This window comes from Anarhichas minor, unplaced genomic scaffold (genome assembly GCF_050575085.1).
Source record: "Anarhichas minor isolate MPS153535 unplaced genomic scaffold, ASM5057508v1 ptg000071l, whole genome shotgun sequence".
Lineage (NCBI taxonomy): Eukaryota > Metazoa > Chordata > Actinopteri > Perciformes > Anarhichadidae > Anarhichas > Anarhichas minor.
The window spans coordinates 1550412-1621900 of record NW_027466517.1 but is presented as its reverse complement, the minus strand read 5'-3'; the positions used below and the strand labels follow the sequence as shown (position 1 = coordinate 1621900).

The window sequence follows — 71489 nt, the reverse complement described above, 5'->3', positions numbered from 1 at the left end:
GCATAAGAAATAAGTGGACGTAGTCAGCGATTGGTTTGTGGACTGCCGTTTTGAAGCCTCGAGTTTGGCATTTTGGCCATGGCCATCTTGGTTTTTTGTGACCAGATATGACACAAGTGGGTGGAGCTAAGTATAACTGAACGTTCATTAAGACATTTTTAGGCGACCAGAATGTCTACTTTCATGAAGTGAAAACACACTGAAAGGTTTAAAGTTGTAAGACGAAAAAAAAAGGACTGCTCCAAGGCCAGACAACGCCGGGGCAGCGACCTGTCAATCACAAGGTATCCCCGCCCTAAAACACACCCTGCTTTATGGTCTGTTTGACTCTAAATGGACCATAAGTTACTAAATGAACATCATGCTGTATTGACGAAGACTTGAAACGAGAGATTGAGACCATAAACTCATGTTTGCAATGTTTACTGAGGTAATAAATCAAGAGAGAAGTAGAGTCATTTTCTCATAGACTTCTATACAACCAGAGGAGTCGCCCCCTGCTGGTCAGGAGAGATAATGCAGGTTTTAGACACTAGTGGGTTCCCTCTTCAGACCTGGAGGTTACCGCCTGGATTTAAATAGCTGTCTATGCAGATTACGCTGGACTAAACACGACTAAAATAACTTTATGTGTTAAAAATAAAAACAGCGTCTCACAAAGTCAGAGTGGATCGATACATTCAATAAAATGAAGAGTAGTGGTTTACATCAAAATCACTTTCAGTGGGGATTACCCATTATTTTCTTACATTACAGAATCGTGCTACTAATATTTGATCTATACCTCAATTGTCCCCCAGGGTAGATTTAGTGAGCGCCATTATTCTTATTTTAAGCAACTTCTTAAGCATGTATGCCTTGTACATGCAGTTCCACATACTCACTCCTGGATTCTTCCTAATGCAAACAACAGCCTTTAACCACCACAGCCAGGTGAACTGCCAAACATCCATCATCATAGAAATCCATGTATCACAACCAGCAACTACCTCTCCAGCTACGAAATGGGAGCGAAAATGAGTCATCAAACCAGAAAAAAACATCTTGATAGACAGTAGCACCAATATCTGACCCATCATTTGAATTTGTTTCCTTGCCCCTGAGAAGAGGGGTACGTGAAACATATCCACTATGTTTGATTTATCTCAGACTTACAGTCTCTGCGCTACAGACCCAAACACAAACAAAAGGGCTCCAGCACATTCTGTGCTACAACATCTGGGGAGTTGTGTAATATGATGATCCGGCCAGCAATGGTGGAAACCACGGGTCAAAAGGGCTCATGGGTTTGTGTTTGCCTCTCAGTTGCAAACTGCAGCCAATCCAATGAGTTAAGAGCAGAATGTATTTACTTTGTAATCGTTGAAGATGCCGGTACTTGCATGGCACCTCTAAGGCAGCGGTAATAGCAGCTGTGCAGAAATCCGGCCCTGCAGCAGAAAACATTTTTCACTCCCGTAGCCAACATCAAAATGTACATGTTTTTACATAAATCTACAGTAGATACTAAAGTAAATACAAGGCTCGTGTTAATCCCAGTAAATATGACACCCAGTGCTGCACCAAACATGGAGCCTTCACACTACAGCGGCTTGGCCTCGTTACTGCAGCTGGTGCTGAGACGATGGCTAATGAACTTACCAAATAAATACAACACAACCGTAGAATAGAATTTACTTTATTCCTTTTAATTCAACGGCTTGAGGCTATTTGACCATCACAGATTTTTGTCTCTTGTGACGATTCTCAGACTTACTCTGGTGTTAAGAGGAGCATCTTTTTTTCTATTATTTCAAAGCAGATTTATGGACATGTATCTATTGAAAGTTATATCCCTGAAATATGCGAGTCATATTGGACCTAAAACTTTGTGTGCTACCTCTGTGTTTTGTTAATTTACAGTTTTTTTTGTGCAGATTATGACAACCAGGCGGTCACTGTCTCCATGGGCCGTGTGTAGCGCACACACACACACTACTAGCTCAAACCGGTGGGACAAAGACCTCGCGGTACGTGCACCGGTCCCGTTCACGTACCGCGAGGTCTTTGTCCCGGATCCCCCCAGCATTCATTGCTGGAGATTCAGCTGAACCAAAGCCACTTGTAACATTAGAGAACTGAGAACTGACCTTACACAAGTGCATCTCATCAACCATGCATTTCCTGCAGACAGGGCATGTATATTTTACATTACATTAAATAGGATATTTATAAACATTCTCCGTCAGTGCTCAGGCGCATTTTTTTATTATTAATTTTTTTCAAATAAAATGAGCCAATTTCACTCAATGTCAAATCCATTACAATAACTTAGGTAAAGCTACTTTCAGCCACACAATGAGTTAAATACTCAAATTATCAGAGCCATTAAACATTCAGATGGAGCAATTTGCTATCAAACAAAAGTGATCATCCGAGTACATTAGACCATTAACACATTTCTAAAGACCCGCAATCTGTCAAAGAAACGCAATTTAGGCCCTGAAAGGGCTCTTCATTTATCAGCTTGTGATGGACAGGCCTCCCCTCTTCTTCTAACCTTCATCCTGGTCCTCCTGCTTCACTCGGCTATTTTCATAGGCTTTATATGATGCATTTGAATACTCTTTTTTTGAATATCATTTTTTTACAAGAGCTGACCCAAACATTATTCTCATACAGGTCTGCCAAAGCCGAGGAGCAGCGGGTCGCACTTCCTCTGTGGACGCATGCTTTCTAAGTGCTCCTACAATGGACAGCTTGATTGGGCCTCGATGTTTACAGCCTGAGCAGGTCGACCAAACCAATGAAGAATACATATCCCTGAAAAACACCTCTGCCTTTTCCCCCCTCGGCCTTACAGTGTATTTATAACCACCCTCGACAGGAAGCAAGCGGCTCCTCTGGTTTACACCTGACCTGCAACCCGTTGGTGAGAGCTCCACCCGGACCAGGAAAAACAGCTTTCTCACTCAGAGTGGAGCGGCAGAGTCTAACTTTCACAGCCACAGTTAGAAGTCTTCACTACTCCTCTTGTGAACGAACACACACACACACACACACACACACACACACACACACACAAAGCTTCATGAAGAATTTTCAGAATAATCACCATCGTGTAATTTCCACTAGAATTCAATAATGCACTAATAATACACCTCACTTTGAGTCGTTGCATTAACCTGCTGCAAACGTGGAGTGGAATCAACTTTAAAGCATTAAAAAGGCATATAGACACAGCTTGTATATTATCTGCCCGACTCCTCTTCAGCCTCCCTCCCTAACCTCAGTGTGGTTTTTAGGATTTCTTTCCTGCAGTGAGTCATTCCTCACCTGGCCACAGGTTGCCTCCACTGAGTTTCACCTGACCCAGTCCTGTGTAACTGTTGTTGCTGCTGTAAGGCGCCGGCCTTTCCCGTGTCACCGGTTTGTTTTGCCTGCAGATTTTCCCGTGTTCGTTCTTTTCTGTGTGTCAGTTGCTCTGTGACCCGGTTCCAAAGTCCACTGTCACAGACCCTCAGACCTTTACATTCACTTCTGATAAGTGTGTGAGGCACGGCGGCTGTCCTACGGTCTTTGAGAGTTCTCTTACAGACACTTCCTATATGTCTGCAGTGCTTCGGGTATCATTCGGGGCTTTTGTACCCTCCGGACGAGTCCATGAGAGTTTGGCGTTTAGGGTGCAACGTCACTCAGTCGATCTGTTACTTTAAAGCATTATTAGGTTCTATCTCAACACCCCCCCCCCCTAGAATCTGCAGAGGCTTCCACTTGCAGGCTGCAGAGGTTATCACCGGTTAATGGTTACTACGACGGTGTCACAAAAAGGAGAAGTTGTGAGCTTTACGATCGCCGTGCTCCGAGCGTGTTTACTACGACAAGCTCTCACCACCAATACAGCAAATGCTGCAGTTAAAGAAAACAGGAATTTACTTTAAAAGATGCTGTGAAATATAATAAATATTAATATTAACAATAGTTTCCAGTTTGTAATCCGGTGTTCTTGTGTTGATAGTTCACGTCATTGCTTGATAACTGCCAAATATATATATACACACATACATATATATATATATATATATATACAGTGGGTACGGAAAGTATTCAGACCCCTTTAAATTTTTCACTCTTTGTTTCATTGCAGCCATTTGCTAAAATCAAAAAAGTTCATTTTATTTCTCATTAATGTACACTCAGCACCCCATCTTGACAGAAAAAAACAGAAATGTAGAAATTTTTGCAAATTTATTAAAAAAGAAAAAATGAAATATCACATGGTCATAAGTATTCAGACCCTTTGCTGTGACACTCATATTTAACTCACATGCTGTCCATTTCTTCTGATCCTCCTTGAGATGGTTCTACTCCTTCATTGGAGTCCAGCTGTGTTTAATTAAACTGATTGGACTTGATTAGGAAAGGCACACACCTGTCTATATAAGACCTTACAGCTCACAGTGCATGTCAGAGCAAATGAGAATCATGAGGTCAAAGAAACTGCCCAAGGAGCTCAGAGACAGAATTGTGGCAAGGCACAGATCTGGCCAAGGTTACAAAAGAATTTCTGCAGCACTCAAGGTTCCTAAGAGCACAGTGGCCTCCATAATCCTTAAATGGAAGCAGTTTGGGACGACCAGAACTCTTCCTAGACCTGGCCGTCCAGCCAAACTGAGCAATCGTGGAAGAAGAGCCTTGGTGAGAGAGGTAAAGAAGAACCCAAAGATCACTGTGGCTGAGCTCCAGAGATGCAGTAGGGAGATGGGAGAAAGTTCCACAAAGTCAACTATCACTGCAGCCCTCCACCAGTCGGGGCTTTATGGCAGAGTGGCCCGACGGAAGCCTCTCCTCAGTGCAAGACATATGAAAGTCCGCATAGAGTTTGCCAAAAAACACATGAAGGACTCCCAGACTATGAGAAATAAGATTCTCTGGTCTGATGAGACAAAGATTGAACTTTTTGGCGTTAATTCTAAGCGGTATGTGTGGAGAAAACCAGGCACTGCTCATCACCTGCCCAATACAATCCCAACAGTGAAACATGGTGGTGGCAGCATCGTGCTATGGGGGTGTTTTTCAGCTGCAGGGACAGGACGACTGGTTGCAATTGAAGGAAAGATGAATGCGGCCAAGTACAGAGATATCCTGGAAGAAAACCTCTTCCAGAGTGCTCTGGGCCTCAGACTGGGCCGAAGGTTCACCTTCCAACAAGACAATGACCCTAAGCACACAGCTAAAATAACAAAGGAGTGGCTTCGGAACAACTCTGTGACCATTCTTGACTGGCCCAGCCAGAGCCCTGACCTAAACCCAATTGAGCATCTCTGGAGAGACCTGAAAATGGCTGTCCACCAACGTTCACCATCCAATCTGACGGAACTGGAGAGGATCTGCAAGGAAGAATGGCAGAGGATCCCCGAATCCAGGTGTGAAAAACTTGTTGCATCATTCCCAAGAAGACTCATGGCTGTACTAGCTCAAAAGGGTGCTTCTACTCAATACTGAGCAAAGGGTCTGAATACTTATGACCATGTGATATTTCAGTTTTTCTTTTTTAATAAATTTGCAAACATTTCTACATTTCTGTTTTTTTCTGTCAAGATGGGGTGCTGATTAATGAGAAATAAAATTAACTTTTTCGATTTTAGCAAATGGCTGCAATGAAACAGAGTGAAAAATTTAAAGGGGTCTGAATACTTTCCGCACCCACTGTACATACACATATATATATACACATATACATACATCTATATTCTAGACCAGAATCCCTCCTTTTTTCCTCTCAGTGTAACAGATCAGATATTTGTGATGACTTTTGATCCTGCACTTACTACATCCTGTATACATGTCATCAATTGAATGTGAATGGAATCGCTCATGAAACCACACGTGACCATCAGCTTGTTGTAGCAGCTAGCAGCAGAGTGTTTGGATTTCTTCTGGCAAGAATGTTGTTTACAACATGAAGTCAAAGTCAAAGTAGCTGTACTTGTGTTCTGTGATTAACGTGTGATTTAACTGAAATGATCTCAGTATATGACATTAGTGAAAACTTAATTTCACTTGTATTCAATTGAAGTCTCATAATGTCTCATAATGACATTAATAGAAACATATCTTTACAGTAACTGTTCCTCATTGGGATCTAGTTCCTAAATTGCTACGTGTAGCAGAAAAACATGCCAGGGGGCCTCTCCATGCGTTCATCACTAGACTGCAGCACGGAGCAGCGCTCTGGGAAACACACGCCACCCCTGAAAGGTGGCAAAAACAAATCTGGGGCTTTGCTTTGGATCTTTCTTCCCAATTTGATGCTGCAACAAATGAAAGTTGGAGGGATTTAAGAGATTAATGCATCTAATGTACTGGATCTGTCTGATATTAACACAAGTGACCTCAAACCTGACACGTAAGGTCCCCTCAGCTTTAAAGCCCACATGTGCAACCTCAAACAAAAGCATGCAGGGAGCTCAAACAACAAGCCGGCCGCCACGCAGAGTGGGTGCACTATGGCACTTGATCCACAGTGCACGCTACAGCATGTACAATTGGATAATCCGTTAATGAAGCAGATTCTGGGCCAAATCACTCAGACCTAGACCGTGACCTTTAACCTCCGATGTATATAGACGTGACACGAGAACAGTGCAAGTAAATGCACATGTGGAGGCACAAAGAAGCTTTTCTCTTGATGCTGTGACAAAGCGACAGTATGTGGAGGACCCCTCCACTTCTTCCTATACACTTATAACAGCATTAGCAGTGCTTTAAAGTCTAATTCTTACTGCATTAGTGCTTTTAACGGCACCAAAAAAATATGAATGGCTTCCATTTAGTTAAGCCTCTGTGTTTTGCTTTTGTTTGTTTGGGGTCCACATCCTGCTTGGAATCCAATTTAGGTTCAATCAGTATGAGCAACTGATTGACACCACAGACGATATAATGCAGGAGAAAGGATCCACGTCGAGGTGGCTCTTCCACAACAAGCATCACCTCCGGTTCTCCGTACATACTATGTATTCTTCTGCGTCGACAAACCGTTAGAACATTGTGAAAAGCACTCCCCTCTGATCTGTGATTCTCAAAGGGGTCGTAGTTAAGCTTCTGTAGCGTGAGCCTCCGCAGACAGCGTGCAAACGGAGGCGTTTATACTATATTATAATATAATATAAACTAGATTTTTCTGCAAATCGCCAGAGTGCGAACAAACAAAATGAACTGTGATGAATGAAAAAGACAACGAGTGTAACTCATAGACTGTAGGTGTAACCTGCAAAAAGCCATAAACTAAACTCCACCACGACGAGGAGGGATTGTAATTATCTGTGAACTCGGATCTCATATTCATGGACTACTACGTCTTCATACAAGCCCTGTAAAGAAACAAGTTAAGTAGTAATAGCATTATAAAGAAAGGAAGGTTGAATTTCCTGTAAACAATTATATTTGGCTGAAAAATATTGAGTGAAATGTAGATTTTGCTGCCCTGGTGTTTCTAAAGCACTTAAAGGGGAATTGGTCAGTAATCTCTAGACATGTGAACAGTGCATCCATCAGTGAACTACAGTGACTGAAGTTCAGAGGTGCACGACCACGCGCTGGCACACATGAGCTGGTAACATGCTCGGCAGATCTTTTTATTATTATTATTTGATATTACTTATAACAGGAACATGAATGTGTCATGGTCGGATTCTTTTCCTCAAGATTCATTTTTACAAATGACATACTTCGTACTTGGTGAAACTTTTTTGCCGGAACTAAATTATTTAAATTAGCTTACAATTTTTGTATGCAAAAATATACTAGTTAAGTGTTTCTCCATGTGGCAGCACGGGAGCAAAGCAATGTGTTGCTGTGGACGTGGCAGCAGCAACACACATCTTAGACGGTGTAAGTGTATTCTGTATTTATAGAACACTTACAGCGGGTTACCTTGCCGTCGCACAACTGAATTGGGTAACTGTTGTGACTTTGGTGGAACCAAACTAATCCTTAAGTCACACATTGCTTTGTTCCAGCGCTGGAACTCTAGTCTGTTTCTGCAAACTACACCTACTGTAGTAGTACACTGACTATATACAAGTACCTCGTACAACCCCACTGGTACTGAAATATCCCTTAAGGATGTGAACAAAACTTTATGTACACATCGTAATACATTATTTTGTTATCGTGTCGTTCAGATATCTGAAGAATTTCTTCGGATCACCAGCGAGACCTCCTGAGGACTTTGAGTGAATCCCTTGACAAATATGTGGCTTGCCTGCTGAGAAAGGGTGCTTTTAAAAAAGACGGAAGACCTGGAAAAGCTTGACGAACAGGTGGGAGAGGTGCCTTTAGCCAAGGGCATGCTAAAGTTAACCCGTAGGCCTGTCTTCCCTTTGACCTCAAAAACTTGAGCTCTTGGTAAGTTGAGCAGCCTAAGGAGCTTTGTCCGCCAACGCCTCTTTCCCAGAGTTAAAAATAGTAGATTTACATTTTTTAAAGTAGAAAGCAGTTCTTCTTTTCTGCAGAGGGGCAACAGCAGACACGGAGCGGCTGAAAATACTTCCTAACAAAACTAGTCAACAGGTTGGTAAGTAGGCACGGGACGATAAGAACAAAGTCACGTCAAGATGAACCTTTAATAAGATTATTCACGACATTAACTCATAAAATGGCAATAAATCATACTGGAATTATTCTATATTAAACATTTTTAAGTGGACATCATTTTTATTGAAAAACTATCTCAAATAAGGTCATAAGCCACCCCTGTATCAACTTTAACAAAAATAGCAACATTGTGAGAGTCCTTCCTCTATTTCTTCACTTCTCATTCCTGATAATAAGCTCGACAGCTGTTTCAAGTCACTCGTGAGGATTTTCTTGATAATTCTGAAGATGTAAAGTCATCACAATCAACTTATTACGAGTGTTTTTTAAATCGCGATACACAATAAATTCTTATATCTACCCATTTGTGGGCGATAGCGACCGTGCTGCTGGGTCACAAAAAACATTTATTTTTTAAACTTCCACAAGCTGAATGGTTGGAGTATTTAGTAAGGTACTAAAGTTAAAGTTAGGAGTACAAATGTATTTTGTCTTTTAGTTTTCCTCAGCACTCATGCGACTGTGGCTAAGTGGATAGCAGGGCCGTCTTTCAATCAGAGGGTCAGCGGTTCAATCCCCGGCTCCGGCTCTGCTAGTCGCATGTCGATGTGTCCTTGAGCAAGACACTTAACCCCAAAATTGCTCCCGTAGCTGTGCCTACGGTGTAGAAATGTGATAGACTCTGAATTGTAAGTCGCTTTGGATAAAAGCGTCTGCTAAATGACTGTAATGTAATGTCCTCAGGACACGGACCATGAAGACAGAGTGCTCACATCTACACCGTCAGAGACGATGGTGACGCTGCCATGTGACCGGCTATGATGTTGAAAGCACGTTCTAAATAAGAAGGAGATCAGATTCATCTGACTGCTTGTATTACCGAGACACCCCCCAGGCAAAGACATCTTCTTCCATGCACTGGTCAATTTAGAGATTTTGGGCTATTTTGCTTCCATGACACGTCTTCTTCCAGACTAGTGGAATTAAAACATCCAAAATACACATTCAGGTGTTTATTTTACTGCTTTGTCTGTTTGCATCGGATTTCTTCTAAATTCATGAAAAGGTCAACATATAATAATGCCTCATTTATATATTTAAACATAACTTTTCTGAAAACTTGTAATAGAAAAACTAATTATTTTATTGTAAGTAATCATCTGGGAAAGATTCATAGTGATATCTGTTAGTGACATTTTTTACCCTATTCATCTGTAATGTCTTCAAAGTGTCATTTTACAAAACATATCTTTAAAAGGCGTTTTCTCTAAACATTTTTTTCTCAGACTCAGAAATCTCCACTGCAGTAGCTCTTACACAAACCAAACTTTACAGTTCACATATCACTCAGAGCCTGATTTATGCAATGTTTTATTCCCCAAAACGTGTGATTTAGATAGTGACAAAAAGAGGTAAATCCTCTCAGTGAACACCTTTGACTCTAATAGGTCAACCAAAAGAAGAATGAACCTGGCTTTAACCAACGTTCACATTTCTGTTCTGGAAACGTATGCAAATGGGCACATTTTCAAGAAGGCGATGCATCATTCACACATAGAAATTCAGAAACTTGAGATACACAAATGATTGTCTGAATGTTAAGTTATCAACTTGGGAAGTTTCATGGCGATATAGATTTTAGTTAAAATGTTTACCCTGTTCACCCGTCGTGTCTTCCCTAATCTGATGAAAAATAAAGAGTAAAGTGTTGGGGAGCACTATTGACAAAGAAGTTCTTCCAGTATCTGATTTATTGACAAATCAGTTCAGTTCTAACATCTTACGTTGGGGACAAAAACATGCATTCTGTATGTTTTCACAGCTCACTTGTGGAAGCACATTACATGTAAAAGCAAAAGACAAAGTGATTTTCGGTTGACGAGGCTTTCCTAACTTTGAATGAAGAGCTTGAGTGAGGAAAGCCTCCTTTCCAACAGATACGGCCTAATATACGAAGTAAATCTACATCTATTCCTAAAAAGAGCATGCTACATGAACACGGATCAAGACTGCCCCGATGTAGGGATCGCATGGAGGGGTGAGTGTGAGGTTAAGTGAAGTCCCAGGTGTAACACTGCCAGAGCAGACAGTGACTTCCAGCTAAGAGGATGATTTGGGTCAGTAGGTAATTGCATTCCTGGACCACAGGGACTGGCTGGCAATTAATCCTGCCAATGAGCCACGTGAAATATGCACATGTATACAGTGTGCCAGTAGACTGATGAATGCAGGCTCCTCCAAAAGAGGGATGGGGTAAAAGTTCTGCAGCTCACACCGGCGACTCACGGCTACGATGACGCAATAAGATGGTGGCAGAACTAAAGGGTGTCGTGTCTGATGTAGCACAGAATCAGAACGCTTCCGACTTAGTTTATTACTTCCTTAACATCTCAAACGCCTGCACGAAGCTCGAAAAATCCCATGTTCCCTAGCTTCTCCAAAACTGTTTTATCAGCCGCTTTGACGGTTTCCATCCGTCCAGGAGCATCCCTTCTCTTTTATTGATCAAGATCAAGAGAAACCGGTGCCAGGTTAAGAGTTAACTTCAAGCTGACAAATTACTCCAGAAGGCAAATAGCAGCAGCTTGTATTTTACTTCTCTGGTAATGGCTGACATTCCATTATAGCTCAATTTACAGTCTCGCTGTTCTCTCCAGAGTGCTTTGAGAATGCTTCCTTGGCATCCACGAGACTTTTAAAAACTAAAGGTTACATTTAAGAGTAATTTAAGTTTAAAAAAAAAAAGGGAAGTATTTCCAGCCCTGGTAGAAGAAATAGAGATATTAGTGGATTTAGTTTAAATTTAATGGAAGAGGTTCCTTCAAAATTCCAGTAATGTACACACATTTACAAACACTTATTGACCTTTACTCTGTGAATAAGAGATGCACAGATCGTTCTGCAGCCGATCCAAACCTCATATGTCCTCTGACGGACACATTTACACACGTGTATGATAGTTTTACGTCCGCGCACAGCGGCACAGACTTTAACATTACAAGACGACAAGTTGTCAGTGTAAAACTTCATTAGCGTGAGTGAAGAAGACACAAGGCTGCTATTTGTCACAATTGCAATTCCACAATAAGCAGTGGAGGAACAACCGTAAGAACATCTGAAACAACCTAATCAGACACTGCTTTTATCGTGAATCTTTCCCATCATGCTGCTCACAGTAATGTGATGACAATGAGTCTCCCTTACACAGGACTGCTGATAAAGGAGCTAACAGCTAATGCTAACCGAGGTTATTACGATGCGTTCAAGCTCTGTTCAGTGAAAATGAGTATTGCGCGAAAGCAAACTATAACTATCATGACAAGTTCAAATGTAGTATTGAAAAATGAAGTTGTTAGCGAGAAACTGGAATAAATTAAGTTGTTTGAAGGAGACGTTTCCACAGCAACATAAAACAGATATTATAGAGGGATTTATTCTTGCTAACACTAGCTCTAAGCAGCTTAGAACACATCATAAAAACTAGTAATGCCAACATGGCTTTTAGTCAAAGCAAATAGTTCAATAAAAAAAATCTAGTTTCTCCTACGAATTTAAAAATGTTTTTAGTGCAAATAACCACCATAGATGATGACAATGGTTAAAATAAAGGATAACATTTACAATATTTGATGCTTAACACTGACTTCAGGATGGCTGAAATTATTTTTCTGGACGCAGGTGATAAAAAGTCGAGAGCCTTGCTGCCAGTTAGTGAAAACCGGATTCGGCAGGTCAGACTTTTAAAAAATAAAAATAAAAATCAGCCAAGAAAATTGCAATCAGTGCATTTCTGGTGAATACACGTTCATTGATTGGTTTCACTACTCGCTGCTGACATTTAAAAGTAAAGCAATGCTAACTGTGTCCACTGACATCATCCTTTTGCCATTGTAATCTGGTTTTCATGTGCGTTTGTTTTGGCACATCAGTAATGGCTCTGTGTTTTTCCAACAACATGCTTCAGTAATGTGACCGCCTTTAGATGCCGGCATCTGTCACTGCATGCCAAGTGAGTGTATCAGTCACGTCGTGTGAAGTGTCCCATTAGCCTCCATCTTCTGCCTAATCTGAGATTAATCAGTTAGTGGCATCTGATCCTAAACGATAGGGGCACAGAGGGGATGTCACTTTTAGCACACAATCATTCCACTGTCGTTATGACAATGTTAAAGACTACAGTTGTTTACTGGGAAGTGTTGATGAGCAGTCGGGAGAAATGTTCAACGATCAGAATGGAAGAAGTGACGGCCGTTGGGATTGGAAACTCTCGACGCCAACAGTCTGGAATTGAAGCATCATTTCTTCAGAATCAGTGTCTTTTCAGACATGACAACATATGGAACAAAAATGTATGTTAAATAAATAAATTAGTGCTGGGCAACGATCAAAATATTTTAAAATCGCGATCAAAATATTTTAAAATCGCGATCACAATATTTTAATCGCAATTTCAATATTTTAATCGCGATTTCAATATTTTAATCGCGATTTCAATATTTTAATCGCGATTTCAATATTTTAATCGCGATTTCAATATTTTAATCGCATGGATTTTTTGCGATTAATCGCATTGTTATGGCAAAGTTCAATAATGAATTCAAAAGTAGTGTATTGCGCACTTTTATTTTAAAAGTACTGCTATATGAACAAAAGGTCAATAACATTTAGTTCACGAGATGCAGGTAGCATGTTTTATACTTAATGTGAATATAATTCATACTTTGTTGGCATCTTATTCTGAAAACCGGATGTTCGTCTGAAGAAACCGGATGTTGTCTCACGTCAATGTTTCCGCTAACTTTCAAACTCCTTCGCTCGCTCCCGATCTGTGCCGTTTAAATGCGTTTACGGTGAATTTCAGCATATAGGTGCACTAACATGTAAGTGTCTGCTGAGTTGACCATGGAGATCTGAGTGTCTGCTGACTTTTGATGTCCAGTAGTCTCCAGGGAGAGCAACAGCTGGTGCAGCTTCTCTCTTTATTTCTGGCCCCCCCCCCCCTCGACCAGAAGCGGAAGTCGCCTTTTCTCTACGGCAACCCTGAAGGGATCATCAACATCATATCTCCAATACAAAACGATAAACATGAGACAGTCTGTTACAATAATAATAAATTAAAAATACTTACCTGTTTTTTTTTGTGTTGTTTTGTTGTTGTTTAATAATTATTATTTTTTCCCATCTCAAAAGGCTCAAGGACACACGCGCGCGCGCACGCACGCACGCACACGCACACACACACAATAGGATGTTTGCTGGCTTTTATCCCACTGTTCTTGTCATCTTCTTGTTGTTATGTCTATGTATTGTCTCTTGTCTTTCAATAAAAAAAATAATAATAATAATACATTTTAAAAATGCGTTAACGCGCGATAAAATAATTGTCGGCGTTAATTAATGAATGCGTTAACGTGAAAATAACGTGTTAACTTGCCCAGGACTAAAATAAATAAATATATACTGTATATATAGCATTTCATTACTTTATATTCATGTAATAAGTGTCAATTAGATGGTGAATTTCCTTGAGAATTTAAGAAAGTAAAATGGTTATAATAATAATAATCATCTGCATTGTGTTCAATGTGACCCAGACAGACGTGATCACTATAAATGGGTTCCACTGTATTACTAATATCAATATTAGGACCGGAGATGGGAGGAGAGGGGGGGGGGGGGGGGGGGGGGGGGGGGGAGAGGGGGAAGGGCAAAGCGATAAAGGCTAAAAAGAAAACAAATGTAACTTGATGAGCTTACCGAGTCTCTATGTTTAGGAGCTTCCTGACTGCATCACTTGTGTCGGAAGTTATGGTTTATGACTTGTTTTTTCCTAATTAGTCACCAGCAATGATGCCGTGAACACAAGTTTAACATGGCTGACAGATTGTTTGTCGGGATCGGCTGAACAAAGTTTATCCCATTTGTTTTATAGGCTTTTCAAATTGAGTAACAGGAACTAAGGAACAGACAGAGTCCACTGTTCATTCCAGAGGCAGGTCTGGGCTCTGCGCTAAAGAGAATTCATTCCTATGAAATGAAGACTGAATTCTTCAGACATGACAGAGTGTCTGGTGGAGGCTGCTGACATGACTGATGGTCATGACAACACGCAGTGGTTGTATTTGGAAAGTCAATAATAAATGCAGAAAAATACGAGAGGTGAACGTCCTCCAAAGTGCAGAAGACCTTCAACAGAGGTGATGAGTTATACAGACCAAAGCTAAAAATGACGGGCCGAGCCAAAGAAATCTGAAATCTATTGAATAATAATGCGTCTCAGATTTTTGTTTATGGCTCAGACATTCCAGCTCGACTGGGAAAGAGAAGAAGAAAAACGTCAATTTATATCGTAAGAAAATCCTAAAAGTAGATACTGACATCTAAAAAGAGTAGTTAGTCATTGTTGCCAAATATGCTACCTGACAGTATTATAATACATTTTATATTCCAATTGAGCAGCAATAATTCCAAAGCTCTGATCATCATTTCAGACAACGCACTGCACATGTTCACAACCCTATACGACCTGTGCTCCTAAAGTCTCACCGGTTCAGAGTTGTTTTGAAGGCATCATTAGTTAAAGAGTAATCAAGAGTTACCAAAACAGAAAGTAATCAAACCCTTAAAGTGATTCTCCTTAATAAGAAAGATAATCTCCTCCCCCTTTAGCTCGTCTCCTCAGCTCAGTCGGATTCTCCGTGTAATTGCTCTGGTTAATCACGCCGTAATTTGTTGACGAGATTCATTTGGGAGACTTATCTTGAAAACATCACAATCTCTCCCAATCTGGGGACGGCAACAATCTGGAGCTGAAGGGCCGCAAAGTAGAGTGAGACCAGATTAAGTGATTTGAAGAGCGTTGGAGATGTCGCCAGGGACCGATGTAACCGACGATCAGCGGAGCCTATTAAACTGCCAGAGCCAATGAGCTGTCTCAAGACACTCTCGTTGATTTGTCAAGAAACTGCTCACTCCAATATTCTTGATACTGTGCTAATAAATAAAACTGGTATTGAGCTTCTTTTATATTAATTATTATTCCTGTATTTAAAAGGTGCTGTGTGCAAGATTGCGAGCGTTTCTATTGCTTCTCAGGGGCTCTCCACATGGCGAAGGCTGAGCTGGTGGCTTGCAGCTAACAGCGCTAACGGGGCAAACAACAGTGCTGACAGAGCTAACAGTGTTAGGGGGAGCCGGAGGGCTTCAACAGAGGTGAGGAGTTATAATGGCCACAAGCAGGCAGCCACATCAACGTCACAATGACGGACCAAGCCAAAGAAATGGGAAATCTATTGAAAAACAATGCGTCTCAGATTGTTGTTAGAATATCGAATAAGTCTCATTGAGATTAGAAGATTCCCTTTTCTAAGGCCAACTATGACAACAATTGTCATGAATGTGCAGTGGTAACAGTTCAATGTTTATGTTGGATAATTATAAATCTTACAAATCTGATCTTTAAATCCACAAAGTCTCAAACAGGGTGTGTAACAAACAGCTACAGCCTGATTAACTTTGATGGCTACTCAAAAGTAGCCATCAAATGTGTCCCCATATGTTGTTATGATAATCAATTCTGACAGAACTCCTCCTTACTTCCTCTCCTAGATCTCTTCCCAACGAAGCGTCTATAATGCTGCACAGCTGTCTGCCACCGAGTCATTGTGGGATAATAGTGTCGGTCTGAGAACTGAACTGAAATGACCTATGCGGATGTGTGTGTGAATGTTGAGAGAAAGAGGAAACTGTATTTAGGATCCAGTAACCTATGATCACTGGACAGTCTGGGCTTGACACCCCTTATTATTAATATTATGTTGTCACCAACACTAATAATTTAACTCTACCTGTGTGTGGCTATCACACCGCTGATCTTTGTGAACTGGACTCATTGTTCACTGAGGCTCATTTGAATAGAAAGGAGCCAATCTCGTGCCAGTCGCCTGCATATTACCTCATTTAAATAGGTGCAGATAGCACAGAAGCGGCGAGGCGCTGCTTGCCCGGCAGCACAGTTAGGGATGCATTTCTTTTACGTGCAGGTTTATACGCCACGCAAGTCTTTTGTGAACTTGCCCCAGAGTGTACTAAACTTAGCCACATTTTATTGTTTGGGAATTTTTACTAACTTGTTTTAGTTTGTTTAATAATCCAACTCTCCACACGGGTCAACCAATCGATTTAATATATGCTCTTCTTTTGTCTGGTGGAATAACCTGATGGAATTTTGTGGACCGAAACGTTGAATATCTCTGACTGCAAGTGAAGGGGACAGTGTGCGGGAGTCTTTTTGTGCGAAATTCAACCGTCAAAACTTTCACATTTCTATCTCCAAATGTTATAAAGTTTTACTTTAAGGCCAATGGAGACCAAAATTTCACCCAGAAAGCACCGAAAGCCCGAGGCATGTCAGATGAAGTCAGCATGCTATCGCGCTCACAGTGACACTGCTACAGACCTATATGATCCAAAAAATATTTGGCCATCTATAATTTAAACATGTTTAGAAGTCATTGCAGAGGAAACATAAATATATTTAAAGACGTGTGGTGGGTGCCGGCTGAGTCTTTGGAGGGAAAAAGGAACAAGCATGGCTGAAAACATGCTGCATGTAACATTTCATGAACAGATAAATGGCTTAGAGATTATTAGATTCATTAATGAATGTGTCAGCTATACAGAATTCAGCCTCCAATAAAACAATATGGAAAAATATAACAATTGACACTTTGTACGCAAACGGGGTCACTAGCTCTGAGGCTGGTACAGTCCCAGCATCATTTCAAGATAAAAGTGAGAGATAATCACTCCATCATTGAGGTGTGCAGGTTAGCCCTTAAAGCTGAGTAGAAATCATTTACCTCGTCCCTCCACCACTACTACTGCCGGCTACACCGAGTGTTTGAAGTGTGTGAGTGAGAGCCAGGAGGAAGGTCAGACCTGTTAAGGTGTAGATATCAGTTAGAGCGGATGTTTGTACAAACCAGAATTCTCGACTTGAGCTGACACACACACACACACACACACACACACACACACACACACACACACACACACACACACACACACACACACACACACACACACACACACACACACACACACACACACACACACACACACACACACACACACACACACACACACACACACACACACACACACACACACACACACACACACACACTAATTTCTATCCTACAATATCTTCTCCGTTTGGACCAGACATCATTCATCTTCATCCTCCTCGTATTACTGACGGGTTGCATGCAAGGTCGTCTCCCAGTCAAACATGTTGTCACAGTGCTGAGTTCGTCCATACTTTTAAAACAATAATAACAGAAGTTTTCCCAAAATCTCCAGTGAGCTGGTGAACAGTCGATATCAAGTCCCTGTCTTTTCCACTCTGCAGGAGATGCGCGGGAACATTGTGTGTCGGTGTTGTGTCTGATGCAAGGAAACAGCAATGGACTCTCCTGAATGCCTCTCAAACTTTCAGTCAAGCAGTGACAAAACTCTTCTGCACAGGCAGCCTATACATACACCATTCTGGACGATGTAAAAAGATATTAGATTATAGTACTATTCTGACAATAAGTAGTCGCATTCTCTCACTGCGCACAGGAAATAAAACATCAAGAGAAAAATGAAGCACAGAGCGATACTCACAGTTTGTCTTTCGATCACTGAAGCAGAGAAAACTAGCTCGACTAAATGGCAGTCACTTGGAAAGGCTGCTCTCACCCCTAGAAAGCCTTGTGCAGCCCAAATGACTCACATCCCCTTCTCCCAACCTCTGTCAACCAGCGTGAGGAGGTAAACATTTCCAAATATGGAGAAAGTGTGGAGACAGTATTGAGGGCAATATCAGTTGGGTTTGCTTTTTAACTTGGAATGCCATACGCTGCAGAGCCAGAGTCCCTCAGCACAGCCAGTTCTGTGGTGCATACCTTTCACTGGGAATAATAACAGGGAACTTTTCCCCATCTCTTTGGGTACGGTCTGACCTAAGATGGGTAACGCTGTGAGCCTACAAGCTCCAGTTTTAAAAAAGGGAAGGGGAGTCAAAATGTAGAGAAGAGGAGTTAGCTTAGAAAGCTGTGAATGTGTATCACGATGAATTTGCAAAAAGAAATGCAGAGAAACAGACGCAATTTACTTCTTTTCTTTTTGTTAATCAGGCGACTGGGCGAGATTAGGAGTTAAAGATAGCCCATTTACTGTGAGAAGCTGTCGTGTCTCACTGATTGTGCTCCAGTGATTAAGAAGGTATAATTAAAGTGTGATTACTCCCCACCGGTGCCTGTGGGTCAGCGGAGATCCCGGAAACATTAACAGCTGCTGGGAGAGAACACTACACCTCCCTGCCTGGAGACCGCGTTGAAGAGCAACCTGGCTGGAGAGCGCTCGTTACAGCCCAACCTACGTCATCCGTTTCCCAACGGGACGGACTGCGTTCGGACGACTGAAATTCTCACATGATCATAAATTACTTTTAAAATATTCTTTAGTTAAAATAGTTGCATTTAAAATACAGTTTGCTGACAATATTCTTTAATACCTTCAGGCCTAAATCTGGTGCACATCTGATTTGTAGCGATGCCAAATCAGTCTGAACAGTCGTATGAGAGTTTGTGCAGCTTTTAAATCACTAACTGAGCCTTTATCTGGCTCTGGACAAAAGAGGAGAAAAGCCTGTTGTTGCTGCTGAGCCGTGGGAGAAGAGTGAGGTGCTTCAATCTTTGAAATGCATTTCAATTCAAACTCTTAAATCACAATCGTGGCATGTTTTGAAACTTATTAGAAGAGGGGGCCAATCAGGGTCACATGACAATGTGGCTGCAATGTCTATGCAGACATAAACGCCTTAAAAAGAGGCTAGAGACTTGAATAAAAGCCATGGCTACATAACGTGTGCTTTTTACAATGAGACAAATCATATTTAATGCAACAAACCTTGCTATCAGTCAGTTGAGTTACATGATCTAACAAAGAAAATAGGCCGTAAAGCATTCAAATAGTTCTCCACCGATTACAGCAGATCTCCAGACACATGGTTGGACTCACTTTTTTTTTTTTTTTAATAAAAAGGTATCAAAATTGAGCACGAATCGCAAAATGGCAAAACCAGCGACATCATCTTTTGTGACCAGTGTAGCGTGAAAGCATTGTTTATTTAGCAAGGTAGCTAGCTAATTAGCAACCGCAAAATGAGTGGAAATGTACAAACTTAATGTGACTATCTCCATTTTCCTCATCGTGTGTGTGCTAAATCAAAAAGTGTGTGTGTGTGTGTGTGTGTGTGTGTATCCCAATAAAGCCGCAACCGCTGAGGAGGTTAGCAGAAGGCTAAGCTAAACTATTAGCATTTTCTCTCCTTTCTTGGATGTATTATCATCTCAAATGTATGCATTATTAAATCTGACACCCAACAACACAGCAGCAGGACTTCTTCCATGCACAACTTTAGCCCCACTACTCTGAGCTGATGCCTATATGCCTCCAGTCCTTCCTTCGTTTTGCCTCCAGCTAACACCGTGACGTAATCGTGACGTCTGGCCTAAAACAAAGGCGACATTACGTCCGCTGTGCAAAAGCTTACAGAGATATTACAGCAAAAACAAGTTGATATGGATCCTCACTGAAAGATACACTGTGCAAAACATGGAGCTGCTTACAATAAAGCGCTCGCACTGAGAATCAACAAAGCAGGTTTTAGCTTTTCTGTGTTCGACACTGAGCTACTTTAAGTTTCCAAACCATCATGTGCAAATCTGTGACAGCTTTACAGAGCGACTTGACCCTGACTTGGTAACTTATGTCCATATTTTTGCGCTTAAACGGCAACACATGACCTTCCAAACATAAGTTCTGCTACCACCCAACACAGAACACAAAAGCAGGGGGGGAAAAGCAGACTACAGCAAAAGCAGTCTTACCTTGTCTCCTCTCTGGATGTACGGGATTCCTGGAAGGCTGTTGAAGCGACGCCCTTCACCGTATGTCGAAATCTGTTGAGATTGAGAAACTCTGTCATTCAAACGGATTACGTAACTATAATTTAGCTATGCAGGAGCACAGCAACATAGTAAGTGGGTCCTGTCAACTTCACAGAAATGTGTTTGCGTGAGTGTGCCGTTCATCAGAGGACAGATGAGCCATAGGCAGCCTCCTATAAATCCTGCATGGACCCGAGTGGAGGTTTTCCATTTAAATTTGAGCCCGTCATTTCTCACCAGGCACCTGTCACGGCCTGTTGGGAGCAATACTTCACAGCAAAGGCACAGTTCAGGGAAAACAATGCTGACAAGTTGCATTGCAGAAAACGTTTCACTACGGTGGAACAGTTATTCAGCGAAGAGAACTAAGACTGAAATAACGTTGGATATGAAGGTTGGCCGTGGACAACGATGACCTCACAAGATCGAGGCGAAGCAAGCTGCTCTCCACCGACGACGACACCCAGGGCATGATGGGAAACGCCAGGCTGTCGCCCCGATCAAAGAGCCGATTGGCTCTTAGTCTCGACAACAAACACCGCGTTTTGAACAAAATGCCAGAGATACACGCACATTTACAAACAAATGCAAACTACAGGTAGCCTACAGATCGGATCCAACAGGATGAAACTATTAACTGTTTCTGTGACTTCCTGTAGATTCTTTGAAGGCTGCTGGAAACTGTCCGACTTGACCGCACTTACTCCGTCTTTAGTTTTAGATGTAGTCATAGTAGTAATTGTGACAATAATTTGTCCTGCAGCACTACATTTTTTTGTAATCCACATGGATTCAAGGCAACAGTATTGTTGTGCAAACCAGCCCAGCACATGTCACACCCTACCTGACAGCACAGCGGGCGCTGACATGTCCATGCTGTGCCCTGCGTGTTGTCTTGTTATCTTAATACACACTTGTTTTCCTCTAACAAGGTTACGTAGCCCTATTCTGTGACCTCTGCATATTTTGATGTGTTCCATAACACTATAAATTAACAAGATTTCATTCAAGAATCTTGGGTCAGTCACTAACCCTTTAGCTGCCTTCCAAACCGCATACTTTTGCTTTTAGTACATACTGCCCTTTCAAAGAAAGTACTTTTGCATGCAGTACAGATACTTCTTCCTCATAACATGGCACTTTGAACTTTGACCCTGTTGCTCATATATCTGACTCGCAAAGGATTGTGGGTCGGAAACTGCAAAATGCGACCAGATTTAGTAGAAATGGTATTTTTGGCGTACTCTATTTTAAATACTATGTATTGGGACTAAATTATTTTCTGGCATACTCGATAGTATGGCATTATGGGTATTGGAACGTACAGTTTGATCCCTAACACATTAAAGGCTGTCGCACTAAGGAGACAGTATGAGAAACACAGGTACTGTACAAGTAGGTGGTCACTAACCCAACATGAGGCTTTGGGGATACCTAGCCCCAGTTTGTGCAAGATGGAATATGTTTCATCTTAAAAATGATTAGAAGAGTCTTTGAGAATTCTGGAGATCGCTCCATAACGTCAGTGAGTGTTGTTAAATGACCCTGTGGCAAAGATTGACACGTATCTGCAGATCAAATGTAATAGTGATACACAAAAGCAATAGCCCACTCTTATTATAAATAATGGAGAGGTGTACACTAGTTTCTGGTAACACTCAAACAGGTGACACTTTCTAAAAAGCCCAACGTCTTGACATCACGCTCCGCTCTAAAACGGTTCACTTTGAGTCGGGGGGAACTGCTGCTGTTCCTTGCAGAAAAAAGGACACCCTCATTAAAATAACACAAACAGTAGAGTAACTTGACTAAACCTACCAGGGGGGCCCGGGCTCAAAGACGGCTGAGGCACTCATCTTTTAACTTTAACATCATCAACGCTGTCAAACGAGTCCTTTTTTAACCGGAGATTTTAAAAGACAGTTCCGTTTAATGCTGCCTGAGTCAAAAATGTGTCAGAGCGACACAGATGTATGCGGTTTGATGACAGCGCTCTCGGGGGACCTTGGTGTTATTGATTTAAAACATCTAAGTCAAAGTTTGAATTCAGTCCTTTTGGAGAAGGAAGTGAGACTTATTTTTCACGTTAGCAACATTTTATGGCAGAACAATATCTATAGTCTGGACCAGGGCTCTTATTTCTTTTCACAAAAGATGAAGGCAACCGACAAGGTTAAAGCAACATTTGGAAGGTATTAAGTCAAGATATCGGTGTGAGACTGTGATAAATGGAATCCTTTAGAGGGAATCTTGAGAGAGACCCACACAAAACCTTACAATACACGTGACGCACGGAGAAACATTTAATGCCAATAAACAAGGTCGGAGTTGTCCTCCATACCTAGAATTGAATGGGATTTGTTAGGTTGTATTTACGTCGTTCTTTAAAGAAATGATGGCTGGGAACACAGAGGATGTGCTCAGCCGGGCGGACAGTACAGTTGGACACAAAGGCGTCCTTTTCAAAGTGGTTAATCTCACTTTTCTCAAGGAGGAAAGTGACCTCATTCAGAACCGTCTTAGTTAACATCTTGTTGGTAAAGTGGTCAAGGTACAGCACCTGGCATGAAGTCTGTCCAGGCTCGTTGAAGTACCTTAAGACTTCAGGTGGTGCAAAGTCTGACCTGTTTGGACATTTATTGTCACAAATCAAGGTAGTCACGCTCCAAACCAGGGTTAACAGTAACATGAACGTTACATTGTAACTGTGGCCAGCACAGTTAGTCCACACCTTCATGAGACGCAACAATGAAACAAAGTAACTGTCATATACGAAGTCCACAGAAAACAGAACTACTGAACACAATTCTTTCCAACTTTATGTTAAACACCGCCGACAAAACTATTTAAACAACGTGGCGAACCTTTTGCCGACGTAAACTAGTCAGTTCATACGTTAAGCGGGGACACTTTCCTGTTTTGTTTTTTAACGACCACGCCAAAAAGCTATTAAACAGTTACTTTAGCTACCAGTTAGCGCTATTAACTGTAACGAGACAGGGGGCTCGTGAGTCCGCTAAGGTGACGTTTAGCGACATATTTCACAGCAGAGAGCGGCTCTCGTGTTTTCTCCGGTGACACGGCTGTCTTCCGCATTGCTCAGCAGCAGAGCAGTTGGCTAAAAACAGACACACCAGAGACGCCCAGAGTCCCTTTTGGCAAAACCTGACGGCTCACAATGTCGTATATATTGAACGCATGACTGAGCCTGGCTCAGCACCAGCTACCGACAAGTTAGCTTCGTTAGTACCCACATGTAACATTAGCACCGGCCGAGGCTACCGTAAGAGTCCACGCCCTCATTGTGAACTCAGTCCGAGCTACAGTAAAATTCATATTATAGCACAAGGCCGAACAAATCGGAGAGGAGCTACTACCAACACCGGGTTAACCAGTCGTACCTTAAACTACACCGGTTTAAAACACAGCAGACCGTCGCAGATAAGTTTAAAGCGCGACAAGAGCGCGCGGTAGTTTCGCTTACCTCGCTTTCTAGGAAATAAAACAAGAGGTTCAAATCCCACCAGAAAAAAAGTGAAACTTCTTGATCCAAATTCTGGGAGAGTTGTAGGCGGTGACGTCACGCTCTGAAATTCCAGCCGTCTGAGTGAGTTGAGAGGTTTGCCCATGTAAGGCAGCAGGCCAGCGGTGTCACCGAGCCAGAAGACCGCGGGCCCGAGTCTGTGTCTGTTTACAGAAGGATGTACATGGAACAGGGAAAAAATGCATGTTTAGTGGATTGCAGTTTCCCCTTTTTTATTTTTCCGAAGCTGAACTCCATGATTCTGTCCCCAAAAGACACATGTTGATAACTCATCCTGTGACTGAAACATAACAAGAATTATATATTAATTCGATCTATACAAGTATGCACACCTGCAAAATGCCATTCAGTTAAACAGCCTCGCACTAAATAGCATAAGTTAGGGTAAACCTTTTGCACAGAAATTTGAACACTCAACATTTTGAACACCTTAAAATTTAATGTATTACAACTTCACCTCAAACTTGTAGCAGAACAGAAATACACAGAATAGCCCTTTTCCAACCTGACAGGAAAAGAAGGTGGGGAAAGAGAGGCTATAAATTAGACACACCTGTGAGCTGGGGGGGGGGAAACCAATCAACTCACCAAAGCTGCATGGAGGAGAACAAAGAGAGGAGTGAGAGTTTTTAATGGAGTTACCGAAAGTATGATTCAGTTTCTGGACCTGTTAAGCTCAAAATAAGAGAATGTTGACGAAGACTAAACTAAATCGGAGCAGCAAAGGATCCATGAACCGGCTGGATACACGGAGCTTTCTGAGAGGACAAGGCCTTATTGGAGGTGTGCTGATCCCGGGAGCAGGTGGTGAACAAAGAATCGTGTTCTGCTACAGCTTGGACCGGTTTGAGGCCTCCTTAACTTCGGGGATTCATCAAGCTAAGTCCCGTTAACTGAAACTCTCCAGGCTTCTACTTCTTCTTCTCCTAGAACACTTAAACACCCTGAAATAAACTCAACGGGACTGAAATAAACTGAACTGAACTGAACGGAACTGAAATGAACTGCCATATTCCCTTAGCTTTGGAACGGAACTACAACACCCCAACACTCACACACTCACACCTTATCACTTGCACATAAACTATTGACATTCACCTGGAGTCGTCATTAATTTTGATTTGAATAGTTGTGAGAAAAACCTACGCTACAAACTATGGAATCACAAACTAATAGAACTTAATCAACACTTCTCTGAGGACTATTATTTTCCGCCAGGGCAGATTACTTTTGTTGTGTGGTATACATTTAGATTGAATTATGAACATAGATATTGCAGGGGTTTTTTATTTCTAGAAATGGGGGATTTTTTCTTCCAAGGTATCCTGCTGAACCGAGGCCCGATAATTGGACAAAGGGCTTTGAAATGACAAGGTGCTGGATGAAAAGGAAGCGGCTCAGCAAGTGTTTCAGTGCCAATGGAGCATTGAGGTGTGAATGGGGCACATGCAGTCATTTGAACAGATTCAAATTCATACACGTGTTGCATTCTGTAGCGTTACCGTACATCGTCTGTCTTCTGGAACCACGAGGAAGCGAGCGCTTGTTGGCGTCTCCACTCCAACTTGGCAATGTGACTACTTCAATGACTAAAACCTGACAATACTGGGTAGTTTTGTTCAAGTATTGGATTTGAGAACAAACGGTACACTTCCGTAAAACAGCTCCTGACACTGCTTCTATACCTATCAAATAGCACCGGGACAAAAAGTCGAATAAGACACAGATGTGGTTAATGTTTTCCTCTGGTTGGTTGTTTGTTTCATTAGTTTCAGTGTTGTTTATTTTCCCATCAACTTATGGTTTAAAAGCTTCCTTTGCATACATGCACTACAAATGTGAACAAGGCCTTAGCGCCTTAGTACTGTTATTGTCACAGTTCATGGTTTCTGTGTTACATGTTGAGGGAAGTGCAAGGTATTATGAATACTGTATGAGCTGAAAGGACAGTTTGGACAGTAATGCAGTGTTTTACTTTCTGCCTTATTTTTTGATTCAGGGAGATTTAAGTGTTGAACAGCAGATGGTTGGCTTTAACTAGGGGATCAATAGTGATTTAACAAATTTATTAATTCAATTTTAGTCACCTACCGATCGACTACCAGTGTTTATTATTATTAACTATTTATTATAGTTACACCAGCCATCATACCCCAGAAACAGCATGTTAAAGGGAAAGTTCACCCCAAAATCAATTCCTCCTACCTGTAGTGCTATTTATCAATCTAGATTGTTTTAGTGCGGGTTGCCTAATTTGGGAGATATCGGTTCGTAGAGATTTATGGTGGAACTGTCACATTTACATAAATAAATGGGCACGTGAAGCTGGGAAAGCATGTCTCAGCCTCCCGGACCATCAGCACCGGTTCCCCCCCAAGGCTGTGTTCTTTCCCCTCTGCTCTTCTCCCACACGAACAGCTGCACCTCCAGTGACCAGTCCGTCAAGCTCCTGAAGTTTGCGGATGACACCACCCTCATTGGACTCATCTCTGGTGGGGGTGAGTCCGCCTACAGGTGGGAGACTGACCACCTGGTGACCTGGTGCGGTCTGAACAACTTGGAGCTCAACGCTCTAAAGACAGTGGAGATGGTTGTAGCCCCATCTGCCCCTATCACCCTGTGTGACTCCCCCGTCGACGCGGTGGCGTCCTTCCGTTTCCTGGGCTCCATCATATCCCAGGACCTCAAGTGGGAGCTGAACATCAGCTCCATCACCAAGAAGGCTCAGCAGAGGATGAACTTCCTGAGGCAGCTGAAGGAATTCAACCTGCCAAAGTCAATGATGGTGCACTTCTACTGCCATCATTGAGTCCATCCTCTGCTCCTCCATCACGGTCTGGTACGCTGCAGCCACCGCCAAGGACAAGGGCAGGCTGCAGCGCATCATTCGCTCTGCCGGGAGGGTGATTGGCTGCAAAAGGACTTGTTCCCTTCAAGGACCCTGAAGCGAGCAAGAAAGATTGTAGCCGACCCCTCTCACCCTGGACACAAACTGTTAGTGCCCCTTCCATCTGGCAGGAGGCTGCGGTCCATCAGGACCAAGACCTCGCGACACATGAACAGTTTCTTCCCATCCGCAGTCGGGCTCATTAACAAAGCCCGGGACCCCCACTGACTCTGTCATCCCCAGGACAATTTCCTACGTCACTCCCCTGCACATTCCTATGTTTCTATATTTAAACACACTCGACACTTTAACATTTCACTTACATTTCACTTGTTTACAGTCCTATTATCTGTTTGTTGTGCGCTTTATTTCATATTCTTTTATATTCTATTGTAAATTTTAATATATTTCTATTTATTGCACTGTGTTGATTGTTGTTTGTTTAATTTTATATTTTATTGTTAAATGTTATGCACCACCCGCCATGACAAATTCCTTGTAGGTGCAAACTTCCTTGGCAATAAACGGTTCTGGTTCTGATAATAACACTTGGAATACATTTTACAGTGGAAACACCAAGTCATATACATCTCTTTATTCATGGTAATTGTATACAGTATAATATTGACTGATCACAGTCGGAAAAACACAGGCATTACTGATAACAATGGCTCCGCTCTGTTCAAATGTCCCAGTAAGCCATGACAGCTAAATGGAATTCAGCCTTCATTCAATGTATAATTTACACCAGTGTTTCCTACTCTCGCATGTTAAAATGTTTTCTGTGAAAAGGGTCTATATTATAGAAGCTGTTGTTATAGTACACAGGAAATGAACTTTATCATTTTTCACAGACAGGAAATGATTCAATGTCTGTACCGCCAGATGTCACGTCAAACTGTGACTTAAAATATGACGGGCAATTAAACTTAGTGAAGAAACAGCAAATTGTACTTAAATTTTAAAGCAACATTAATTAAAACAAATAATAATAGTTGGGGCCATTTTGCGGCAGCGGAAAAAGCTGTAACCACAACACTGTGACATATGTTGTCATGATAAAGTTGATATGGTGAACCTGTTAGCTAACAGTTGCCTGTTTACACATCTAGCAAACATTAGCATTTATTTGGAGTTTGCAGTCTGGTCTCTGTGGGTTCACCACTACATGCAACACCATGTAGTGGTATATTACAAAGAGTCATTTGATCCATTGTTAACATCAATAGTGATTTGTGGAGCTTTAGTGCTTTTTTTAGATATTTCAATTTGATATATATTTTCAGTTGTGAGTAGATCCTCCATTTCTTTTGGCATTGCCTTGTGGAACAATAGTACATCATCAGCAAACTAATCCAAATCATTTGGTAGTCTGCGTACTTCATTATGTTTGACACTAGCAGTGTGAGCACACTTCATTCTCGGAACGTCAGTGTTATTACACCTGTGCCTCTCTTTGCTTTGGCGTGTCTAGATTTCTGCAGTGGGAAAGTGGTGACACGTTCTGCTGATACCTTTTTATTCAAACACCTTCTAGCTCATAATGACTGAGCCACTGTGCCTCAGTTGCATTTAGAGTTCTTCTGCCGCTTCTCGTTTATCAAAGCTGCAAACGCTTGATACATGCAAGCCCACTATCAGATGTCCAACGGTGCTGTTGCTTCATGTGGGCTCTCGCTGGCCTCAGTCATGAGCCATGCAAACCAGACGGTTAGAATGCATGCTCGTGATTGCATTCAAATATACGATGACTACTTTTTTTCACCTCTGATTCTGTGCTCATGGTTTTATCGCCTCAGTGTTGTCATTCATAGCACTGACATTGTGTGTGTCGTGCGTTTGTACATGCAAATACGTCCAGACACTGTTGCTTATATTTCTGAGACAAATGATAAAATGACTGATTAGTTTCTATGATGTAGTTTAATGAAAATATTTACAAGAAATTAAATCTCTGTCATTCTTTTAAGAGGCCAAATAAAAAAAAAGAAGAATTCACTCGGAGCGCTATCTTTTAATCGATAATTCTGACTTTACTGCAAACTGATTACATTGTGCTGCGAGTATACCATTTTGTTTTTTTTCACCGTGCATGAGGAAAGCATAAACGGCGCTTGCAGATCGAGCACGCTGATAAAGAAAATAAAAAAACGATTTGTGCTATTTTAGTGTCTTACTCCGTGCATCTCCAAATTCCAGGGCAAAAAAAAAAAAAAAAAAGGTAATCTCATTTGTAATGTGTGACAGCTTATTTCCAAGTGTGCACACTGGCCCGCCAGTGATTCTTCTTCCACTGATTTTCAAAAAGACACCCTGGAACAGTTTAGGCGACATGTGCCGTCGCCTGTGAACTTCAAGTTATCAATCAAGCACCAATTAACATGCTCGGTTAGAGGATAGCAGGGGCCCTTTGATGTTAGGCAGCGTAGCTACGCATGTCATTGATATGATGGGCCTCGATTCTATCCTCGCTGCCCCCAAACTTATGAAATAGAAATACGCTCACAGGGTCCACCACAACAGATAGCTCACGCTGGAGATATGTTTGGATGTTTGATCTAACTTGTCATGTTTAACTTTGCTCATTTTAATCACTATGGTGGTTGATACGGCACAGAAAGGAAGAGAAAACAACCTCGTTTTTCGTGTTTCAATTGTTCCAGCATCGGATATCCTGTTTTATTTGCTGGTTGTAACACAGCATTCTACCCCACGCCACTTCCTCTGAAGTAGGTAAACCTCAAACACTACACAGGAGCAGCTGCACGAGTCGATGTGTACTTCCTCATAAACGTGCGAGTGCAAGCATGCATATTTATTTTTTTTATTTTTTTTTTTTTTTGCACCTACACGCCGAACGAGAAAACGATTGTCTCCCAAACGCAGTTTCGAACAGGCCCTCGTTTTCAGGAATGGATGGCGGACGAGGACAGCATTGACATCGCATGTGACACCACGACGAGTGGAAGGGTGAATCTGTTGGTAAAGTCATCTCGCTGGAACCACTGCAGCCAAGTCCAGGTGCTTTGCACAAAAACAACACAGATCTTTGCAGGGGGAAAAAAAAAAAACAACAAATGTGGGAACTATGTATGCTCTGTTAATTAGAGCTGAGATAGCACAGATTAGTCTTCAAGCACAACCATATTACAGAGAGTCATGCCAAATAAGGGGAGACAAAAGTAGGAGAGGCAGCGTCAGTACAAAAACAATGTCCCAAAGCTACTAATCAAACAACTCCCGATCTAGATCTAGACCTCAGATTACACTAATGAATTCTAATTCCTATGTTTTAGCATGTAAATATGTATCAAAATGGTAGACGGAGACAATCCCTGCCTGCAGCAAAGGTTTCAGCAGGAATGAGCCGCACTTCATGTTGCACCTTTGAAGCGTTTAAAGCGGCAGGATTTTGTCATTGTGTCCTGAAATCTGTTGTTTTTTTTTGTGTGGGGGGGGGGGGGGGGTGCCATTTAATCATGGAATACATTTATTTTTTTTCAACGAACATGATCAACTTTCTTCCCTCTGAGTAAAATGTATTCAGCAGCCTCTGTTTCTCAGCAACAGAGTATTTAAGCGCTCTGTCGGGTTGATGTTATCGACCAAAAACTTGGACAACAGGACAGCACGGCTTCAGTAATAATATGAAGCAAATCTAAAATTGGATCACAAACTGTTTATCTTTTCTGAACCAAAACCACTAAATGAACCCACTCTAAAGTTGTTAGAATTCAAAAGGTTTGATTTTTCTGTCGAGTATTTGCTGCACAGGCACACTTTACATGGGTTGGATCATGGAGCTATGTAGTGTGAAACCTTTTGGAGATTTAAAGCTGGCCTTCAGCTGAGCAGGTTTCTGCAGAACAGTGGCTGCTGCGTCCTTAAGGGACAATTTTGGGATAATAGGAAGTGCTAAAATGTAGTGTAACGGTAAGCACAGAGCAGTATCTCGTAAATAACTGTAACTGAGTAAGCAAACTGGCTCAGTGATATCAGTTAGAGAACATCTACCGAAAGTTTGCAGACGCTAGCCATCATTAGCAACCATAAACAACTGGTCCTACCAGACCAAACAAGCCTGTAGCAGCAGAACCCCCGGGTGTATTCAATTGAACAAGGGTGCGTTTTTTTGCTTATGAATTCAACTTTTTTTTGAGAGAGAGGAAGAATGGGTTATTGCTTCTTTCGAAAATTGACTGTCATTTTAAGCATTCTCTATACGGAATTTAGAGCATATCTTTTGTCTCACCACGGCTAGCAGCTGACTGTGCTAACAGCACGGACAGTGCGAAGCATGGCAACAGTGCCGAACGGTTTAGCGAGACTGCGTTAACAGCTTTAACCGCCATATCGGTGCAGTACAGAGCGGTGGACGTGAGCTAGCCGGTGGCGGACGCCAACATGCACAGAAAGACACGCGCAGCCGGCTCGGATTACAACACACACACACACACACACACACACACACACACACACACACACACACACACACACAGGGAGAGTGACTTCATTCTGTGCTCGGGTTGACATTACTACACATATATATACTCAGCAAATAGTTGTTTGCTGCTATGTTAATGCTCTGAATATCAAATTTAGCACCTTTTAAGGGTGCGCACATATATTTGACCTCACAGTGATTAGACAAGAACAAAATATGAATTATTGAGAATTATTTTCTTCTATGTAACAAATTAATCACCAGTGAGTGTTGTTTTTTTTCCCCCCAACACCACTCTTGTCCAGCTGTTTTATTACATTATAAAAAAACAAAGTTTTGATCCCCGGACTGGCCTCGTCAGAGACAAAGGTATCTTGTGTACGTAACATAAACCCAAATGCACAGAGAACGAAAAAAGGAAGAGAGGAGGGAGCTGCACAGCCCGGACAAGTCAAACAACAACTACTTGTTCAAGGCATTCAAACAACAACTCCCAATAGGTTCATTTTCTCCAGCACAAACTCAGGCTTTGAATTCGGTGTATAAGTTCCTGAGGGTTTGTTTTTACTGCTCAGAATGCAGACATCTTAACTGTTTTCTTCTCTGTTCCCCGTATGAGGGGAAAAAACGAGTGGACCAGCGTCTTCGGACCATAAACCACGCTGACATTCCTGTGTTGTGAAACTACAAACATCCAGGGGAGACATTCCTAAAAATGAGAGGCGCCGCTAGACTGCTCTCGACCCGCAGAGACGGAGACGGTGAAGTCCCGCGCAACGGCTCGAAACAGAGAATAAAAAGTAAAGTGGAAGTTACTAAAAGGTTGTCGTCGCTATACCTTAAAAGGACAAACTGAAGTTAATCTACCGAAGCGTTCAAACAAGATGTCACCGTTTGTTTATCATGTCGGGTTGGGATGGTTTCCTCAGAGCAGCAAACATCATTAATTATTCATACACTGTTTGTCTACAGTAAAATGGCAGAGCTGGAACAAGTATGCAAAATCAAGTCATTTGCAAATAATTGATAAGAGTATACAAAATCAGAAGCAGTATGTAGACTTTGAGTGTAAATGATCCAACAGTTGGATGAAACACACCATTTTATACACACACGTGTTAAAATATCTTTTTCAAGCAATGCATTACTTTTGGGGCCAAAGTCAGCGTTTTTAAGTTTCTGTGCAAAAGGTAGCACTGATGTGCACATGCTATGAAAGACCTTTCCCAAATGAAGAGAGAGCTTGTGGAGTGTTTATGGAGATTTTCTTCCATATATCTAAAGGTTGTGTACAGCCTCCTCCCAGACCGAATGTTCCAAAAAATGTAAAGTGGAGTGTTGGCGCTAGGTGGGGGTGAACAGTTCTTTGTGGAGGCTTGGCAACGTAGCGTGTGATGGGGGCGGGGGGGGGTCTACATGGGTACAGACATGGCACAGAGACAGATTGACGCATTGGCTCTGTTTGAAACCACATACTAACATACCATTTATATATAATATATAATCATAGTCGGCCTGATGTCAAATTGAGCATGTAGTGCATTCCAACTGCATAGTATGCGGACACTGTGTACGCAAGATGAATACTGCAATAGCAAAAGTTTCTTCGTGTGAGACGTGAGCTGACTGGACATACTCGATAAATGCCATGCGGTTCTTCAGACTGTCTAATGGCGGACTGAGAGGCAGACGGTTAAAATAATTGCACGGTTGGATAAAATAATTAGGAAAGCACCAGGTGTTTAGTTTTTTTTTACTAATTATGGTGTAAGAGTGATGTTGAGGCACAGTTGAGAAGAAATAATTTGATCACATATATATTGTACTTTAGAAAACATATCAAACAGTAAAATGTTAATTCTAATTAGCATTAAAGCTACTACGAGGAACTTTCATTTTACGTTGATGTTGGCGGTCCCTGTGGACGAAAGCGTTCTGTCGTGCCTCTCTTCCCTCCAGCGGGGCCCCGCACATATGGCCTGGGTCTCCAGCAGCATGGTGGCAGTGTTGGCGGCGAAGCTTAGCTTCTGATTGGAGGAGGAGACGCTGCTGCCGGGCGCGGAGCTCTCCTCCTCCCGCCGGATCTTATGATTGCAGGTCGAAGGCGGCAGATGGCGAAAGATGACTTTACATCGCATTACGTGCTGATAACTTGATTAAAAAAAATAGCAAAACAAAAAAACACACACACCCTTTGTAACAAAGACACGGAATTGGATATTTCTGTCTTTGAGTATTTGTTCTCGCAGGTATCAACTTTCTATAGATCATCGTGAACTAGAATACCAACACAATGAAACATCGCACCTGAACGCCTCGAGCCCATTTCATTCCTGATACTGAAGATCCCACTTCCCGAACACCCACAGACTGTACGCTGAAGAAAGACAATCCTGGAACACCCGTGACAAAGCTGTCACTTTGAATCATCCGTCGTACAGTCTGTCTCTCTCAGAAGTGCAGTTTCTCTTCACTCCATAAATGCCAGCTAATGCAAAGCACGAGATTAGGCACTTGTGACCTTTATTGGAGCTGATAGCAGCCGCCGTGGGTACCGGGGAGCTCCATGTTGGCACAACAAAGGGCTCGTAGTGGAGCTAGATTACAGATCTACGCAATAGCAGGTAAGTGATAATGACAAGGAAGCATTATCCTCCTCTGATGTGATAATTACCTGCAGTCGACTGCCTCGCAAAGGTTATCGCGTGCATGGACGACCTGGAGACGCTTCAGGAAACTGCAGCGATGCATCCTTGTTTAAATGTGCTGTAAACCTGTGATGGTTATGTATGTTTTAGTTTTGTTTCTTACTTTTATAACATCATCTCTCTGCCTTGTTTATTTTTGTATTGTCTACATGGTTTCTGTTTTTACCATGTAAAGTGCCTTTGAGTGCCTTTTCAATCGCTATACAAATGAGATTTATTATAATTATTATTATTACTTAGATTAATGGATTAACGATCGATAAATTCAGGCTGCATCACTCACTGAGGGGCCACATTTTAATTCAATGTTTTTCCTCAGAATAAAGAAAAAAAAATTAAGTAGATTTTGAATTATTCTGCAAACAGTGCAGGGTCACTATTTTCAACTTCTAGACATTGTTTTTTTTGTTGATGTGAATTACTGCGAGGCATGCTGTAGAGACGAGGATGCTGTGAATCTTCTATTTCCAAGGGGGAAAAGGCCAAGCCAGAAATATGAAGTCTGTCTGGGCTTTTGAAAATAAATAAAAAGATAAATAAACACTTTCATGAAATCAAGTTTGCATCTAGAAATCCCCTTTTTAAATTGTATTTTTTATATGGTTGATCCCTCTTTTGTTAATTTGATGCGGGCCGAAATTACATCAGATGACAGCATTAATTCGACATCGTTATCAACATTTAAAAAAAATGAAAAAAGCGTTTGGCGCTGTTTGGCCCCCGGGGGCCGACGGCAGCAGAGCCTCTGTAACGGGATGATATGGATTACACCGACCTTGCCCCCCCCCCCTCCCACAATTCTTTACAGTCAAACACATACGATGGCGGCCGCGGCCGAATAAAACCCAAATATCCCTCTGATGATTAAGGTCACTCATACGCTGCTCTGTGGAATCCATCCTCTTATAAGCCCCGCAGAGCAGGAGACAGAGCGGGGGGGGGGGATGTCTCTATATTGTCATTTATCTACAGGTTCTTTCTGCCTCGGTGCCGTGGCTGCCGGTGACAGCAAGAGAGAGACAACACAGCAATCAAAGTTTTCTTTTTGTTGTTTACCCCTCTGAGGCGCTGTGACCTGTTGTTGGCTTTCATTTGTGTGTCAGTCCAGAGGTCTAAGCTTCTTCACGAGGAGTTTATCCCTGGATCACACAGATCCCAGGGCTCACCGGTCCCCCCGCCTCTCCATCCCAAGAGCACAGATTGTTAGGGGGCCGCATTATATATGATGGAGATGTGCTGGGCCTAATTTGGCTTTTTGGGCGGGATTGGCTGACTTTTAGTCCCACTCATCCAAATGGATTATTTCGAGGCTGCGACGAACATACTGTACAGATCTGTCATACACCCGTAAATGCACATATACTGAATAATATCTCATTACTCCCCCCCCCCCCCCCCCCTTTGCATTTGCTTCTTTACGTGTGAGTGCGCACCTATGATCTATGATGTGCACAGAGAGCACGCGTTGTATTCATTTCATCAACATCAGGTGTCGCGAGCGATTACATACTGATGCTCTTACATTACCACTATCGATTCACGGGCAGAAAAGTGCATGATCCCTGGTGACATTTTTTTTTCATTATTATAAACATGCAGCTCCACACTAATTATTTGATATTGTCGCCAAAAAAAACTGATATTAGCAGTTTTCCTCCCAAATGTTGCTTCCCTGTTTTCAGGATTTTCCTCCCTAATTTCCTCTGTGGCTGCCACATTGCTGACCTTCCTATTGGCTGTGCCAGGTTGAAGTGACAGCTGGTGTGATGTAATAAACCCCCCTACCCACCCACCCCCTTCCAGCAGGCAAGTTATAAAGAGCAATATCTAGTTCCATGGATTGAGATAAGCTTAGGTAGATTAATGCTCCAGGACACTGAAATGTTTGTTGTATGAAATCTCTGTTTATAAAACAATGTGTCATTGCCGTATATGAAAAAAGAGTCTAATCTGGCAGATGGCATGAGCTCCAAGAGTTCCTCCACATTAAAGGCACTGCTGGTCTATGGCTTGTGCTGCTGTGGCTTAATGGGATTTTAGACTCTTCGTTCAAATGAATTATATAGGAAAACTGGGATTATTTTACAGGCTGTTTAATCTCTTCTTCCTCTTTTTTTTCTCCCCCCCTCCACCGAGCATGCCCCACGGTTTTTAGCATTCGTGGAAAAGTGGAGCGCCTCAATCAATGAACGCTAGAGCGCAGGCGGCCTATCAGCTCAGAGAGCCGGAGATGCCCTGTGGACCCGGCTCGCTAACGTCGGAGCGTGCTCAGTCGACTTGACTCACTCCAGCCCCGCTGCCGTGCCCGCCTTTCCCACGAGCGCTCCCAATCCTGCTCAACGCTGACAGACATGAGGCTCCACCAGAGCTGCTCCGCCACCGCCAGATACAGACTCCGTGCCCTTTTGCACTGAAGGCACCACCCCCCACCCAGCTCTGGCTGCCAGTCGGGAGGAGGCGGCTCGGGCACCGGTTCAGACTCCGCATCCTGGAACGTCCAGCGACTTGTGTTGTGTCGATGCTCTGGATCTTAACATAGAAAAAGTTGACTGATCTCTGGCGCCGCTCACCGGGGAAGACTTTTGGTTCTGCAGAAGAGGCCCTCATCGCTTCCTGAACTGGGCTCACGGCTTTTTTAAGTTCAAGGCGTAGCGCTTCCTCTCGATTTCCCCACTACAGATCCCATCATGCCTCACTCCTTCCAGCAGAAAAAAGGTGAGACTTCTTTCTTCCATTCCTCAACACCTTCGCATCTCAAGTCCATCAATGCTGGCAAGATAAATGAATGTGGCGCATAATGACAAATCCTTGAATTAGATTGATATCAACATTTCGGAAACTTGACATACTTGACATGACATGTGATTTTGGATTTCGATATTTAAATGCACATATCCTAGAAATGCATCATTTGAGTATGTCAAGCACCACATCATATTGTGTCACTTGTGCACATTCTTTTGTACCACACGAGCAAACTGCATCCACAGGGTGAGTGACAGCTAAACCCATTCCTCCACACACAAAGGCCAGAGACACCGGCTCGCTCACCGCTGCGCTGAAACAAATCATTATAGTTTCACACGGGCTTTATGAGGGTCAGCTAATCTCAGACATCAAATCAATGCACTTGCTCGTTCACAACGTTATCGAGGGCTAGCGTGCATGCAAAGCAGCGCTCACAGGGGGGTCACGATAAAACAACTGACATCTGATAGGCAAATGGGAGTACCGCATGCAATAAACAATGTCCTCACAGGTTCATCAGTATGAAAAAAAAAACGTGTTCACCTCGACCAAGGGAAAGGATGTGAGTGATGTAAGGGACCTTTTTGATTGACATCTTTGCACAAAATGTTATGTTATGTACCACCGAAAGACTCCGTAAAACATTAATGCACAATAGAAAGCTTACCACGGTTAAATTAACACATAATTAGAAATGCCGGCGGTCCCGTGCACGCAGCGCACAAACTATGTCAAAGAGCAGCAGATATGAAGAGTTTCTGCGAGCGAGATGCAGAACAGAACAATTAAGCCAATGTGTCGAGCAGAGGAGGCGTCACTCTGCTGTCTGTGCATCGGCACTTCCACCTGGCATTTCCTGGGTCTTACTTTTATTGAAAGCACTGAGGGGATGCAGTGACTGTTGACTGTGATACATTAGTAGAAGTGAATCGTAACAAAATAAAATATATATATATATATATATATACACATATATTCTCATTTCTTCATTTCAAACGTGCGCAAATGCAGATTAATGAGGCCCGGTGGTTATGGGAGTTGATTTGTTTCTAGCAAACATAAAGAGTGGGAGGTTTTCCAGAATTTAGAGGGAGAGAAAGCACCGTCTGGCTTCATGAAATAAAGGCTGTGGGCGCTGACAAGCGAAAGAAGAAAATTCAATTAGAGATGATACATTTTAAGCAAAACTAACACAAATTATTCCGAAATTGGGGTAAAATAAAGTAGGGAGAAAGGGTATTTCTTTTTTTTATTTTTTTTTTTTTTCTTTTTTTTTTTTTTTTTTTTTAAATGATACTTTCTTTGTTTGCAAATTAACAATTTAAATATACTTGTGTGTTTGATGCATTATGCATATATTTTCTTTAATATTTCATTCAAATGTTTGAATGATCTCTTCCTGAATCCATGTCAGTACCCAGAGGTTTGTTTTTTGGTAAAGCAGTTGACTTGTGGGGCTTGATGGGATTGCTTTCATCCTCTCCAATCCCATGTTTCCATGTTGGATTTAAATCCATTTACTGCTTTGGCTGGATCAAACCCAAAAAAAAAAAGCTGACATGAGAATACACCTATACACTAATGGAGGATGTGAGCGCTTGATGATGATGATGATTATCTCTACAGAAATACACAGAGGGCTAATGCCAGATTCCTCTCGTTAGATGAAATCATGACAATCTCGAGCCCGTTTTTTGAAAACAGTCTCAGCAGCACTGGACTTGACCTCTCAAGTGTTTAAAAAGATGTGTAACAATGCTCTACCCAGAATCCCAATACATATTTTAGGACTATTCCAACGCAGCGGCCGGAGAGATGGAGAGAGCTGCAGGTGGCGGTTGTGCTACCAGACCTGCAGACCAGTATCAGCAGTTGCCACTATAGATGCAGGCTGCCACTTTGACCTGCCGGTGGGTGTCACAGAATTTGATGTAGTTGAAAGTGAAACTGGACCGGAGAGAAAAGGGACAAAATGGAGAGAGAGAGAAGCAGGAAGTAGAGAATCAACTGAGTGGAATGACTTTCTACCAACCCTGATGATGCTCTACTTCTATATTCCAGACTCATATAGTGCTCGTGAGTAATCAGTCCAGTGGATGCGGTCATACGAAACAAAGAAGTGAAACTGGTTTGGTGGCCTTTATAGTTGACGTTGCCGTAAACATGTTGACATTGGCAGATTCCACCTGTGCAGTGGAAATACAGAGGACATGTCCCCTGTATTGCCTAAACAGTGCAAATGAAGAGTTTATATGTGCTCCGCTTTGTTTTGTCACGTATTTGTACACGTCACACCCGCATCAGTGGCAATGTGAGACCCTTAAGATTACTGGGTGCCGTCTCTGTGAAAAAAAAAAAAAGGGTGACTGGTGACGAAGCAGGAAAAACACAGAGCGCTCCGTCCCAATCGTGTTCAATCACAGAGTGAAATGAATCAGTCTTTGAGCATCTGAGCAGACTATTGTACATAGATACAAGTGAGATAGACACGTATACTATTATAAGATTCATTAAATATAATCTCATGGTTTCATTGTTATGGTTAGCAATGACATTTAGCTCATCATTTCAACAGTTTCTCTGTTACTTTTAGATACTTGTATGAATTGTTTGTGTGAACTATTTTAGACTTAATTTTACATCGTTATTTCGACCAATTATTCATTTCTTTTGACGAACTATTTGAAATATTTACACTCATTGAAGGGACAGTTCACCCCCAAAACTAAAAACATATGTTTCCTCTTACCTGTAGTGCTATTCATCAATCTAGATTGTTTTGGTCTGAGTTTCCTAGTTCTGGAGACATCGGCCTTCTCTCCAGTATAATGGATCCATATGGAGCTTGGCTGGTGGTGCTCAAAGCGCCAATACAAAAAGTAATGTCTCTTTCCAGAAATCCTGACCCGGTTACTCAAGACAATCCACACACCTTGTTGTGAGCACTTTCATGGAGGAACTATTTTCTTTCAACCATAGCGCCTCTCACTGCAGCTAAGTATTTTTCGACTTTTGGGGTGAACTGTCCCTTTCAAATAGTTTGCTCAGAGAGTGTAAGTGCTTGAGAATCCCTGTCCCTTTAAAACCCGTATCCATTATTTGGGCTATACTATATCGTACCCCTGTCTGCTAATCACTGCTTACATGTGTAAGCAGGAGAAAGCTTGTTCCTGAAGCCAAAGAAAAAAAGTGCAGAAGGAGCCAACACACCTTCAGATCTACAGCCTGATACGAACTAATAGGTGTTGTGACAGCGCAGCAGGAAAAGGGGGGTTGATTCAGACGGACCATTCTTATTGGATCATTACTGAGGGTGGTGCAGAGAAATAAGACCCACTTGTTTACCGCTTGAGAGCTCCCCATCAGCGAGAGTGGAGACACCGAGCTGAACCCCTGGTACAGACGCATAACGTGGCTTTGAAAACCAATCAGTGCAGACGTTGTCCCAAAGTCCAACAAACCCCTTCCTCGTGTGCTCTCGGATCTCCTGCGTGTAATGAGGAGGACGGGGAAGATGTGTTACTTGTGCAGCTATCACATCTGCCTGTGCTCTTGTGGAAGTAACCCACCCATCATCCAGCAGATGGCACACTGGCGAGCGACCGTTTCTGGAATGCCTGGAAAATTCCACAGACTCCGGCGGGCTGCATTCCTGGCGGCCGCTCTCAGCTGGCCTTGAGAGAGTCCCGAATCTACATGCTTTGATTTCCACCAAATTGGAATTCTGGCCCACGAACGCGCCTCTAACCTCAGCGCGTACAGCCTGCACAAGCGAGCCGCCGAACTCAAGGTTATCCACACAGGCACGCTGCAGAAAGTTACTCCAAAGTTGTTGCTTTTTTTTTTTTACTTCTTTTTGACATAACTGATAAAGCAGAATAGGAAACAGGAAGCCTTTGCATGTCGTCATTGACCGCTGGAGCTGACCGCTCTGTTGCTGCTGCTTTACAACACATGCAGAACTTTCGAGTACACGATTAAAGCATTCAGAGAGAGGGAAACAACCTAAAGAGAGGGCATCGCCAAAATGTTCACACTTTACGCAATTCTATTAACAGCAGCACATGACTCCTGTTGGATGAGTGTCAACCTCTATTGTTCACTACTGCTGGTGATCGTCCTGTGTGTGCTGAAGGAGAGACACTACAGGTTTACACCGTGAAACTTCCCCGGCTGTTTACTTACATTTAGACAATTGCTTTTTGTATTACACGTTTTCTGAAATGGTGTGTTTATACATGCAAATGAGGAAGAATCTCATTAAATATGCATGCTGCTGAATACATTTCCAGAGCAGAAATCTGCACATCGGATGAAACCAGGTTCAAATTTCTTGTTTCATTTTCTCGACATCTTAGAGTCGAAGGTTTTTATAGAGGGGAATTTGGACGTCTCTTTGTGTCACATCAATCAGAAAATAATGTCAACTGCCATTAAAAAACAAAACAATTTTAGCCATATTTTTAGGAATAAAATGTTAAAGTAAAGTTTGATGTATGTAAGATGAAGACATTACAGGCGAATATGGTAAAAATGTCACTAACAGATATCACTTTGAAACTTTCCCAGTTGATTACTTACATTAAGAGAATTTATTTTTGTAATACAAGTTTTCTGAAAAGTTATGTTTAAATGTATAAATGAGGCATTATTATATGTTAACTTTTTGGTGAATTTAGAAGAAATCCGACGCAAACATACAAAGCAGTAAAATAAACACCTGAATGTGTATTTTGGATGTTTTATTTCCACTAGTCTGGAAGAAGACGTGTCATGGAAGCAAAATAGCCCAAAATCTCTAAATTGACCAGTGCATGTAAAAAGATGTCTTTGCCTGTCGTGGCTCGCCTTAACCCCGTCAAGTGGGATGAAAGCCATCTTTCAACCCTGCAGTGTGTCAGTGCACAGACACACAGCCGCTTTGTTGCAAAACACATGATTTCATGTCAGAGTCGAACTTGCCAGTTTGCCTGTTAATTAAAAAAGAGAAGAAAAGCAAGAGGCAAGCTTCCAAGTAAAGTGCACTCATCATTACCTGCTCTGAGAAATCTTTTGATGTGGCATCAGTGAATTCTTCACTGCGTCTATTTATTATTACACATTGTGTTCTTTAACTGACGTTATAAATTATGCATGTCACTTGTCTTCTGCACAAATAGACGATGCATAAATACATACAATAAGACGGAGGAACACATCTTTTCTTAAACAGACGTACAGCCTTTCCATAGATTTCTTTTAGCCGTGTAGACCTGCAGTGGGGAAAGGTGTTTGACAAAGTGAGACTTTGTTGTGGACAAAAGGAGAAGAAAAATGCTTTTGGGATGCACGGAGTTACAAAAAAAAGAAAAAAGAAAAAAGTAAGTGAAACTTAACAATACAAGAAGAAAATTCTTTTAAAGAAAGGGAACTAAAAAAGACCTCTGTAGCTAACAGCATTATCTGTTTGGTGTTACAGCGCGGTTGCATCATGCCTCTCAGAACAAAACTCCACACTCACATCTTTGCTGACAATGAACACTGAAGTTGGCAGAAATTTGCTGTGAAACGAGACAAAAGTGTGCAGTTTATGAAGAAGAAAAAAGAAGAAAAAAGAGTGAGGCAACCTCCGGGCCTCGGGGCTTTTGTCAGTGGGCATTTTCTATTCAATGACCCATCGTGCACCGAGTGTAGGCAATGATACGGCTTTAGAGATGTCTTCACACTCTATCAGGCTCCTTTTTTAAATGTGCAGCTGGTGCTTGGATCACTGTCACAACCTGCTTTGGCTGGGATTGTCCCTGATCGGCGACCCTGTAACATCATGACCCGCTGGTTAATCATGCGGCCTGTTCATAATGGGGAAATGTGCCGATCACTTTAGACGGACCGATATCGATCAGCTGCCCTGCGCTCTTCCCCTGTCCTCTCCGTAAGTGGGTCATTTATTTAGATTTTTTTTTTTTAGCTAGTAATCGGTTGAGTAAAAGTTTGCCAAGGATTTGCGGTAATTATCTCATCCTTCTATAGCCGGGCACAGCATGGGGCCTCGGTTAAATTACACATCTCTCTCTCAACTCTACGGCCGTGCATTATGCATAACCGCGCCAGAGCCGCCTTAAACATCCCCCAAGTGGATTGGAATAAAGTTGACGCTGCTCTTTGTTTGGAGCTCAACGCAGTCTTTATTTGGCAGTGCTGAATCGGAGGGTTGCTGTGAAAGTGCGCGTCTTAATTATTTTGGAGACTTTTTTTTTTTTCTTTCTCTCCTCTCCTCCCAATGGTTTGTAAACACCTGGAGTGTTTTTTTGTTTTTTTTGTGGGATGCCGGATCCAGTTGTGCGGATGCTCGGGCGATCCGCGGGGAGACAATGTGGGTTACATTACAGAGGAGTGTGGCGTCATGTGAAGGGTTAAATAAAAAGTGAAACAAGGGCTGTGTTACACAGTGTGGTGTGTGATGGTGACAGGCTGCTCAAATGTCCCTGATCAAACTTCATATCACTAATATAATGTAATGACAAGTATATATTTTAGATTATTTTTTTAAATCTCTCTCAAAAACAGGAACATCTCCAGATTGATTAGGAGGGAAATAATTGAACACAAATATTTTCAGTTATAACTTCTGCATTCTTGTTCATCAAAACAAAACTATGCGTTCAAGAGAGACATAATCCTCAAAGACCTGATCCAATAAATAACGATCAATATGTGTGGAGGTGTTAAAGGTCCCATTGTGGATGTTTACCAAAAAATAAAGAAAATCGAATACAGATGACAAGGCTGATCTTAACATGACATGAATATCAACCTAATCATTACAATATTTCATTGATATAGTGCCATTGGAGCATTTAATTCCAACCAGAGTTCCTGTGTGTTATTTTTGCAACATTACAACAAAGATAAATGGAGAGTTAGAAGAGTGTGTACTTCCGCTGTTGTGCTGTACACCAATATATCTTCTAATGACTTGTGTAAACTTTGTCTTTGTCGTGTGCCACCAGCTCAGCAAATGCTCCTTCTGTGCCAAGGGGTGAGCGGGATGAGAAAAGACGGGGAGTCCGTGGTCTGGAATCACCACAAGCAAAGTTTCCAAGGTGAGTCACCGACAGTGAACCCTTGCCCACAAACTCCTGAAATGAATGCAGCTATTCAGATGCTGTCAAGCAGTGCACGTCCCCCTAACCAGGCATCACAAACCGTCTATGAAAAAGATACGCATATTCACAGCAGTTCTCATTTACACGCAGGGAAGAAAGAAAACTACACGGTTCCACTTCTCTTCTGTGCCAAAAAAAAAAGCCTGGCTGGTGAGACTGTTCTAACTAAAAGAGCATGAAGTAACACTAGTAAGCTGAAAGAATACTGTTCATTCTCAACCAACTCTGAGAAATGATGTAACAGGGAGTACACATGCCTTAAATGAAATGGTAAGGAGGGAGTCAAAAATTCACAGCAATGCATTCAATTATTTTTCCAGGAAACTTCCCCTTTGTATTTCAATGAGCAATGTATTTTGTTGTTAAGTGTGCACAGCATCTGACATGGACAATTACACAGGCACCCTCATCTTCCACTATCAAAAGCAAAGTCCACATAACAAGAGGCTGACTTCTGTCTAAACTGTGCCAAGTGGGTGACAAAGGCACGTGATAATATAGCACCAAGACCATCCATCATGGCATTTTAAACATTAATAACCTGAAATCAAACCCACATGCCTGATTCTAAATTATAACCAGGGCTAGACTGCAGGCTACACATCCTTGGCTCATGTCGTGTTTTTAGATTGGTGATGTGCTCGCTTTCATGCAACAAGTTTCCCATAATCATGAAGTTATTAACAGACAGCAGATCGCACCTACAATTAGTCCAAATCTTAGTGTCATCTACTGTACGAAAAAACACCGTCGCTTTAACACAACAGCGCTCATAAAGCTAATGTATTAAACCGTTATGTGCGCAGATGAGACGATCAAACTGGACCTGACAAGTACCGATCCCACCACGCACTACATCAACCGAAGCACCACAACCGCTTCACAATCACATCCACACACGCTCAGATGCCTGACAATAATACATCTATAAGGCTTTCCTTTTGCAACAAACCCCCAATGGTGATTCGCAGTATTCTCCATCTATGAAGTCAGCATACCTGCAGGAAATCTGGCTACCAAAAAAAAAAAAAAGGAACAGCTCGAGCTGTCACAGCGACCTGTCCGCGTGTGCCTAATTAAGATGTCGGTCTGTGTGCTGTAGGCTACATGTAGGGTCGGTGTGTTCAATGCGACGAAACGGCAACGAGACGACACATTGCTTAAATCACGGAATATAAATTAGTTCTCAGTATTTCGGGGGCTGGGTTTAAGGAACTCGTGACGTCGCAGGCTCTACGTCCTGTGACTGTGGATTCAACCAAAAGCAGCGGGGGTGTTGGATCACTGTTAAACAATTTCCTGCAATATTTTTACAAAATAATTCACATTTGTGTGCATTTAAACGCTGGATTTAAGCCGTGTTTTCTGTATAAACCGCTGTGCGCAAAACGCGTTAGGATAACACCTTTGGAAAAGAGTCGTTTTCACGGCGAGGGAAAAAAACGTCACACCCCTGCCACGGGAAAGTGGTACGGTCTCGGGCTCAAATTCCGAGAATTGAGCTCGTCTGATTCTTAGAACTGGGGTTCTTAGAAGTGGTGATGCAAGAAGTTTCTAGGAAAGCGCTACCAGGTGATTTTTTAAATTCCTTTTTGCCTCTAATTTGGCGCGAAGTTGTTATCTACTGTGTCTGCTGATGTTTTAGACAGAGCTATTTGTCCGTTTGTGCTGTTTGAGTGTTTGTGTGTGTGAGACTGGTGTCTGCTGGCAGTTTAAACAGTGCAGAGTCGAAACTCTGAAGTGGCTCCCGCAGTGACAGCCAGCGCGCGGCTCTCTTGACAGATCATCTGCCTCGCGCTGCGCTGCCGCGTTTGAACCAGCGGGACGGACAGCAGCCTGCCTCCGCGCGCTGTAGCTTCTCCATGCCGCACTGACCAGAGTCATGTTGTGAAGCTGTAATAACGCTCGCTTTACGAACGTTACACCGAGGGGGGGAATTATGATTTTGAGCGGTGTAAAGGCTGCCCAGAGCCCGCGTACACGGCTCTCGTGCGGACAGAGGTGTCGGTGTGAGGGCAGCACTCTGCTTGTAAACGCGCTCTGATTATAATGCTACTTTGTACGTTCAAGTGTCAACACAGCCGTGTGGAGGCGGCGGCTCGCGCGCGCTGTCAGACAAACTTTGCTGGCAGCATGGCAGCCTCGGGTTCAGGATGTATTTGTTACTTCGCGGTCGCTCCGACGCTAATTTGCTCCAATGGAGCGCAAAAAGGGCTGCGGCGAACAAGCCCCTCTGTTACCATACATTTGTGCCGGAAACATCAGCGTAGATGTGTTAGTGTGTGTGCGTGCGTGTGTGTTTTTTCCACGGTAGAGGCTTCAAGATACCTCGTCGCACCAAGTTGCGTTTCCACCGTGACACCGCGCTGCGTGATAAGCTCGACCTCCTGACTACACCAAGTTGAGCTGTTTGTTCAGAGATGCGCTCAGAGTTGGCTTCATGCAAAGTGGTATTTCTGTCACGGAGAGTTTCGGTTAAACAGTGTTCACGCGCAGGAACAGGTCCAATCAGAGCGTGTTTAGGTCCATGAAATGTAGTAAAATCAGAGATGGAATGAAGACCCGCTATTCGGGCTAACAGAAATACGCGTGCTGTCATTTTGATGAGCAAAACTGTGATGGGGCAGATTGAAGTTAAAGCTAAACTTAATCACTTAACAATTCATCTGAAACCGCAATTGTTTCTGAAACAATAACTGCTTGTTTGACCCCAACTTGGAGGTGATAAATCACCACCTTTTTTTGATCAGAGTATATCGGTATATTTAGGCTGTTCTCTGCTTCTATTTTCGGACGTGTCCAGTTACAGACTTCACATCCACTTGAAAATAGCGTCATAAATCCTCGCGCGCGTGTTATAAAGTCAATTCCGCCCAGAGTTAGTTAAATAATAGTTTTCACCCGCTTCAAAGTAATTGACCTAGAAAGGCACTACAGCACAAACAGAATGAGGGAGCAGTGAGCGCTGCTGGGCTTCACAACAACACGCTGTCACAGGGTCTGATCAACAGGGAAACATTGCTCATAGGCTCCAACCAGCAGTTTATAGGAGACGTTCAATCGAGGACATCCTGCGGTTTAAATTAACATTCATAGTTTGGGTGTTATTTGTGTGGCTAAAAAGTTTTGAGTAATAAGTGAGCTGCTTGTTGAAACTGTTTTCCTGCTTTTATCGGCTGGTTCACAGTGAGCCGAGTTAAACCCGACCCCGCCGCGCTGAAGCCAAAGAGACTCAACTTTTCTCCTGTTAGACTGAATTCAGAGAAATCAGTGGACAGAGCGAGTTGATGCTCCTTCTGATGCGCGATCAATAAAACCGCCAAATAATGGGTTTTAAAAACGAACACAGGTCATCTAATGGCGTTTTTAAAAAAAAATTAATTAAATTCTCTATTTCCGAGAAATTATAAAAAAAATACCGTTATTACAAGATTATATCATGCATCCTTTAGTCTGCTCCAGTCTGTTTAGAATACGATAGAAATGTCGTTCATCTTCATTTGTTGTATTGACTTGACAACCGGTGGTCTAGAAGGAGAGACAGTGAGGGGGAGACAAATGATTCCAAAAGGTTGAAATTTAAATGTCTAGACGGTGTTTATTTAATAAATGGCGCCGCCTTCTGGAGGACCGGCGGTATCTGTTTGTAAGTCTGCCACACTGATGAAGACATTGTGAGGTTCAATCATAAATTGAGCCAAATGGATTCACTTAAAGATCACCTGTACCACCGCAGTGGTACACAGGGGTGGATTGTGGCGTTGACTCGCCAGGGCACTTTTTTTTTTTTTTTTTTGTGAAATAATCTTTTTATTTGTTATTTTGCAGAATTTGACAAAATGGCTTGCGCAGCAGACAGCTGCATACAGTTCACACGCCATGCAAGTGATGTCCTGCTCAACCTGAACCGGCTGCGTAGCAGAGATATTCTCACCGACGTCACCATCTTGGTTAACAGGCAGCAGTTTCGTGCACACAAGACGGTTCTCATGGCTTGCAGGTGCGTGTTATTCCGTTTAACGTGAGACAATTTGTCCTCCTGCAGTTTAGAGATGAAGTGACTGATCTTTGTTTCTTTACTTTTACGTGGCTGCAGTGGGCTGTTTTACAGCATCTTCACCGACTCCCACAAGTGCAACCTAAACGCCATCAGTCTGGACCCAAAGGTGGACCCAGAGGGCTTCGCCATCCTGCTGGAGTTCATGTACACCTCCCGCCTCACGCTAAAGGAGAGTCTGATCATGGCCATCATGAACACGGCCATCTACCTGCAGATGGACCATGTCGTGGACACCTGCCACAGATTCATCAAGTCCAGGTAGGCAAAATAAGCTTCCGTTGCACCAGTCAAATTCACCGTTATCAGCATTTGACGTGTTTTTTTTCACCCTTCTCATTCTTTCCACAGTGATCCGTCACTTAAGCTGCCCAGAGACGAGTTCTTGGTCAGTCCCTTGGTCTTACCTCAGGATGTCCATGCTTACCGGCCCCACGATGTTGTCGACAGTTTGCACAGCCGCGTGGCTCCGTTCAGGGATGGGAGGCCCTACGGCTCAAACATGTTCAACGGGGTCGGCACCCCCAGCAACTACCATCTCTATGGGCAGTTTCCCATGCCAGGATTCCCTTTCCCTCTCTGCAAGCTGGCCGACGCCAAAAACGCTTTTGCCGACCTCTCTAAGAGCGGCATCCACCACAAGCACTGTTCTCCGCATGAGAGCGCCAACATCATCCGGGCGGAATACACCAGGGCGGTTGGCGCCGGCTCCTCTGGCACCATTCACTCCACCACCTACGCTTCCAGGGAGCTAGGGAGGCACGACGAGATGCGGAGAGAGAGCCACGAGGGGGTCGGCCAGTCCATCGCTCTTGGCACAAGGAAGCGCGCATTTCCCGCGTTGACCCTGGAGCACCAGAGAGACTCGGGAAAGGATCACGCCCCCCAGGGGGAGGAGGACCTGATCCATCACCACTACCCGCTGGGGATCTCCTCCGCTGGACGCAAGGGCCTCATGAGCAGCCCGCAGAGCCCCCTCAAATCAGACTGCCAGCCCAACTCCCCGACGGAGTCGAGCAGCAGCAAGAATGCTGGCCTCTCCCAAGCCGGCAGTGTGCAGGCTCCGCAAGGCACGCAGGAGCCCAAGTCCCGCAACTGGAAGAAGTACAAGTTCATCGTGCTGAATCAGAGCGCGAAGGAAGAGGAGGCGGGGCTGCGGGACCCCGGGCTCCGTTCACCTCAGCACCTTGGCCTGCAGCCCTACCTCCAACCCAGCGACTCGGAGAACCTCGACCCGCAAGCCACAAGCAAGAGCAGCGATCACAGCGAGGACCTACCCGTTCCCCAGGCTAGTCGTCTCAACAACATCATCAACGGGTGAGAGTCCCCCCCCCCCCCCCCCCCAAGTACATAACGGCATATTTTTGGCTTCAGTGCAACTAAAGTAAAAATAAAGATTTTAGGAGGAAGGAAGTTTTTTTTTATTCTTTTGTTTTCTATAATCCAGGATAATTTTAGGAATTTAATTTGGAATTACATGTGATTATAAATATTTGTTTACGTTTGACTTGAAGTATGCGTTGTGTTATTTTGGTTCCAGTGCACTGGAGGGTTCACTGAGGAACGGTGACTGCCCCCCTCCACACTACCTGAGCCGGCTGAACTGCTCGTCCTGCGGCACGCCGTCCCCGCAGCACTCAGAGGTCTGTCCCAAGACCCCCCGGTCCCGCCTAGCGGAGGACATGGCGGAGCTGCACTCGGAATACTCTGACTCCAGTTGCGGTGAGTTTGGTCGGCGGATATTAAAAGACAAATTGATTCTGCGTTACTCGGGACTAGAGGTTCACCGTTTTTTCCTCTCTCCCGGACAGAAAACGGTACATTCTTCTGCAGTGAATGTGACTCCAAGTTTGCCGAGGACGAGGCGCTGAAGCAGCACATGCTCCAAGTGCACAGCGACAAGCCATACAAGTGCGACCGCTGCCAGGCTGCTTTCCGCTACAAGGGCAACCTCGCCAGCCACAAGACCGTCCACACGGGTACATGGAAGAGTCATCTACCGTCCTGTCCAGTCTCCGCTCCTTTCGCTGCTGGATTTTAACACTTTTCTTTTTCTCCAATTTGCTTTACAGGAGAGAAGCCGTATCGCTGTAACATCTGTGGTGCTCAGTTTAACAGACCAGCTAACCTCAAGACTCACACTCGCATCCACTCAGGAGAGAAGCCATACAAATGTGAGACGTGTGGAGCTCGTTTTGTACAGGTAATAATACCCCTCCATAGTTTAAAAACGTTCTATTGCATGGGCCAATTGCGCGAATACTCCTCTCTGAACTGTAACTATTGGTGTGTGTGTGTGTGTGTGTGCGTAGTCATTTTCAGCTTTACAGAACTACCCATAATTACAAAGAACATCCTTAAGGGGGTTTTGGCTTTTATACAATGGATACCAATCTGCTGTCTGAGGTGTCTCGTCAGTGTGTCTGCGTAAAAAGAACTCCTCGCCTGATGAGTTTGCATCGGTGTGTTTTGTTTCGACACTCAGGTTGCTCATCTGCGCGCCCACGTGTTGATCCACACGGGTGAGAAGCCATATCCGTGCGAGATCTGCGGAACGCGCTTCCGTCACCTGCAGACGTTGAAGAGCCACCTGCGCATCCACACCGGAGAGAAGCCCTACCATGTAGGTTGACCCGCTGTTTTCCACTTCACGCAAAAAAAACGAAATCACACAATGGCAACATTTTAAATAACGCCGCGCCGCTTTCCTTTTCAGTGTGAGAAATGCAACTTGCACTTCCGCCACAAGAGTCAGCTGCGGCTGCATCTCCGGCAGAAGCACGGCGCCATCACCAACACCAAGGTCCAGTACCGCATGACGACGGCGGACATGCCCACTGACTTGACGAAGGCGTGCTGAGCCGGAGGGAGGGGACTGTTTCAACAGGCGGCAATCTTGACCTTGGCATTTAAAAGACCCAAACTTGTACAATCATCCAAAATTGTAGTGCCACACTGTGTTCATTAGACAAATAAATTGGCTGTGTACGCCATTCTAAACGGGTTTCCACTACATGTGAACGTAGAGCCACTTGGGGCGTCTTAGTCACTTTATTGTTTCTATATAGATATAAATATATATATATGTGTATGTTGGGAGTGTTTCTAAGCTTTGAAGGTACCTAAATAAAGCTTTATTTTGTTGAGGAAGGAATGTAAACAGTTTTTTTGAAAATACAGTATTTTGTATCAGAGAACTTACTTTTCTGAAAGTATTGAAAATTTTGATCGACGGGTGGTACATATATTTTGAGATTCCCAGATTTGCGGCCCCACAGAGTTGTCTACACGTTTTTTTACGTAGATGTACGTACATGTTGCACCATGTCAAGTTGCCATTTTCATGTGAAGAGGTGGGGGAGAAAAAAAACACATTGTAATTGGATTTAGTTGAAAACATATCAGATGACTGCTGCTGTCTGATGAGGTTATGCATGAGGTACTCTCTTACCGTTGTCGGCGCACATGAAGTGGGCAAACGGCATAAATATTGTGACATATTGTGTAATTATATCTGTGGGATTGCTCTCTGCTGGCGGAGCCAATCCAAGTGTTGAAATGCATTTCGAGGCTTTATGACCAAGAAAATATTTTGCTTTGTGTGTATTTGTATAGATGTGACTTGTTTTTGTTTATTTTCCATAAGTGAAGGTTTACAGTTTTGCTCATTGTTCTAGATCCTACAGTAAAGTCGTGTGTTTTTTGTTTTGTTTGTACATGCACTGTGTATTCAATGTGCCTTTCTCTATGCTGTCTGAATCCTTCCCCCATTCAGCCCAGCTCTATTTAAAAAGGTACAACTCATGGACACCACTTGTCCTAATACCCCTCTCACCCCCCCCCTCCCCCGTGTGTGTGTGTGTGTGTGTATATATTTTTAAATGCTTGTCACCGACCTGAAAACATGCAAAAATCATTGTAAATCTTCAGGACTTGTTTTTTGGATTGGGCTTTTTTAAAAAAAGAAAAGAAAAAAAAACTGCATTAAAGTTATTGTACAATGTTTTAGATGTATGAATGTAAAATAAAGGTATTGGATTTCTATGTATTAACACCAGACTGCGTTTGTCACAACAAAATGGTAAAAGACGCCGGATATACGGGCGCACAGTTTTAACATGTTTCCAGAAATATTGCTAGAAGGCTAAAATTAAAACCAGAGGACATAACTTGCATACATAACTCTGAAATAAACAGTTGAACTGCAGGCACGTTTAACCGTTACAGGTCACAGGATCATCATTTGAGGCTTCATCTTATTGTCGCCACAAAAGTATTTGGTTGCAAAAGCGATGTTCTGCCGAAACAGATCGATTCCTCCTGATGTTGACCGAAGCTGAATCCCAGCGAAGGACTGCATCACGCCACCTTTAAAAAAATCTGTCACATACTCATCTCTCCGCTTCTAAAACGTGCTGCAAATACGGCAGCGACGGGGAGGAAGAAAAGACACCCAGTTACCCCTCTACTTTACGGTTAACACCAAGGCTTTTTACACTTTCTGCTCTTATGAACTGTACCGACAATCCTCAAAACCCCGGAAAAAAAAAGGGTCACAGCCTACTGACGATCCAGCCACCACACCAATCATTAGTTAGATAAACATTAAAGCACACAGACGCAAAAAGCCACACAGTTGATGTAAAACAGTGAGAGGCTCATGAAGCCAGAGAACTGAGTCAGTTACACATAAATATGCTTCTAAAGTTTGCTGACACTATCCACTGGTCAGACCAGACCAAGTGAGGCCGTCTATTGAACTGAGCAGGAATGTTGCCGATGATTTTGACTTTTGGTTTGTACGCTGAGGAACGTTATTTCTTCTTTCAAAAGTTAAAACGTCTCGCTGTAAGTGATCCAGGTGGGAAACTGTAATTTCTCCAACATAGAGCAGAAAGGTGGGATGAAGCACAACAGCTGAGAAGACGACACACTAGTTGTGCTTATAGCGATTTGCAGGATTGAACCAGTGGTTGTATTAATGGACCAGAGGACGCTTTATGACACGCCGTCACGCTCAGTTTTTCCGGATTTGGATAATTACAGCACATTGAGGCCGTGGGATTTTGATTTCCCATAAAAACTGTTTATAAAATAACTTCCTTCCGTGATCACAGTTTGTGGCAATGAAGCTTTTTTTTACAGTTTCTCAAATAATTTAAAAACATCCCTATAAATAACAACATGATCAACATGTAAATAAAATAGCGTTTTTATTTTGAAGTGGCATAAAAAACAAAAGAAAGTCATAATTTTTTAAAGGTAAGCAACAGCGCTTGTTTTACGCAACAGAAACACTACAACAGATCTTTACCGGGCTCAAAAAATGTAATTTAGTTCTATTTCTTTCATACTAAATAAAAAGGGCAGTCTCAAATGAAGCCTTCCAGACGGCTTTCCAATAATTCAGGAATGCAATGGAGTTCCCTGTGAAAGCACAAGAACATGACCAATACCGCTTAAATCACAAGAGCTGCACAAACCGTATCATCCTGAATGTAACTAAAAACGATATCATAATTCACGGTCACAAAAATCCCCCCCCCGCCCAGCCCCACCCCCCCGTCCTTCAGGTCAATCACTGCTTCTGCTGCATCGCTTCTTTTCGCGCAGCGTCCTGCAGGAGCTGAGTGTCCACCTCATCCGCGGGCAGCTGAACGTACCGGACCACCGATCCACGGATGAAACAGTTTTTCACGGACAGCTGGGGCAAATTGAAACAAGACAATGTGGAGTTTCAAGAGAAATCATCATTCAGAGCGGCGGAGGACACAGATGCAGAATCTGTCCGAATTATATTCTATTAGATGTTGCATAGCGATGTGTTTTCAATCATCCCGCCCCCCCCTGGTTCTGGTGTTAAAAATGTCCGCTTAATAATAAAAATATAAACTGCGTTAACGTGCGATAAAATAATTGTCGGCGTTAATTAATTAATGAGTTAACTTGCCCAGCACTAATTAAAACAAGTGCTGACACTTGTTGCCACAAACTCAGCTTGCAACATATATTGTAATATATACATTTCTTTTGCATGGATTACATATTCCATACATAAAAGGAGCTACATGCAAGTCTGAAAACTTCCACTGGATCCTCGCATGCCCCTTTTTGAGGACTCGCATCACACACATACACGTGTGTGTGTGTATGTGCACGTACATGTATTTGGGATTTAAGAAAATCCTTTGTCCGTAGCAGTGTTTTACAGCTGAGGGCTCTGAGACCCCAAACAGAGGATTCTCTTCAGACTTCTGAAACGCCCTCTCTTTAAAATCGTGTTTAAAAGAAATTCTCACAAAAGTCACGAAGCCTCAAGGCAATTAAACAATGTTACGTTTGTTTTTTTGGCGAGCTGTTAAACGGGGCCGGGATATTCTAGATCTGAAACAGAACATTCAGGGTTTATATAGACGTGTCCTAAAAGAAGAAGTGACACTGGATGATGAGGTGCCAGACAACCAAGACTCACCATGTGTGGATATTTCTCTGGATCAGTGACACTGATGTCTGTGAGCTTAATGTTCAGGTACTGAAACACACATGTGAAAAGATCAGAAGTCATTAGTGGGCAGTCAGATAGTAAATGTAACAGCTGAAAGGCTTTGATTCAAAGTGAGGGAAATTAATCGTGATTTCTAACCTGGTCAACAGAATGAAGCGTTCCGCAGATGCTGAAGAGAGAGAAGTCAGTATTAAAATGACTGCAGGCATCTTTACATCAGACATGTATGTGAACAAAGTGGAGGTGAACGAATCACTGGTCTCAACATGCAGGTGGTGGACAAAATAACAATACCACCTTGTACTATAATACATTACAATGCATAACAACTCCACTGCATTTAACTGAATGATGTTTCGATTATTTTGTACTCTCCTCACACAACATTAATCCAAAGCGTGCATTTTTGAGCGAACCATTCTTGTGACTGTAGCTAACGTGAAATAATGGCGGCTAAATCAAATAGTGTTAAAAAGTTACCCGACAAATACTAACCTCAAGTCGTTTTTGAGCTCCACCACCACATCCTTCCCCACCAGCGACTTGAAAAACGAGTAGAAAAGCTAAAAAAAAAATTAAAAAAAAACACACAACGACATGACAACGTTAATGTTAGCATCGGGCTAAATGTCGAGCACGATACCGGTTTGCAGACAGCCAGCAAACTAAACCGCATGAGGATGTATAGTGAGCTGTGAGTACTTGAACGCCTCACTGACTCTTCAAATAAGTCATTTAATGTCAACTGAAAACAAATTCAGATCTTGAAAATTGAGTTCTTACCATTATTGCTGCTGGTTTGTTACGGTCGTGCGTCTAGTATTGATGACGTGTTATTGCTGCGACGGATCGTGGTGCAACTACTGACCAATACCACACCAGGGCGCCAGAGGTGCGCTCAGTGTTAACGAGTGTGAAAACACATTGAACTGTGGACCCTGAGACCATAAAGCGTTATAGCATCGCCGTGAAGTAAAAAACATGGATCATAGTGTCTCAGTGAATCAGTGGAATAATCTTAAGTGTTTATCAGGTCTGCTCGTACTACACATGTAGACACTTGCTGGGCTTTTCAGCAAGTTTCTTGATGGGTCCTGAGAGACAGGATCTAAAACTATAAAGGCCTTTGCACCCTCCATGACTTACTATTATGGTGTTTTGCAAACTTTTTGGCATGTTACCCCTTGAAATTAGGCATTGTCTGCTTGGAACCCATCGTGAATGGTTACATATACCTATAACTCAGACCACAAAGTAACTCAGTGTGTTGTATAGGTCTTAAGAGGTGGAATGTTCCAGTAATTCTCGAGACAAACAGTAATGCTGTAAAAAATGTCTGTAGCAAATGCAAATGTCCTCTTTTCGTCTCACGATCCCTGAAATGTATCTTTTTACTGACCCCTTGGAGGGTCCCTACTCCCAAATTGGGAACCACTAAACTAAATGATTCAAATGTGCCCAGCATAACCCCCTTAGTTGTTTGGAGGTGTAATGATTGGACTAAGAATGCAAAATATATCTAATAGTCATAGTAATTTGATTCAACTTAAAGGAAAAAAAAGTGAAAATTCAAGAAATAGCATGTAGGAAATTCTCTTTTGGAGGTCTTCTTGCTCGGGCACATGAACAACCGTTATGTAATCTGTGAATGCAAAGTTCAGCTCATATTTACACACCTCTGATTGAACAACATGAGATGAAAACAAATGTAGGCGTTGATGGCCAGATATATTTTGAATACCATCAAGTAGGATGTCCTCTATGCGTTAAATATTTGAACTAGTTTGGATTCTCACTCTGCATGCAGTTCTTTTAGGCAACAGCAGATGGAAGCAAATAATGTGTGTGTTGCAGAACTAACAGGTCTCTGCTGCAGACTTTGTTGTGATGAGGTTGTGATAATGATCTAAAATTACAAAATCAAGCTGCTGTTTTTTATTCATCCGAGCATTTATTGTACATCTTCATGGCAAACATGTTAATGCCTGTGGAGGATAATACTGTGCGGTACACATACGTTAGCTGCTGTATAGTGTAAAACTCCAAATGATATGTAAAAGTTATTTGGCAGAGTTTAATTCCAAACCTACTTTTTAATGCGAGTTTAGCAGAAAGATAGTCTGAAAATGTTTCGCTAATGTTCATGTCACTTTAAAGGAAAAGTTTCACACTTTGGAAAACACACCGTTTTGCGTTCTTGCCAAGAATTGGATGAGAAGATCAATGCCAGGCTCAGGTTAGTACACAGAATATGAAACAATAGCCAGTAGACAGCTAGCTTAGCTTAAGACTCAAGACTAAAAACAGAGGGAAACTGCTCTGGTAAACAGCGTCAAACATGCCCGTTGCACACAGAGCCATGCTCCCCTGTTTCCAGACTGTATGCTAAGCTACGCTAACCAGCTGTGGTGTCACATTTCACACAGATGTGAAAGTGGTATGCTCTTCTTGTCGAACTCTCAGCAAGGAAGTGAACTGGCACTTTCCCCAAAATGTAGAGCTATTTCTTTATTAGTCACTCATAGGTGATACATATAGCGGGTGGAGTGACTGGATGAAGCCTTTACTTTTAATTTAATGTTTTCAACAACCCAGAGCAGGTAGCTGCACAGTCGCTGCTGCCTGGTCTCACTTCACAGAACGCCCCATCTTTGGCACTTCAGGATGCACTGCAGAAAAACAAAGAGCACAATCATATGTATTATATTAAATTTAAAAACTAATTGCCATAGGTGAAAAAGAGCGTTCCCTACTGTCTTTGGGGGGCTGCGGCTGGCCAGGTCTTGCTGGCGGTCTGTGTTTGCTGGTGAGTTCGGAGCTCTCTCTGTTGTCTCTTTGGTTCTGGGGCTCCGGCATGCCCGGCCGGGACTTGGAAGGCAAAGGAGGCCGGCTGAGCGCCATCCCTCCTTCGGAACGCGACGGCACCACTGGTTTCTTGGGCGCTAAAGCACGCGAGGTGATGGAGGTCGGAGATTTGGCCTCAGAGCAGGTGAAGGAACGGTTGCGCGGGGTGAGCAGCGGGGGGCGATCAGGGTCTCCGTCTGCCGGTTTGGAGGTTGAAAAGTAGGGATCTGGAGGCGCGAGGTGGTCCTTCTGCTGGTGGTCTTGGTCCTTGCACCGTGATTTTCCCATCGCACCGTATAACGGATTGTCGAACATCTCTGACACCTTTTCATCCTCACCCCTAGGAAAAGTCAGTTTCACTGTCAGCTGAATCACATCAGCTATTTTTGATTGAACACAGAGTTTTTGTACCAGAAAAAGGCTCTTACGTGGGCTTTCCTGTGGGACTGCGTGCACCGCTCACGTCATAACCGCCCTTCTTGGCATCTTTGCTCCCTTGTCCGGCGATTGATAGGTGTTTTGGTGGCATGCTGTAACTCCAACCTTTATCTACCACATTCCCACCTCTATGAGTTATTCCAATGTAATTGGGGTTGGAAATATCATGTGCTTGGGTGACGGAAAACCTGTCAACAAGAAGACAGAAAAATATCTCATGGATGTCATGTTTGAGATATTTTGAGAGGTAACCACCAAGCGGGGAAAAAAAGCCTTACTTGTTTGTGTCGCCGCCTTTGCCTTTTGAGGAGACAGTGTCATCCTTTTCAATTTTAATGAAATCTGAAAGCAGAGGGAAACATTGATGCTACAAGAACTGTAGTAGAAAGCATTTAATAGGTAAGTCCTGAGCTGTTTTCAAGGCTCACCGTATAACTTCTCGGTGGGAGTGCCCTCCGAGGTGCGTAACTGGATGCCGCCTGTCAAAGTGCCCGTCTTTTCTCCGTGGTGAGTCAGTGTGACCTGAAACTCGGTGTAGTTGAACTGGGCAGCTCGCAGCGCAACACAACCCCCCCCTTTGGAGATAAGACACCAGCCGACTGTTAATACCGCTCAGCTCAACGCATCTGCATTGCATCACCGTGTTTGAGTTCATTACCGTATGACTCGTCGCAGTCTGTCGACTTCACACAGATGAGGATGTGCTGGTCCAGCAAGTACTCTGGGTCAGAGATGATGGGGGTGAGCTGAGAGGACAAGAGAGACAACACACCATCGTGACCTACCGGAACAAGTCATCTTCCACACTGAAAGCTCCCTCCCTCCTTTTACCTCGACTTGGTTGCCAAACCAAACTTTTATGGACCCGTCCGAGTTCTCCGTGTTTTCTCCCTCTAACGTCTTGACAGTTTCTGTAGGCATTTTAGAGAGACATTCATTTTGATCATCTCAGCCCATTTTAAAACCAGAATCTAATGAGACGCGGAGAGTCATATGAGACGAAACGTACTCTCCAAGCAGCTGGAATGGTATTCGATGAAGAACTTGGTCTTTGATTTTGTCAACAAGGTGGCCACACAATTCATGATCTGTATTCCGCCTTGAGGTGCACTGTTTGGGTCTGAAAAAGGACAAAAAAAAGACCTGTTGTTTTGGAGTAGATAACATAGAGTCATCTGCATAGGGTCGGAGATGGAGATCATACCTTGCTTGGAGACAAACTGTGAGGCTACTCCGACTTCAAATGAGGCAAATAACGGTGAGTGGTCACTTGTCATGATGTCATTGGTGCACCCTGCGAGTTGGAAAGTCTCATTAAATATCATTAAAGCGGCACTCCAGCAATTTTGCCTAACAAAATCACTTAGGTCTAAAGAGACATACTAAACAAGACGTGCAGCGGACTCTGATATAAATTGACTTGCAGTCTCTAGTGTGGCTTGTCTTTTGTCAGACCCTCCCTGCCTGTTAAAGGCCCACACCTATCAAACTCCACATCCCTTTAGAAAGTTCTCTTTAGAGCTGCACAACATCATACAAATGTTTTCACATGTTTTCTCATGACAAGTAAACTGATCCTCATGTGTAAAATCGGTCGAGTGACCCCTAAAAAACATAAACATGGTAACACTTCACAGGTCCATATTTTCCAAATAATTTCGACATCATTTCCTTGTAAGTTTGCTTTAAAAAACAGCCATATTCAAACCTGAGTAAATATAAATGTCTTATTATTAATAAATAAAGATCATATTTGTTGAATTGTATGTGTCTGTAGACAAATGTTTATCTGTAGACAAATGTCATATTTTTTTCATTGCCTTTTTCAAATACTAGATGTACCAATATTGATTATTGAGCGTTTTAAGAATTGGGACCAAGATGTGTGAGGTGTTTTAATGCTTTCACTATGTACATATGTACGACCAATATGTCTTCCAGAGCCCCAATATATCTGCAATAAGCTATCGGCCTGGAGAATGTTCAGCCCACCTGCTGCGCACTAACTAAAAGACAGTTATTTGGAATCATTTTCTTCTATTTTCCAAACGACACAGTTCTAGAACCCTTGCGCGAGGAAATCATAGGAAATTATTCATAGATTATAGACCCCGTAAAATAAAGCACGACAAAAAAAATGCTCATTTTGACCTCACCATATGCTTGGCAGACAACATGAACGAGAGGGTATGACTTCCGCAGGACACGATCGCACCATGAGGGCAAATTGTATTTTGTCTGTAGAATTAAAGTTATCACACATTTATAAATAGTGAATATGACAGTTTCAGGTATCAGGCTTTAAAGCAGCAGTTTAAGCATTAAAAAGCAGCTGGGAGGTTGAAACATGATCAAACATTATTGCCGGTATGAATCAATTCAGGACATCAAAATTCCCAAGGTTCCATAAGTCTAAAAGGGACATTTGTTCAATGGATCCTGGAGCCTGTAGATGAGTTGTATCATACATTTTCTATGAGCTACAACATATGTTCACATGGACTTTTTGACCTAGATGACTTAAAGCGAAAAGCATGTTCTGTGTCAGCTTAGAGTTGTGTTCAATGCCGTAGTTGCCTTTAATGTGTTTCTGCACTATGGGGCATGACAGGAGCCATACAGGGAAAAGACATCCGACTAAACATAAGCTTACCCCCGTGGCTTTGGCCTTTGTGTAGGCATACTTATCTCGCGTATCTCTTTCAAAGCGATACGTGGGTGCAAACGTGATTTCCTCTTCGTCTGCAATCCAAATAAAATCATTGTTAAAAACACGTGCTTGTATTTTAAATGTCTTCTGACAACGAATGAATAGAGAGTTGATCCCATACAACATAAGCTAAGTTACAGACACTTCACTGCATGTCTATATTGATCAATATTCTCCATGTGTCCAAGGCTCACCGAAATGTAAGAAGACCTTTCCGTCATTCCTCTCCATGTTAAGCTGGTCTTTACTGAGGAGTTCCTGGTACTGCTGCTGTTTGATCTTTGTCACAATGTACTCAGCTTCCTGTGAAGGGAAACAGTGCAAAGTAGTGACTTATCCTGCCTTGAAGTGTTAGCAGCTGAGAGCTCAGACACCTGACAACCAGCATGCTCATTTATGCAACACTCACTGAAGTAAAGCACTGCTGGATCATGACAAAACATGAAATGTGCTACATAAAAAGATGAAACAGGTCACATATTTGTGAATCTGCATGTTGTTAATAGGAGGATTTCCAACAATAGAAACTCAATTAATTTGGTTCCAAGACAAGTACATAGAGTATGCTGTCATATTACATCATTTTTGTGTCACTTCCATGCAGCAAACTGCATTGAACAACGACTTACTGTAGATGGGAATTCAATGCGGTAGTTCAAATCACCAAGCCAGAAGAGGTGGGTGAACCGATGTGTGATGTCAAATGGATTGAGCTTCTTGTCTCCCAGATTCAGGAATCTCAGGATGTTGGTGTAGTTTTGATTGCGTCTGCAAATAAAGCCGACGTTATTGCAAGGACATCAAAAGTATGACACAATGAAGTCGGAGGTTCTTTAACAACAACAAAAATCAGATTAATAAATAGAAATAAAAATTACAAATAAAAACAAATGAACACTATTTCCTGCATTTATATACATTCGTATTAATCAAGCAAAAATAGGCATTATGAAGAAATTGTTTGTGATTTACATAATAATGATAGTCAAACATAAATGCGAAATTATATTTAGAGTACTGTATTATGAATGTACTTACACTATATTAAATCCTATTTACTTGGTTGATTATGTTGTATTTTAATATTTACAAGAAAGAACACAGACTGCCTTATCTTGTCTTATCTACTGATCTTTATCTTTTTTATTTTTTGAAGACTATTAACATTGTAAATTGAAATAAATATTAAATGATTCCCCAATAAAACATGCAGTGGAAGCAGGGGTATGGTGCCACAAAGCAAAATCTAGTAAAATGTTATCACACAAGAATAAAAATATAATGACCTTGTGAAAGATAAAAAAGAATTGTAGACGGTAATTAAAGGAAAATATAGAGCTATTTTCTTTTTAAAATCCATTTCAACTATTTAATTAAAAATAGTTGAATATGTTTGGCACTTGAGAGGCAAAAAGCTTGTGCAAAGAAGTCCAAAAGGAACCTGCAGCTGCTACTAAAGCTTATTGTATACGATGTGTAAATGATTGGGACCCAGGTATCATATTTTTTATCAGCTCCTCTCTTCTCTCGTCTAGAATGTGGCAGCTCGACAGTCAGCGGATAATGTTTAGAGATTTTAGAGAGTTAATCAAACTGAAACTGTAAAAGTTAAAACCTACTTGAAATTTCAACCTTGGTTTTATCCATATACAAAGTCACTAATTCATTTAAACTGTCTGACTTTGTTAAAAGTGTAATCTGTTGCTCACCTGAGCTTCTTCTCACTTCCGGAGGTCAGGTGACTGTTGACAAAGCCAAAGGACGTACCGTTGAACATGAAGGACACTCCCACTGCTCCCTTGTTTCCTACAAAACAAACATCACAGTGAGTGCTGATGGGTAATTGCTCAATGAACTTTCATGACACGTCACCGAATGGCTTGCAGAGAAGTGAAACAGCTTACCCAGAGTGTTGGCGATCCCCGTCTTCACACTGTCCGAAAACACGTGGGAGATCCTGTTTTCGTGCTCAGGCTTTGCCAGGACCACGATCCGGATGTTCCACAGGGTGTGGATCGCCACCTGGGTGTCAGAAGATGACGTGATGAATCAGTGCTCCGCACCTGCACTCAGTTGGAGCTTTGCTACTTTGCGCCGGTCACTCACTTGTTTAAAGCTGATGTTTGTGATTTTCCTCAGGACACCTTTCACTGTGTCTGCCCACTCCCTCTCACCCAAAGGGTCCTCCTGAGTCCCAATGACATAAAAATCATGCGGGATGTGATCCGCCGAATCGTCTTGAGTCTTCCCTTGGCCTTTACACTGAAACCAGGTGTCGATGCTGTGGGGAGGACCGGCATTTCCTGGGGGTTTGTGAAGAAGTATTTTACTTTGCAGTTACATTGTAAGACATGAATTAAAATTCAGTTAAGATGTTAAATTTGGTACCCATATTCCAAGTGCCAACAAACACTGTGATCATGTCTGGTTCAGGCTTTTCAGAGTGTTTGTTCTTCATTTGTTGAAGAAGTTGGCAAAAGCCCTCTCTTTTCTGGTGGGACACATTTAAAAGAGATGATTTCTGTTAACGAACGCATTTAAACATCATTCCTCATGAATTTCAGGTGACTGAAAACTTAAAGCCCCTGAAATAGTATTTTCTCTATCAGCCTCTTTCTATAAGCAACAGGCTCCGACATGAACACACTATTTTCTGTTCGAACAGTTTTGCTTATTTCACATGAGACTACTGTTTTAGTGCTAAATCTGATTTTTGCTACACTTGTGCTGACGGGTGTGGATTTGATGCTAATGAAACCCATGCTAATGTCGCCATCCCAGTGTCACTTCAATTTGATCAATCAATGCTTAATGTTATAGATAAATACTTTATTTAAAAACACGTTTCCAGGGGCCTCAAGGTAAATCAGGACCAAGCCAAATTATGATGTTTTTTCACCTTGGTGTCATCAAACGTAAACTCTTTTCGCAAAATCTTCTCTTTCTCTGACTCCGCCACGATGACAAGTTTGGTGTGCATTCGCTGGGATTTCACCAACTGCAGGACTGAAAAATGACCACAGTACTCTGATTAAAATGAGCCGCATTGATGGTTTACAGCAGTTGTTGAACTAGAAAAGTCAGGGGATCCCGAAAGTCAGAAGGATTATCCTCTGGGGACCCTGATTGACCATGAACCAAATTCCATGATGATCCATCCAATAATTATTTCAGTCTGGATCGAAGCATTGGACAGACTAACCATCGCTAGAGCCACATTGCTTGCATGGTTAGAGAGCGGTGTGATTTCTTACTTTTGTTGTGCACAAAGAATTTGTCTTCAGGTCCATCTTTCGACTTCTTGAGAAAGAGCTTCCCACTTTCAACATCCACCTTCAGGAACATCTTCGTGGGAATAGCCAGAGATTCTTGCTTGACCTGCAAGTGAAACCAGGAACGGGTCAAATAAACCACAAACCTCCAGACATTTTACATAATATAGTTTTACTGCGGTGTTATACATTAACTCATTTTGAGAAGCACCTCAAACGTGACGAGAGGTATGACAGAATTCCTGTGACCTCCTTCATAGCCAACAGACTCAAACAAAGACATTTTAGCCTGAAAAAAAGAAATAGAGAAGTGAGGGACCAAAGATAACCAAGATTGTTTACAGTCAGTCAGTAAAATGAGCCATGTTACCTTGTCTTCTATAGAGTAGAGCAGTTTTGTCAGTCGCTCAAGTTTAAAGGATACAGATTGACCTGAATCGCTAGAATTCTGAAATTCAAGCAAAAAATACATTATGATAAGGTTTTTTTTGTGTTAGTTGATAATGCTGCAAAGGAACAAAGGAGCCACCCACTTGTTTTGGAAACTGTCCAAATCCTGGGGAGAGCTGCTGGTCCAACGCTCGATGGAAGACCTCCAGAACTGGCAGGATGCGGGAGATTTCGCTGTCTCACAAAAAAAGGGCAGAGCATGGTTAAATCGGCCCTTTACATTGCAATCTATAAAACATATTCTTTTTAATGTATACCTGTTTAGATTCTTGCAGATCGCCATTGTTAGCTTCTTTAGCCCGGGGAGGTTAGGGTAACCATACTGTACTTGTTCAGCATCCAAGCTGATTGAGGTCCTGAAGTATTCTTGTAGAGCCATTTGATGCTCCTCTGGTATTCTGCAAACATGGGAACACTTTTAACGCCACCATCTCATTATGCAGTGCTGCAGGGATGAATCTTAAAACATGGAAATTTTAATTCTTGCGGTTCCAACTCCCTCGTCTAGGAGTCAATGTTTTTTTTGTAATTAGTCTTTGGTTCGAGTACGATGCTAACTTCTAGGGTTGAGCCTACAAAAATACGTCATCCCTGCAGCACTCTATTCACATACCAGTTCAGTCACATCACAGTGTCAAATCACTGCCCAGAATCGTGGAACTCAACGCGTTGTACACACTGTACACTGCCGACATATTAGCAGAAACTTTGCAAAGTGAATTCTCTGGCTGAGGCGCATAAGTGCAAATTCTGCAAATGTGACCATACATGGACAAGTCCATATGCTGCAGTCTCATCAGGTAGGTGTCTGATAAGGAATTGCAGGCCTGCTCAGAAGACTTGGGGTCACTGTCTTTCACATCGTTGGCCAAGAAGTTCCTGGGTGGGAGCTGCGGTGGAAGATTATTGGATTCTGCAGGACAGAGAGGTAGAGTATGGGGCTGTTTAAGAATTTAAAATCTTCCACAGGCTCATTGCATTACTGCCACTGTTCAGATTAAGTGAAGTTGTTTGACCTGGCTCTTCGTCCATCTCCTCCTCCCTCTGGACAGGGTACTGCAGATGTGTGATCAGACCCATGTTGGGACTGTAATACGCCTCCACCAGCTCAGGCAGCATAGAGAAGAACCTGATAGGCACTCCTTCAGATGCCTGAAGAGCAGATCACAGCAGACACGTAATTATCCTCTAACCTCAGCAGAACTGAAATGTCATGTGGTGCTGTTGTTTTTCTGGAAGACTTTGGTGTCTTTTTTTTTTTTTTTGATAAACCAGTGACATAATCTTTCGGTTCTACTTCCCATGCGATGTCAGATATGTCTACTTGCACGTCTGTGGTTTCCTCCAGCAACCTAGAGCCTTCATGTCATCAGCTAAGTTCCCTCAGCAGCTGTATAGTGCTTTTTCAAAAGATGTAACTGGTTTTTGACATTGTAGTCCCTTTATTTAGTTTATTCTCATTACCTTATTGATAACTGGTTAGAATGCAGGTACTCCATACTAGCAGCGTTATTTTTGTTTGATTTTGTGTAAGTGTCTTCTATGCTGTCATGTTTATAGGTTGTGTGTTGTCCCAAGGAAGAGTAACTGATATTCTACATCAAAAAATAGCTCCTTTTTAATGGTAAATGTGCATGTTCCCATATGATTCCACTTTCTCTAGCTTTAGTTCTACGCTGATAATACTCAAGTACATTTGCCTAAATTAACTCACAAGCACCAACTACTTTCACTTCCTACAGGTGAATGTAATTATAATCATTCTTGTTCTATTACAACTAAAGTTCTATGACAATGGTAACAGACAGATGTCAAGCTAATACAATACTAGCAAAAGTAGTTTTCACTAGTTTCTGTGACAGCCGAAAGTCTTCATGCATCTAGAGTCACTCTTCACGAGTCACTAACCACTTTTAAAGTAGACATTTTAAAGCGTGACAGACTTGCTATTGTATCCTCTTACAGGAAGTTTTGGACATTAACTATTAACTGATGCTAAGAAAGTATACTGTTTACCATTTTAATTTAGTGTATTAGCATGCTAACGTTTCACTAAACAAAAAGTAGGCCTAAAGCTGAGGCTGATGAATGTTATTAGTTGTTGGTAATAAACCAGTGCCAGTATCAGACTTTCACTGACAGACCAGATTGAGTCGTGTTTTAGCCTTGACATCAAGTCTGGGTATAGGCAGTGATTAGAAGTAATTTACATGCAAAGTTGCTTGCTAGGTGTGGAACAAAGTTGAACGGTTGCTCGATGAAATGTCAGGGAATCAGCAAAAAGATTGCAATTGACCCTTCTCTAAGGCCCGCCCCCCGCTGCTACTCCATCAAGCTGTCAGAGCTACCATGGAGCCCACACTGTCATTAACTGCGGAAATATTTGCTTATTTTGTGAAAAATAAAAAAGCGACTTTAGAGAGAAGCAGACTATTACAATCCTTCCTATAGTTGTTGAAGTCTGGACCAAAGTTAAGGACGGACTGACTGCCAATGGCATTCTTACAAACATATGTCTAAATATAGCCTACAGCACATTTTAAGTGCAGATTTCAAAATAGCTGCACACCAGCATTTAATTCTGATATTAGAGGCCCGTTATGTTCATGATGTTAATACCAACAAGTCTACAACCATAATAATGAATCTGTCTTTGGACCAAAATAATGTTGGCTTGTGTCAAACTGTCAACCCACCTGGACAGAGAGCTTCTTATCCTCATTTGGCAGGATTCTGTATGTGTACACACAGTTCTGGTATCTGTTGTCAAAATAAACATGAAACATGTAAAGAAACATGCTGGCTGGTGTTGTCAATGTGTTCCGCATGCAAACAGTTCAGGTGGCACTTTAAATGGAGGTTCCCTCTTGAAAAATGATATGAGTTGGGTGTTGCTTTGTAGCACAGTATCCAAATAAAGAGGAACTAGTCTCGCATTGCAGTGCAATGGGTTATTAGACATTTAACTTTTTCTCATGTGGTATCAAAAAAGTCCAAATGATGTTATTTTTTTTCCTGTTGCCAAAAACATTCCATATAACAGCCATGTCATGTTTTTCTTCCATTAGTTAGGATCATACACAACTCATGTTACATATCATGAATGTTTTTTGAACAAGGAACAAGAATCATTGTCCACTTTTTGTCAGCGCAATAGTTAGACAAGTAATGGCAACTTACAGAACACAGAGGGCATACGCTCCCTGTATGGACTCACTGGCCCGGATAAGGAAGCTTCCATCTCTTGCTGCTTTGGAAAGTAGATCCTCAGCATTGGATCGAGTTATAGTACCATGGCACCAAGGCTGATAACTCGGCATCCTGTTCCTCACCCAAGGGCCAGAGCTCAAGAGTTTTGCATCTGCTCTCAAACTATATTCCAGCAAACCAAAGTAGACTCAGTTATTCTCTCTGGCTATTGTCAACTTTTCATGGTGCGTACTTTGAAGTCCTTTCTTTCACTTGTTCATCCCCTGCCTCCGAAAGCTGCAAAAGGAAGCTGCTACTAGCTCGCCTCTGAACTTCCTCATTTGAGAAGTTAAGAGAGGAGGGCCCTGGTGCCTCCGCTTTGCCTGTTACATGACAGATCTGCAGAGCTGTAAATGGAAATACAGACTTTCGCTTGCTGAGTAGAAATCTCTATCACTCTACTTTAATGATTAACCATTCCCTCCCTATGCACCTGCTTGTCAATGTGAACTGCGCAGAAAGTGAAGCCATTTGTTAAGTTGAAAGAAGTGAAAAGGGGAAGTAACAAAAATAGTCAACGAATCTTCTGATAAATGTGCTTGTAAATACATTTAAAGCCTAATTTGGTTCCCGGATGCATTTTTAAAGCTCAAATCACCTTTGGCCTAGAATAAAACAAGTGCTCATATCCACCCCAGGAGACCCCACCTGAGTCTGATTCCTAACCGTTCAATAAGAATCAGGAGAGCTAGGGGTTTTTCTAAAATGTGTACATTCAGGAAATACAACTTTAAAATGGCTTGCCCTGTTCATGTGATGGACAGGAAGTCTTGCAGAAATAAGAGAAAAATGAGCTGCACGCAAACCACAACACGGGTCACATGATACAAAAAGAGAAGTACACAGTGACACTGCAGCCTCGGAGGTTTCTGTCCTGCGCTCAAAATAGGTTTCACAAAGAGAAGGTCGAAGCCTGAAATATTCGGCGACAGTGTAGACAAGACGCATCACATCAGCCACAGAGGTTGTGAAAACAAACGTTTACTAATTTATTAAATACAACTTGGAGCTGCGAAGTACACTTATAACTCACATCTTACTTACTTAGAGTTAGTCATGTCTGTCTGTCACAAACATCATTTCTTCTGCAGATGGCGTCAAGCCAAACTGACTCATGGTAAAAAAAAGGGATTAATAGTTTGTCATGCAATAGTGCAATATCATACAAATGTGGACAAAACAATAAATGCATAGCATAGGAGAGTGAATGAAGAATATATGTACAATTAAGATTTGTCTAGCAAAAGGAAAATAAACATGGTACTGTCAAAAATACATTTGTAAGTGGCTTTAAAATACACCTTATATTAAAACAACACAGAGTCTACAGCCATGCTAGCATGCCATGCTTAGGCACAATGGTGCTTTGAGCATCACCATGCTAACATACTCACAACGTCAATGCTAACATGCTGATGTTTGGCAGGTATAATGTCAACCATGTTCACCATCTTAGCACTGGTTGTGTTGGCATGCTAACATTTACTATTTAGCACTAAAAGCAAAGCACAGTCGAGGCTAATGGGAATTGCATTAGCTTAGCAGGCATTGGTCAAACAATCCAATCACATGTCAAGTATACAAAAACAATGTATTATTGCAGTGACAGAATGGGCCTATTCTTTTGAGCAGGTAGCAGTTACCACACCATCTTACTTTAAAGTGTTAGCATGCAAACATTTGCAAATTTCAGCACAAATAAAAAATTGACCTTCATGGATATCTGTAATTTCATGGCAACCCATCCAATAGTTGTTGAGATATTTCAGTCTGTACAAAGTGGTGGACCAGCTGACTGACATTGCCATACCCAGAGCCACGCAACGCTAGCATGGCTAACAACACCCTAGATAACATTTCTATTTTTTTATTAAAAGCTAACAAGTATTCATTACATTTGGCATAGGATACAAAAACAGTAACAGGAAATATCTATTAAAAGTTGACTATTTACATATTTTATCATTTGGTGTTTGACACAAAAAGCTTGTGGAAACAGCAGACACAACAACTTCCTTGTCGAGGTCACCATAACTGGAGCCTTGTAGTCTCACAGACTCTGATGGCTTTGACAGCAAGGGCTAACGTTGGGAGATTCTCTGGTTGACTTTATGCACACTTTTCGTAAGTAGCCAGACTTTTGTCTTATGAAAGTAACTTCCAATTATGTTGATTTGGGCCAAAAGTACCATTTAGATTTTAAACAGGGTGCAAACAAAATGATCTTCAATTGATTATGTTACATTTGGAATATGAGTCTCAAACTTACTGGACCTTCGTTACCTGGACTTACCATGTCCAGGTAACGTGAGTTCACAAAGTGTTGTTCTTAGTCCTTAGATGACGTCTGGAGTCCTTACACTCTCCGGCACTCACACAGTTAAAGTCTGTGAGGGTGAATGAGGCGTAGGGTGGATCCTGGAACTGTGCCTTTAATTCAAGTTTACTGGGGCTACAGTGGCACTTCAACCACATTAACAGTCAATTAACAAACCGATTTTCGTTTGTGTTGGAAATGCATCTCTATCAAACAGTGCTCCGGATCGCGTTGAAATCTCTCTTCCTCAGAACTCAGACTTGGCGCTCACAGAGCTCTCATGTGTTCCCTTCAACTCTCCGCTGGTGGCTCCCGACACGCCCGTCGGATCTTTGCAAAACAATCGCATCAGAGTGCCGCGGAACTTCTCTGCGCCAAACAGGTAGATCAGCGGGTCCATGGCACCGTTCAGGCAGGTGAGGGAGGAGGTGAGGCGGTTGGCCAAGCTCAGGCCTCTGCGTGTCTGGCACGAGATGCCGGGGTGGTTGTAGCCCAGGATGAAAGTGGCCCTGCTCACATGATAAGGCAGGAAGCAGACCACATAGATGAGCATGACCAGGCCGATGGTGCGCAGGGCCCTCAGCTTTAGGGCTGGCTCTAACCTGGAACCCCGGTGCAGGCTGTGGATGATGAGCAGGTAAAAAGTCAGGGTGGCGAGGAACGGTGGGGTGAAGGCCACAGCGAGGGAGATCAGTGCATTGCGTGAGGCCTTCTCTCTGTACAGCTGCGAGCACACCGTCATGCCGTCCACCTCCGCAGTCTGGCGGGTGATTAGCAGCGGTGCCATGGAGATGGTAACCAGGGCCCACAGCGAGAAGCTGATGATGTGGGCGTAGCGGGCACGCCGGACCTTCAGCGACCTCACAGCGTGCACCACGGCCAGGTAGCGATCGCCCGCCACGCAGGCCAGGAAGTACAGGCTGGCGTACATGTTGACGTAAAACAAGAAGCCCGCCAGCCTGCAGGGCACCTCGCCGAAGGGCCAGTGGCCCCCAGTGAGGTGGTAGGTGGCCCTCAGCGGGAGGATGATCACATAGGACAAGTCTGCCACAGCCAGGTGAATCAAAAAGACGTTAGCCGGGGAGGAAGCGCCACGCTGGTGAGAGAAGATCCAGAGAGCCAGGCTGTTACCGTTCAGCGCCAGGAAGAAAACCAGGACGTAGAAGCATCCAAACAGCGTGTTCTCAACCGTTGTGTCCACTGCCGCACAGCTTTCAGATGACTGATTGGATAGAAGGGAGGGCAGCTCCATTGTAGTAGACTCCATTTTGGTGACTGAGGAGACAAGCAAATAGTTTAAAATGTATCCTAAAAGAAATTTCAGGAATAATTACTCTTTGGGATTATTAATAAAGCAACTAATGTATATTTGCAGGATGGATACAACTAAAACAGTCCATTGGAGTCATGACTTTTCTAAACACGTGCTTTTGATTTCTAAAATTGTTCATTGTTGGTATTCAGACAGCAAACTGCCCCAGTGACAGGAAACCCAACCGCTGTCCACTCTACAGCGGTCTACACACACACACAGACAATAGGCAGGGAGAGTACTTGTCACAGTGCCAGTCTCGCAAGGTAACAATAGATGTCAG

The 71489-nt window shown here is 42.6% G+C and overlaps 5 protein-coding genes across 6 annotated transcripts in view; 1 reads left to right on the top strand and 4 right to left on the bottom strand.

The window, feature by feature from the left end:
- lpp (LIM domain containing preferred translocation partner in lipoma) overlaps positions 1 to 24211 on the bottom strand; it is a 136288-nt gene extending 112077 nt beyond the window's left edge. Inside the window, 2 exon segments of the mRNA XM_076079139.1 lie at positions 20517 to 20588; positions 24061 to 24211. The gene's annotated coding sequence lies outside the window, so the exon portion shown is untranslated.
- Positions 24212 to 43919: 19708 nt separating this feature from the next.
- bcl6aa (BCL6A transcription repressor a) lies at positions 43920 to 52153 on the top strand. 2 transcript variants are annotated; one of them, XM_076079127.1, is made up of 9 exons: positions 43920 to 43989; positions 47881 to 48052; positions 48149 to 48370; positions 48461 to 49426; positions 49650 to 49831; positions 49921 to 50088; positions 50182 to 50312; positions 50595 to 50732; positions 50826 to 52153. In XM_076079127.1, exons 1-9 carry the CDS (start codon positions 43935 to 43937, stop codon positions 50967 to 50969), a joined length of 2178 nt encoding a protein of 725 aa, XP_075935242.1. In that variant the 5' UTR covers positions 43920 to 43934; the 3' UTR covers positions 50970 to 52153. The 2 variants fall into 2 exon arrangements, with proteins under 2 accessions (XP_075935242.1, XP_075935241.1); XM_076079126.1 differs by lacking the exon at positions 43920 to 43989 and adding an exon at positions 45557 to 45624.
- A 1152-nt stretch (positions 52154 to 53305) lies between these two features.
- On the bottom strand, positions 53306 to 55480 carry smx5. The gene is made up of 5 exons (XM_076079128.1): positions 55398 to 55480; positions 55110 to 55177; positions 54753 to 54783; positions 54582 to 54641; positions 53306 to 53813 (listed from the first exon to the last, which is right to left on the bottom strand). The coding sequence occupies exons 1-5, from the start codon at positions 55398 to 55400 to the stop codon at positions 53688 to 53690; spliced, it is 288 nt and encodes a 95-aa protein (XP_075935243.1). The 5' UTR covers positions 55401 to 55480; the 3' UTR covers positions 53306 to 53687.
- Positions 55481 to 56934: 1454 nt separating this feature from the next.
- inpp5d (inositol polyphosphate-5-phosphatase D) lies at positions 56935 to 67832 on the bottom strand. Its single transcript, XM_076079125.1, has 27 exons — positions 67509 to 67832; positions 67025 to 67088; positions 65345 to 65480; positions 65097 to 65241; positions 64586 to 64726; positions 64412 to 64502; positions 64249 to 64326; positions 64090 to 64167; positions 63861 to 63984; positions 63506 to 63612; positions 62995 to 63097; positions 62713 to 62909; positions 62511 to 62628; positions 62316 to 62412; positions 61236 to 61374; positions 60801 to 60909; positions 60550 to 60638; positions 60053 to 60134; positions 59101 to 59190; positions 58906 to 59016; positions 58728 to 58807; positions 58555 to 58642; positions 58325 to 58471; positions 58175 to 58238; positions 57887 to 58084; positions 57368 to 57798; positions 56935 to 57283 (listed from the first exon to the last, which is right to left on the bottom strand). The coding sequence occupies exons 1-27, from the start codon at positions 67646 to 67648 to the stop codon at positions 57243 to 57245; spliced, it is 3288 nt and encodes a 1095-aa protein (XP_075935240.1). The 5' UTR covers positions 67649 to 67832; the 3' UTR covers positions 56935 to 57242.
- Positions 67833 to 69841: 2009 nt separating this feature from the next.
- On the bottom strand, positions 69842 to 71161 carry gpr17 (G protein-coupled receptor 17). Its single transcript, XM_076079360.1, has one exon. It carries the CDS (start codon positions 71159 to 71161, stop codon positions 70142 to 70144), a length of 1020 nt encoding a protein of 339 aa, XP_075935475.1. The 3' UTR covers positions 69842 to 70141.
- Between the last annotated feature and the right edge of the window lie 328 nt (positions 71162 to 71489).

Bases quoted from the DNA above. Each gene is read 5' to 3' on its own strand.
- inpp5d (XM_076079125.1), bottom strand. From the start codon at position 67,648: ATGCCGAGTTATCAGCCTTGGTGCCATGGTACTATAACTCGATCCAAT. The intron at 58,085-58,174 runs GTAAGGCTTTTT...TCTTGTTGACAG, and splicing joins AAAGGCGGCGACACAAACAA to GTTTTCCGTCACCCAAGCAC. The intron at 57,799-57,886 runs GTAAGAGCCTTT...GACTTTTCCTAG, and splicing joins AGTCCCACAGGAAAGCCCAC to GGGTGAGGATGAAAAGGTGT.
- smx5 (XM_076079128.1), bottom strand. The intron at 54,784-55,109 runs GTTAGTATTTGT...CTCTCTCTTCAG, and splicing joins GAGCTCAAAAACGACTTGAG to CATCTGCGGAACGCTTCATT. The intron at 53,814-54,581 runs GTGAGTCTTGGT...AATTTGCCCCAG, and splicing joins CAGAGAAATATCCACACATG to CTGTCCGTGAAAAACTGTTT.
- bcl6aa (XM_076079127.1), top strand. From the start codon at position 43,935: ATGAGAAAAGACGGGGAGTCCGTGGTCTGGAATCACCACAAGCAAAGT. The intron at 48,053-48,148 runs GTGCGTGTTATT...ACGTGGCTGCAG, and splicing joins ACGGTTCTCATGGCTTGCAG to TGGGCTGTTTTACAGCATCT. The intron at 50,313-50,594 runs GTAATAATACCC...TTCGACACTCAG, and splicing joins GTGGAGCTCGTTTTGTACAG to GTTGCTCATCTGCGCGCCCA.
- gpr17 (XM_076079360.1), bottom strand. From the start codon at position 71,161: ATGGAGTCTACTACAATGGAGCTGCCCTCCCTTCTATCCAATCAGTCA.